Genomic DNA, 72,089 nt, shown 5'->3' with positions numbered 1-72,089 from the left:
CTGTCTAATGTTGCAAAATGATCTGAATTGTTATGTTACTTGGCAGTCTGCTTTTATTAACCACTGCATCGTGATATACACATTTGCTAACTGCTTCTTTGTAATGACGATGTTTTATTTTTGTGGTGAGCCATCAGTCTTCTGGCTGGTTTAATACAGTCCGCCAAGAAATATTCTCTTACGCTAACATCTTCATCAACTCAGAGTAGCACTAGCACATAACGTCTCAGGTATTCGTGGGTACATTTTAGTTTCTTCTTCTCCTACATTTTTCATCTTCTACAGCTCCCTCTAGTACCACGGAATTTTTTTTTTTTACCAATGTCTTAACACATGTTCAATTATCCTGTCTCTTCTTATTGTCAGTGTTTTCTCCGCGCACATTTTTATCTTATCAGCCCATCTCATTTTTAGCGACCTTCTGTGACACCACAGGGTCTGATTCCCTCCCACACAAAACTGTACTCAAAACACATACACTCGGAAGTTTTTTCCTCTAAAGAAGACCGATATGTGATATCAATAGACTTCGTTAGGCCAGGAATGTCCGCTTTGCTTCTGTTGCTCAACTGTTTATGTCGTCCATGCTTCGTCTGTCATGTGTTATTTCGCTTCCAAGGCAGCACAATTCCTTAATCTGCTACGTGATCCCCAGTTAGCGTAAGTTTATCACTAATCTCATTTCTGCTACTTCTCATTACTTTCGTTTTCCTTTGGTTTATTCTAAATAAACTGTATGTTCTCATCATCGTTCTTTCTATTCAACGGATCCTGTATTTGTTCCACACTTTCATTTAGAACAGCAATGTCATTAGCAAACTTTACCAGTGATATCCTGACATCTTGAATTTTATTCTACTCCAAAACCTTTGTTTGATGTATAGAATTAGATGCGAAGTGTTACATGCCTGTCTTATACGGTTTCTAACCCAAGCACTTGGTTCTTGTTCTTCCATTCTTATTTTCTTCTCTTGGTTTTTGCTCATATTAAATATTGACCATCTTTTCTTATAAGTTACATCTACTATCGTCACAATTTCTAACATTTTAAACCATTCCATTTTAGATTGGGTAACTCGTTTGCTAGGTTGAAAATCCTATGAACGTGGCTTAGTTTTCTTAAGTCTTCCTTCCATTATAGAGTGCAACATTAGAATAGTCTCCCTGGAGCTTTTACCTTTCCTAAGCCAAGATGACCATCACCTAACAAGCTTTCAATTTTCTTTTCCATTTTTATTTTTTATCTTTCTTGACAGAAACTTGGGTGCATGAGGTGATTATCCGATAGCTCTCGCGCTTATCCGCCTTCGCTCTCTTTGGGACCGTGTAGATGATATTTCCCCAACGCCTTGTGCCTCCTGACTCACAGTTGGTACAAACCATCAAGAATAGTTATTTGGTTCCCTTGTCCCACAATGATTTTAGAAATTTCGACTTAATGTTATCTGCGTCCTCCACCGTGTTTGATCGGAAGTCTTTGGAAGCTTTTTTAATCTCTCAGTGTAATACTGGATATCCTACGTTTCCCTCATCGACTCCCATTTCTTCTTCTATCACATCACACAGTTCCAGCTCCTCGTAGAGGTCTTTCATAAACTCTCCCTTTTGCGTTTAACAGTGGAATTCATCTTGCACTAAAACCTTTGGTTTTAATTTCATCGAAAGAAGATTTGAATGGAAGGACTGATTTAGAATATCAAATGAAGAGCAGCGTTTGATTTATAAACTAAGAGCAATGTAGCCCCATCTAGGTTAGAAGCCATACATGAATACACTTTCGTGCAGGATAGTCAAAATCAAAGATCTGACTTTAAGGGGTGTCACGGACTATAAATCCCCATTGTAATTATTGATTAGTGTTGTTTGGATGTTGTCATTCGATTAATACGAACACAACACAGATAACAGATCAGCGATAAGACCGCAATTTTTCTGGCTATAATCTGTGTTCCAGGTTGTTATTTTGCATATTACTTGATTGTCGCTTGTTCAACTACTTCAGTGCGGAAGTTTCGGGGACCCCTGGCTGCAGTTCCTAGATTCTTGAGGCACTTTGTGGCAGTACTGTAGCAAAATAGTCCCATTGCATAAAAATGTCTCATCCAACAGGTCCTATCTCCTAAAGTAAACTTTCTGTACTCGTCGCTTGAAACTGTGAATGTGGGAGCAACATACAACGAGAACTGGCGGAACACTTGTGTCGCAATGTAAGAACTGTCTTTTGTAAAAGAAGTGGGACAACCGTGGTAACAAAAGGGTATAGGGGAACTTTGAAACATTAGAAATTACGTTAAGTTGCGCTTTTAGCCTGCATTGGAGAAGTTGATCTGTTACATTTTGCGTCTTAGCTGCATCTTTAAAAGTAGAAATAATGTTCCGTTGATTGACATTTCTCAAATTACCTCAACTGCTTTTAATGCTACTTTTCGACTTAAGGTATGCTACATTATAAGCAAAATTGCTTTCATACCTAAACGTGAATAGGTTTAGATGACTTACCCTAAATTATGTTAAGATAACATTTAGTACCGTAATATTTGCTAAGCAGTAACAAAAACAAAATGTAACTGAAGACGAGACACTAATTCTGAACATACACATATCTGTGTTACAGAACGTTTGAACTGCGCCAGATAACGTCTAATGAAGGCCTAGTGATAACCTGTATGTGTCATCCACCTACATTTGTTTGCATCCTGTAACTTCTGCTGAGACGTTGGATGACAATTTTCCATGTGTGAGTTCCTATACTCGATTTGTTACTCAAGACATCCTCTATAACCACTCGTTGTTTGCTGGTATATTTCTTTTGTACACCATATATCAGTCACTGAAATGCATTCCCGATAAAACTTCGTTATCCACTGGCGGGATTCGCATGCTACCTGCGGTAAGATAGTGTCCGAAGTCTCCGTGAAAATTCGGTAAAACTTCAGACTTAATCTGGATTTAAACCTTATGTGTCGGGTTAGACCTGATGTCGCCACCAGCCTTTAACACCTGGATTGGGGGCATCAGGTGAGGGGAGATGGTGGCATACAGTTTGTAACCCACAGAAATAAATTTTTACGTTCTTGAAAGACCGCTTCCGTGTTTTGTTCGCGCCCGCGACAGTCAAAAATTGGGTAACGTTTACTGCATTTGTGATAATGTGTAATTATTTTGTTAATTCTGTAGTGCTTAAGCGAGGATGTCAAGAGCAGAGATAGATATGAGCTGATATCTTATGGAGAACACTGTATCTAGTCAGAACAATAAAAGTAAGGGGCGTCGGATGCACGGCAATTGCGACAGACTGGAAGTCAGAGAATAAAAGGGAACTCTAAAAGGGAACTGCCTTTGCATACACAACGAAGAATTGTTCATTTGCTTGTCTAATGCGCTAAGTATTGCCTTTTGTTAATAGACCAGAAAGGATTTATGTTCAGGAGACGCATTTTGCTGATATCGCGGTCAAGTATAGTGATCAACAGCGCTTTTCGTTGTCTAAGTTAAGTGGATAGCTTTTGAGTTACGTACTTTGCAAAAGAAGAGTTGCGTAAATTTGGGTGAAAACGGAAAGTCAGACAGCGCCTGAAATAGATAAGGTGAAAATTTTCTTTGGGAGGACGACTAGGGGAGGCTGTAAGTAAAGTGAAAAATAATTTTACTTCAGCTTAGGAACTCATAACGCTGTACCGCATTGTAAGTGATATTCGCAATTAATTATTCGTTTTGTACGTTCGCAGTTTTCCTGGCGAATGCGCTGTTTGTAAGTCTCTTGGGCATGAAACCATGTTGATTGATCGTTGTAGAACGAATTTTTGATGGCGTAAGGGCGTACTCCTAATCACTGACGTTCTGTGCCGGAGGGTGGCTAAGCTGAAATCTATTTTTCTTGTTGAGTATGTTTTTTTGTAGATTAACTTCGAAGGCCTTCTTGTATACACAGTCCCAAAAAACGGATGTGCTTATCAAGAGTTTTATGTCTTCATATCTCATATTATGGTTTCTGACTAGACAGTGTTCAGAAGTTGCTAGTTTATTTGGCTGCTGGAAGTCGTTTGTGTTCTGTGCACATTTCTTCAACTGTGAGAATGGTTTGCCCGACGCTCGCTTTACCGCACTCGCACGGCATGTGTTATAAGCCAGGTCATCAAAAGTCCACAGAGCTCGTGGGATCTCCGACAAAGAAACCCATCCATCTCAAGACAGTTTTCCTAGAGAAATTGCTGTAGCGACCGCCAGATTCGACTAGTCTTCAGGCAAACGCCACTCCACAGCCGATATCAAAGGCGACAGCGACAAATCACACCCAATATGCCGGCAACATACTGGAAAAAACTGGCAGAATTTTACACTGTCACAAAATGACATGGGTGTACCGCTCGTGCGTAAAGATTAAAGCCAATCTAGGGACAGTAAAAGGCGACTTGTGTAATGGGACGCGAAATTAAAGCGTCACCCATCCACAAGGATCAGCTCAGTTTGCTGGTAAATATAAGTTTAATTTAGTGTTTTGTTTATGTATTTGTAATATTTGTTATGTTAGTAAAATATTTGAAGTTTTGTATTTTTGTTTTGTATGTTTCATGTTCGGAGAGAGCAGCGCAACTCGCGGAAACAGCATCTTCACTGCCGGAACCAGAGAGAAAATTGCTGTCCTCTAGACGTCGCGTATCAACGGCCAAAGAGCAGCAGAAGATCCTGTGACCGGGTTGTTGCGTCGAACCTCCAACATTCAAATAAATGAAAATTTGTAATTTTCCATTGTAATGACGTCACAGAATGGTTAGTTAATGTTGTATTTTGTTCAGTTCTGTGTTGTCGAGTCTGATGTTCACATCTGTATGTAGCATATACGAAGACAATAAAACAGTGTATGCTCTAAAGCTTAAATTCGTGTTAGAGAATTATTTATGAAGAGTTATAGTGAGGAAGAATTATTACTGAATTTTTCCAAGTTATTAATTTTCAGAAGAGTTTGATTTCGGTTTTTGAATCTTAAGGGTTTCACAGTCTGATTTTAATATGGGAAAAATAAGATAACTTGCAAGAATATAATTTCCAAGAAGGAACAAACGACATCTAAATTTCAAAACTTTGCGCAAACCAGTTGGACTGAGTGACGTAATTTTGCACAAACGACTCAACTGAAGGTGTTTTAATTACAGTTTCGTTCAAGAATCTTTATAGAGAACTTTAAAAGAATTTAAATAATTTTTTGAAGTGTTTTGCAAACGACGTAGGTGACGAAGTCTGCACATGATCATATTTCAAACAAAAATCATTGAGTCATACGCATCGTTACACTACACCGTGGTGACCTCATAAACAGGACTTGTGTGGAAATAACGGCACACTAGTACGAAACAATTAAAACATCAAGAGTCCTTCGGAAGTCAATGCGGGTCTTAGTGGAGCCTTCACCAGCCAGGAACGACTTCGCGGGTGTGGGCATCTGACGTAGCGCAGCCAAGCAGTACGGTCACGCAGTTATACCACGAGAAGGCGCACCTGTTGGGCAGCAGCTGAACGCTGCAAACCCCGACAACCTTTTTCTCCCTAAACTAACAGGCCCAGTACGTCGGCTGGGGGGCCCCGGCTGGTATTAACGGTGTTGCTGAGAGCTTCGCCTGTCTATGGTGCGGGCGGGCCTGGTTGCAGCCACTGCCGTCTCCGGTGTTCGACTCAGCGTCCCGCCGGTTGCGGAAGCAGCATCTCAGCGGTTGCATCGACTGCTGTTACTTCTGCAGCTCACAGCAGCACATTGATCACCGAGAACTACAAACTACAACGTTAGTGCCCGGTGAGTCTGTTTAAGGGGTTCCGGAACGCCCTATACTTGCAATGTTAAAATAACGCTTATAAATTACATCTTTCCTCACAAAGTATTTGGGGTAGGAAGTTGAACTTTTTACAGATTATTTATTGGAATATGGGCTACAACTTAACACAGGGATTTTACAAAATTTTAGTTCAGTTATTAAAGATGATTTTTTTCAATTGTAATGAAAATTCACAACATTTTTTTGCAATTTTTTATTTATATATTCAAAAATATACAGTTTTTTGGAAAAAGGCTGTGTTAAATTATGCAGAAGGTACTGTGTAACATTTACTGAAAGAAATATGTTTGGAAGATCCTTAGAAAACATGTAATTGGTATGAGAAAATAAAAGTTTTGGGAATCGAGCGACAAAGATTGGATTAACTTTTTAGTGCATTCCAGGTCCATAGGATGGATTATCTTCATCCTCCGCAAACTCCTCCTCCAGCTTCCTCTTATTCCTCCTCCTGTTTACTCTTGCTTGTATTTCTAGACTCTTTACAGCCCTGTCTGCAGCCCGAAGGCGTTCCTTGTCTAAAGCAAGCATCGCTCGTACCATGTTAGAGCCTATCTTCATTCCCATATTTCTAAATACCTTACACCTTACAATGTTGCCATTATTGAAAGTCGCAACAGCATCATACACACCAAAGTGAAGTGTTTCTATTCCAACAAATACAGTCTTGGGGATTCTCGACCATATAACACTATTTACACTTTCATTGGGGTTTTGAGTTTTTCCGTGAATACACTTTTCCAACAGTTCAGGTGCTGCTAAGTCTCTGAAAATAGGTTTTATCACCCCCATTATTGCATGAGGCAGACTATGCTGGTACTAAAATGTACCTGATGAACACGAACGTTAATAATAACACCATTTGACAGAAGTTTAACAGCGCCACAGTGGGTCACGCCCATGTAGAACACATTTCAAAAAACAATTAAAAATAGTTGTAGTCTTCGGAATTGAATAAATTATATATCTAATAAAAGGTAATAGTCTTCAGATTCAGAAAACGCAAAAAAGTAAAAATTGAACTTTTCATGATTTTGAGCCTTTCCGGAGCCCCTTAAGTAGGAAGTGGTGTGTTGCACTTACGGAAGTGTGCTTTTAATAGGATTGGTGATTACAAGTCTGCGTGTGTAATTAGTTAGCATTTTTCAAAAATGTCGGTAAGTGAAATGTCGGACTAAGAGCAATCTGTGTCTGATAGGAGCATGAGATAGTTTTTTAGGGCTGTGGCTAAGATGGCAACCAGATTGAAACAATGTAACGTTGAGTCTATAGTTAGACTAAAAGAGGAACTTAAAAGGGAACTTAAAGAGGAACTAACAAAATCTACAGACAGGTTACAGGAACATATTAATGAAACCAATTGAGAATTAAGTGGTAAAACAGAGGCTTCTAAAATTGAGACGCTGGAAAAATTAATAAGACTTAGTAATAAGATTGCTGATAATTGTAAAAGGTTAGAAGAGCATATCCAGGAATCGCGTGAGGAAAAAGCTCACATGCGAAACGATATTACCGACTTAACCAAGAGGCTAGATAATGTCTATGTCTTTGTTGTAAATGAAATAGAGAAAAATAACGTTAGGTTCGAGATGATTTTACTATGCAAACAGAAACTGTTCGTAGAGAATTATTAGAATCTATTAAAGAAGTCTTTACCAAAACTGTAGAGATTTCCTCAATAGATAATGTAGAATTAGAGACATTGGCTCGACGAGTATAAAAGGACCATACTGAAATCGAAAATATAAAATATTTAATTACTGAAATATACAGTAATATCGATACTCCCGAAGATGATGTTGATGTGAGTACAGAGCGTTCACATCGTGAACATAGTGAAGAATCGATGTTAGCAAGCCGTGTATCCAGCACAGAGATGCGAATACAGGAAATTACTAAGCGGCTGTCAGAATTGGATAATAATGAAAACATTTCAAGTAGCAGAACTAATAACGTAATCAGAGACAACAATTGCATCGTGTTTGCTAGCATGGAAGACGACAATGCAAGTAAAGAAACCACCGCAAGCAAATCCGACGCAACTCTGTCTCTGCAATCTAAACAAAATGTGGCTACGTCTCTCGCAGAACGTTGGGACGATATAACGACCAATTCAAACGTAGCAAGTCGATTTCCTGTATTCAAACCAGAAGGCGAACTTCACCCTATAATCTCCATAAAGCCTTTTGAAACTTCATTATCTCCTAAATGAAGTAATGAAAAACGGATTCAATTTGTAACAGGGCATTTAGAAGCAGATGCCGCAGAATGGGCGGTACTGCATAGGACTGAATTTAGGGACTGGGAGGACTTTGTTAAGCAGTTTAAACAAAATTATTGGTCAAGAGGAAAACAACAACACTTACATTTATAGCTGTTAGGCCTTCCTCCTTATTCTAAATGGTGGGGAGGTTATAGAAATTATTTCGATGACATTTAAACCGCGCTAAATTAATTGAAGAACCAATTACTGAAAGTCATCTAACACCAGTCTTAATTAGTAGATTACCGTATTATGTGAAGGGAAATATGATAGAAAGGGAATGGTCACAACCTTGCGAATTACTGGGATATTTAAAACAGTTAGATATACTTAGTAGAGAACGGGAAGACGAGAAATTTAGATTTAGTTGAAATGAAAGTCCTCGAACAATAATAATTCAGAACCGCGAAAAATTTATCAACAACAATCATAGCCGGTTTTGCTATATAAAACGTCAATCTAAAGATCAAGAGAGCAAACAAAATCGGGGTAATAACTCTAAAATGCGGAAATTACGCAATAACGATAATGAGAGAAATCACCCTCAAGTAATTAATGAGGGTCAAATTGTAGGTGATGTTATCATAGAAAGTTCGGAAAAGTAGCAAAGCCCTTTAGTACGAGTCGACTAAAGGGAACTGTTAGTCAAACTTATACAAGACCAACTTGCAATTTTTCATTAAGCTGCCAAAAGGAGGGTGATTGGCAACAAGATTTACTTCATGAAGACAATCAGATAAGAGAGAATATAACTTATAAACCCATTGTGAAAGGTTATATTAATGATACCGAAGTAAATGTTATAATCGATTCGGGTAGCGAAGTAAGTATTTTGTCTAGAGAATTATTTAAACTTAAAAGGAAATACTGGAATTTTCCAACGTACCTGTAACTGGTGTGACAATTATAGGAGTTACTGGTAAATGAAGTCAAAATATTAGTGAAGAAGTTTATTTAGCTTTTGAAATTTCTAAACAATCATTTTCTCACTCTTTACTTGTTGTAGCCAACTTAAACGTGGCTATAATCTTAGGTATAGACGGGTTGTGTAAGTATAAAGCTATATTAGATTTTAAAGACTCTTCCTTAACCATTCATAAGGAAGCATATACTTTTAAAGTGGTGTTTTCTAATAACCAAGTACCTGAAAATAGTTACGAATCTTTAAAAGATAAGTACACACGGCCCATAAACCTATTAGTAGATTGTAATGATCTTGAATATGAGGTGTACCAATGTGAGGCTAGTAATAGTATCGAAACCGAAGAGAAAGAAAAATGTTATTCTATGAATTGCCCATACGAACCAGAAAAAGAAGAGCTAAAATCTTCATTGTTAGAATTTAGAGGCGTCTTCTCAGATGAACCGGGAAGAATCAAAGATTACGTTTGTAAACTTAAAATTAAGGATCAAAAACCATTCTTTAAGAAACCTTATCCTATTCCAGTACAATTCAAAGATCCAGCTAGCAGGGAAAGAAATAAAATGCTAGAACAGAATATATTCAAATGATCATATAGTGCTTTTAACAGTCCTTTGTGAGTAGTTTAGAAAGTTGCTGGTGGGGTACGACTGGTTCTGGATGCTCGTGAATTAAACAAAATTTTAGAGATGGAAAGAGACAGACCTATTCCTATGGAGGAGGTATTTCTTAAAATTGCTAGTTCTCGCTACATGAGTAGTACAGTGGATTTAACTGCTGGTTACCATCAAGTCATATTACATCATATTACACCCAGATTCTCGGCAATATACGGATTCTTTTTTGAAGGCAGATCATATCAGTTCCAAGATTTACCTTTTGGGCTTAATATATCAGTGTCAACTTTCATTAGGGCGTTAGATTCTACTTTGGGTCAGCAATTTATTACAGAAGATTATCTTATATGTAGATGATATTTTGGTGACCACTAAAACGTGGAAAGAACACGTAACTATATTACGGGAATTGTTTAACCGTTTAATTGAGAGAGGAATTACTTTAAAATTAGCTAAATCTTACTTCAGAAAAGAAGAAGCGAGATTTTAAGGGCATATATTGGACAGTAAAGGTATTAGGCCAGACCCAGCACGTACTGAAGCTATTGCTCGATGTCCAAGTCCTAGAAATCGGAAACAACTGAAATCATTCTTAGGAATGGTAGGATTTCTGAGAAGATTTCTTCCAGGGCAGGATATTGTGAATCCTAAATTACTCGATTTATTAAAAGAGAAATCGGTATGGCTCTGGGGAAAAGAGGAAGAGGAAGTCTTTAATAACATAAAAGGGGCATTAATAGAAGCTAAAATGTTATTCCACCCAGATTTCAATCACGACATTTGTATGTGTACAGACGTCTCTGATTATGGTGTGTGTGTTGCGTAATAGTCCAAGGTGATTTGACTAATGAAAAGGGATTATATCAACCTATTGGATTCGCTAATAGAACTTTAAATAAAAATGAAAGAAATTATTTTGTAACCGAGAAGGAAGCTCTCGCAGTGGTATGGGGTTTTCAAAGATTTAGAGGATTAAAAAATGGTTCAAATGGCTCTGAGCACTATGGGACTTAACTTCTAAGGTCATCAGTCCCCTAGAACTTAGAACTACCTAAACCTAACCAACCTAAGGACATCACACACATCCATGCCCGAGGCAGGATTCGAACCTGCGACCGTAGCGGTCGCGCGGTTCCAGACTGTATCGCCTTAGAAAATTATTAATTGGAAGAAAAAAATTGTATATATTGATCAGCAGTCTTCAACGTTTTTAAACAATTGCCGGTTACTTCACCGTAGGTTATTACGTTGGGTATTATGCTTGCAGGAATTTCAGTACGAAATTAGGTATATAAAAGGACCTCAAAATATAGTTTCTGATGCTTTGTCGAGACTTTCGGTAGGAATGGAGAATATTAGCATTGCAGAAGAACCAGGAACAAATTGCCACGTTTATTTCCTTTTAAATCAGGAGAACGAACGTAAGGTTAAACGGTTAATAACTGATATTAAAGGCAATCAAAGAAATGACGATCAGTATAGGGATGTTATACAAAACCTTAGTAATGGGGAAGAAACAGTTAACACTAGAGGTATGTGGTTATATTTCAACGAGTTGTTGTATTGGAAAGCACAGAAGGAACATCAGAGGTGGAAAATTTGCATTCCGAAAACTGTCGTTTACGAATTAGTTACTTATATCCATGAAGGTTACGGGCATTTTGGTGTTCATAAATGTGTCAAACATCTGATTAAGTATTATTATTTCAAAAATATGTCTCGTATTGTAAAAAGCATTATTAGAACTTATGAAATCTGCCAATAAGTTAAAGTTAGTAGCAAATCTAAGCATTATAAATTATATGCGGTAATTCCTCAAGGTCTATGGAGTCTACTATCACTGGATTTTTTTCGGTCCTCTGCCTCGTAGTTCAGGAGGATTCAGTTATGTGTTTGTTATAATGGAATGTTGGTCCAAACATGTGAAACTATATACTTTGAAACGAGCGAATACAGCAAGCATTATACACTGTCTCACTCGAAATTACTTTGTTAACTGGGGCATTCCTAAACGATTTATGTCTGACAACGGTAGTGCTTTTATTAGTCAAAAGTTTCAAGATGTGATAAAACAATATGGAATAAGGCATATCCTAATCTCAAAGTATAACCCTCAAAGTAATTTAGTAGAAAGAGTCATGAAAGAATTAGGACGGTTATGTAAAACATATTGCGCATCTAGAAATACTCGGTGGGCCAAACTAATGCCTGAATTCGAAAAAATATTACGCGAATTGCCTCATCTAACGACAGGGTTATCACCTATAGAAATGTTAGGCAAACGAATTATAGGAGAGCCTTAACTAGCTGCTTTACCTTGGCCACCAGTAAATGAGACACAACAATGAATTTCAAGCGACAAAATTCGCGAACAGATTGTTAAGAAAGCTGAACGGAGACTTAAAAGTTATAATCAACATTATATAGAACCTTCATTTCAAGTAGGAGACCTTGTATTAGTACGATCTCATCCTAAAAGTTCGAATATTAATAAGGAATGTGGGAAATTTTCCTTTACCTTCGAAGGCCCATATGTTGTCCATAAGGTTGTACGAGGGCAGTTCAATAAGTAATGCAACACATTTTTTTTCTCGGCCAATTTTGGTTGAAAAAACCGGAAATTTCTTGTGGAATATTTTCAAACATTCCCGCTTCGTCTCGTATAGTTTCATTGACTTCCGACAGGTAGCAGCGCTGTACGGAGCTGTTAAAATGGCGTCTGTAACGGATGTGCGTTGCAAACAACGGGCAGTGATCGAGTTTCTTTTGGCGGAAAACCAGGGCATCTCAGATATTCATAGGCGCTTGCAGAATGTCTACGGTGATCTGGCAGTGGACAAAAGCACGGTGAGTCGTTGGGCAAAGCGTGTGTCATCATCGCCGCAAGGTCAAGCAAGACTGTCTGATCTCCCGCGTGCGGGCCGGCCGTGCACAGCTGTGACTCCTGCAATGGCGGAGCGTGCGAACACACTCGTTCGAGATGATCGACGCATCACCATCAAACAACTCAGTGCTCAACTTGACATCTCTGTTGGTAGTGCTGTTACAATTGTTCACCAGTTGGGATATTCATAGGTTTGTTCCCGCTGGGTCCTTCGTTGTCTAACCGAACACCATAAAGAGCAAAGGAGAACCATCTGTGCGGAATTGCTTGCTCGTCATGTGGCTGAGGGTGACAATTTCTTGTCAAAGATTGTTAAAGGCGATGAAACATGGGTTCATCACTTCGAACCTGAAACAAAACGGCAATCAACGGAGTGGCGCCACACCCACTCCCCTACCAAGAAAAAGTTTAAAGCCATACCCTCAGCCGGTAGAGTCATGGTTACAGTCTTCTGGGACGCTGAAGGGGTTATTCTGTTCGATGTCCTTCCCCATGGTCAAACGATCAACTCTGAAGTGTATTGTGCTACTCTTCAGAAATTGAAGAAACGACTTCAGCGTGTTTGTAGGCACAAAAATCTGAACGAACTTCTCCTTCTTCATGACAACGCAAGACCTCACACAAGTCTTCGCACCCGAGAGGAGCTCACAAAACTTCAGTGGACTGTTCTTCCTCATGCACCCTACAGCCCCGATCTCGCACCGTCGGATTTCCATATGTTTGGCCCAATGAAGGACGCAATCCGTGGGAGGCACTACGCGGATGATGAAGAAGTTATTGATGCAGTACGACGTTGGCACCGACATCGACCAGTGGAATGGTACCGTGCAGGCATTCAGGCCCTCATTTCAAGGTGGCGTAAGGCCGTAGCATTGAATGGAGATTACGTTGACAAATAGTGTTGTGTAGCTAAAAGATTGGGGAATAACCTGGTGTATTTCAATGCTGAATAAAACAACCCCTGTTTCAGAAAAAAAATGTGTTGCATTACTTATTGAACTGCCCTCGTATATCCCAAAGCGTTACTTCTTATGGAACCTTCGTCAGGTGTAATTAAAGGTTTATATAGTGTCGATCAAATTAAATCCTTCATTCCTAAAGAAGTTAATATGTAGTTTATGTTACATACGAACGAGTGTTCGTGGTTTATTCATGTAACTTTTTTTGTGATAGGGACATATTGTCTTAAGGAAATGACAAAAAGTTTACACAAGGCCTCAACAATAATCTACCGGTACTTCAAGAAAGGAAAGATAACTAAAAAGGGTTTATATGGAAGAAATTTTGTTATTAGGTCAGGAGGAATTTTGTATATTTTTGTATTTACTCGGATAGTAGGAACCAAAGAGGATGGTTAATGGTTTTAGGGACCATGGGCGTCCAGAGCTATAATGCTCATGAGCACATAACAGAGTGCCTTTAATAGAGATTGGTAACAGTGTTAATATAGAACACACCAAATGAGACTCTCTCGCTTGTTTCTCCTAAATAAATTGGCGTTACCTAATAAGAGTGTCCAAAGAGTGTCTAAAGAAAGTTTACTTGAATTCTTCTTGACCTCATGCATAAACAAAGTATTATGAAAAGGAACGATGTAAGGTAAATAGTACTAGTAGTTATTGTGAGAAACTCATTATATATATATATATATATATATATATATATATATATATATATATATATATTGGAAAGAGCAACTTCAGTAAATGAATAAACCTGAGACGAACGTATAACAATTTGAACGCGCTATCCTAATGTAATAACGTTAAGGAACGTGCTAAGTCATTATTTACTAGCAACTATTAAGTGGAAATGAGTAATCTCCGTATATTCAGCTACGAATAACAACAATAACAACGACTAAAAAGTAAATGACAAAAAATGGTTCAGATGGCTCTCAGCACTATGGGACTTAACATCTATGGGCACCAGTCCCCTAGAACTTAGAACTACTTAAACGTGACTAACCTAAGGACATCACACAACACCCAGTCATCACGAGGCAGAGAAAATCCCTGACCCCGCCGGGAATCGAACCCGGGAACCCGGGACAGTAAATGACAAATAGTCGCAAACATTCATGATATTATTTCTTTAAAGTCATAAAAGAATAAATTTATCTAAAAGCAGAGACATTAGACTACGTAAAATGTAAGAAAAATGTTTGAAACTTTTATTACTTTAACAGTTAATATTGCATATACGAGAAGTTTTATTTTCGGTTAATTCCTGCCAAACTGAGCTTGCGGGTGGGATATGTAATGGGACGCGAAATTAAAGCGTCACCCATCCACAAGGATCAGCTCAGTTTGCAGGTAAATATAAGTTTAATTTAGTGTTTTGTTTATGTATTTGTAATATTTTGTTATGTCTGTAAAATATTTAAAGTTTTGTATGTTTCATGTTTGGCGAGAGCAGCGCAACTCGCGGAAACAGCATCTTCACTGCCGGAACCAGAAAGAAAATTGCTGGCCACTAGACGTCGCGGGTCAACGGCCAAAGAGCAGCAGAAGATCCTGTGACCGGGTTGTTGCGTCGAACCTCCAACATTAAAATAAATGAAAATTTGTAATTTTCCATCGTAATGACGTCACAGAATGTTTAGTTCATGTTGTATTTTGTTCAGTTCTGTGTTGTCGAGTCTGATGTTCACATCTGTATGTAGCATATACGAAGACAATAAAACAGTGTATGCTCTAAAGCTTAAATACGTGTTAGAGAATTATTTTCTGAAGAGTTATAGTGAGGAAGAATTATTACTGAATTTTTCCAAGATATTAACTTTCAGAAGAGTTTGATTTGGTTTTTTGAATCTTAAGGGTTTCACAGTCTGATTTTAATATGGGAAAAATAAGATAACTTGCAAGAATATAATTTCCAAGATGAAACAAACGACATCTAAATTTCAAAAGTTTGCGCGAACCAGTTGGACTGAGTGACGTAATTTTGCACAAACGACTCAACTGAAGGTGTTTTAATTACAGTTTCGTTCAAGAATCTTTATAGAGAACTTTAAAAGAATTTAAATAATTTTTTGAAGTGTTTTGAAAACGACTTAGGTGATGAAGTCTGCACATGGTCATATTTCAAACAAAAATCATTGAGCCATACGCGTCGTTACACTACACTTGGTAGGCAGATCACCAAGCTGGACAAAGGTGAAGCGCGGACTGTATCCTCCACTCGACTACAGAGCCCCCCCCCCCCCCTCTCACGCCACTATCACAGCCGAGAGTGGAGGTTGAGAGAAGTATATTTGTGGCACTGTCCGGCTCTGGACATGATCAGCAGGAGTAACCTGCTGACGAAGTCACATTATGCTGGTGGAAATTTGTTCTACAGCGACCAAACAAAGAGAAGCATAATAATTAAACTGCAGATATGCACACGAATCACTATCGAGAAAAAAAAGTGTGATCAAAAGAAACTTGAGCTGAATATTCGAAAAGCGCATTAGTCCACTGAAGTCAACCATTCGCCTTACCACAACTGACCTTAACGTGTTCGTTACATTCCATGTCGCTTTGCAACGTTACGCCTAGATATTTAATCGACGGGACTGTGTCAAGCAGCACACACTGATACTGTATTCGAACAGTAAACAGTTGTTATTCCCACTCATCTGCATTAATGTACATTTTTCCACATTTAGAGCAAGATGCTATACATCAAACCGAGTAGTAATATCGTCCAAGTCATCCTGTATGCTCCTACAGTCGCTCAAGGGTGACACTTTCCTGTACGTATTATGTCGTCATCAGCAAACGTCCGCAGACTGCTGCTCACTCTGTCCTTCCGATCATTTATACAGGGTGGTCCATTGATAATGACCGGGCCGAATATCTCACGAAATAAGCATCAAACGAAAAAACTACAAAGAACGAAACTCGTCTAGCTTGACGGGGAAAAGCAGATGGCGCTATGGTTGGCCCGCTAGATGGCGCTGCCATAGGTCAAACGGATATCGACCGCGTTTTTTTTAAATAGAAACCCCCAATGCTCGGAAACTGGTTAACACTGATTGCTTTATTCAATTCTGCGCTGATGAAAATTTATCGATGTTTTCAGTGAATCAGGACTCCCTCCTTCAGATGATGTTGCTTTAGTTTGTGAAGTAAACTGTAGGTTGCGCTATCCCTGTGGTGTTTTAAAGTTTTTCTGTTGCTTTTACAGTCAATACAATTTTTTGTTAAACTCACATCTTGCGAATTCATTTGTCAGAACCCTTTTCTTGTTTATGCTTGATCTATTCGAATGTGCCACGATGGAGGGTCACCATCTTGTTGCGTTATGAAGGACAAAAACACCAACGAACTGCCACTCAACTACAGACCTGGCACTGAGAATTACAAACGGGCACTGATAATTACAAACAAAAACGGGCAGAATCTCCTTGCACGCTGATTGGGTTTCAGGAGCAGGCGTAAAGGTAGGTCGTCATATGCAGGGCTGCTGTGTGATGCTGTGAGTCGTCATGTTGTGTAGCCTCACTTATCTGATGCTACATTATGCGCGACGCGAATTTTGCTTGCAGTTGATCTCACTGCTAACTTTTCTTCATTTTGAATGTACTCGTCCACAACACGGGAGACGGCCCCATTGCACAGCTGTATGCTATAAGTGGGAAGCTAGCATATGTTCAAAGCAGTCTATTGCATTCACGATCCTATTCATTTATGTGCTACGTGTTAACCGTAGATATGCAGGCCCAATTTTTTTTCGTTGCACTGAATTATGCAATTGAGTGCAGTGTAATCATTTATACTTATTTTCGAGTCAGATCGTGTTACTAAATTGGTTCCTTCGGGCACTAGAAATTTACATTCTACATACATTCGTAGTATCAGGGCTTATCTGTCACTAACGTGTCACTTTTTACACACACAGACACACACACACACACACACACACACACACACACACACACACACACATACATACATAGAGACACGCACAAATTTTCAAACTGTAAAGGCGGCATCAGGTCACATGTGAGAGAATCCAGTGATTAATTTGAAGGCATCTAGTCCAGTTACATCCAGATAGCTTCACAGTGAGACTCAATTTTGACCTCGATAGACATAATATTTTTGTGGAATGCAATTAACTCTAATCCTCTTACGATATATAAAACATTTTTTCGATGTACGTAACATGCCTCATTAAATATTTTGCACATTTCTACTTCGGATTTCACACTACTCTGTGTTCAGAGTATAAGTTGAGTGCTGCGACTTTCCTTAAGGGTGGAAAAGTCAGACGCTTCGACAATTTACCTATTAAAATCTTGGCGTTTGAAGTGTATTTACTTTGTACGCGGTTGCAATTAGCTCTCTGCATACTGAGTAGTGAGCGTTCACCAGAGAGTCTTTGCCTCTTCCCTCTGCTTTTCAGGTCCAGCCACATACACCACCTTGGTGTATTCGTCGGCCGCAGCTTCGGCTGGACCTCTCACGATGGCAAAAAGATTCAGTTCCTCCTGCAGTCTTGCGCCGCCAATTTCTTGCTCTCCTCGACGCATCCCGTGACTCGGAGGTTATCTATACAGATGGCTTGAAGGCTGATGGCCGTGTGGGGTACGCTTATGCTCATGCGGACTATGTAGACCAGCGCTCCTTGCCGGAAGGCTTCAGTGTTTACACCGCAGAGCTAACAGCCATTTTTCGTGCCCTTGAGGATATTCGTACCAGAACTGGAGAGTCCTTTGTCATTTGCAGTGACTCTCTCATTAGTCTACAGGCTCTTGACCAGTGCTACCCACGCCATCCCATTGTTGTTGCCATCCAGGAGTTCGTTCATGCTCTTGAACAGCGTGGACGTTCAGTGGTGTTCATATGGACCCCAGGACACGTTGGGATAGCGGGAAACGAACTCGCCGACAAGTTAGCCAAAGAAGCTACCCGCAAACTGACGTTGGAGATCGGCCTCCCGGCAACTGATCTCCGATCGGTGTTGCGCCGTCGGGTCTTTGGGATGTGGGCAGACGAATGGCGCACTCTGTCTGCACACAACAAGCTGCGGCGAGTAAAGGAGACCACGACTGTGTGGAGTTCCTCCATGCGGGCCTCTCGCAGGGATTCTGTTGTTCTCTGTAGGTTCCGCATTGGTCACTCTTGGCTGACGCATGGTCATCTGCTGCGTCGAGAGGACCTCCCTCATTGTCGCTGAGGTGCAAACATGACGGTGGCCCAGATGTTGTTGGAATGTCCTCTTTTAACCGCTCTCAGGCGAACTTTTAATCTCCAGGGTGATTTATCATCTCTTTTAGGTGACAATGTCTCTATAGCAGATCGTGTTTTAAGTTATATTCGCGCAAGCGGCTTTTATAGATCCATATGATTTTATTGCATCAACCTCTTTTACTTAGTTTTGTGCTGTCATTCGACTCCACCCTAATCTTTTAGGCTGGAGGTTCTAACGTGTTGCAGAGTGGCTGGCTCATCCTTTTATTTTCGTGATCAGCCAGCCACGATCCTCTGCTGTACAGTTTTAATTCTTTCTGCCTTTCTTCTCTATGTTGTTTTTGTTGCTGTGCTCCGTTTTCCATGTTGCTTTATTATTGACCTTGGGGCTTTTCTTCCCCCAGAATTTTTCTTTTAGTGCTTCGAATGACTAATGGATGGTTTCACTGTGCTCTGTGTGTTTCTGAAACAAGGGACCGATGACCTTTGCAGTTTGGTCCCTTTAATCTTTAAACCAACCAACCAACCAGAGAATCTCAGTCTAACTAAGTCGTGGTGCGCTTTTTCTGGCACACCATCTCTTTGTCACGACTATCGATTACCCGGCTGTACTACGATCTTCGGCCCTGTTGTGATCTGGCGGCGAGATTTGTTTTCGTGGAGTTGGTCATCGGACTGGCTACGAGTGGCTAGGACGTGCTTGAGGGGACGAAGGAACAAAACACGCCGGCTCGGCCAGCAGCGGCGCGGCCGGTCTAACTTGCAGGACGGTCGCGAGTTTGTGGTGCACCTGCCTGATGTCAACTCTGGGCGCTGCTCGTTGCATTGCTTTGGTGCCTTCCGCGGACAGACCATTTCCTCGAGACCATCTCCAACAGCGCTCTCCATCGGAGGAGTAAGTGGTTTGGTGCCTTCGTTTCGTGGAACCATTTGCGTTGTAGCGACTGTCTCTTGTTGGTTGGTTGGTTGCCCTAATGTATGTGTTGTTGAAGTAAGAGCAGCCGACAAAGTGTGTGATCGCATGGAGGCCAGCAGTCACTACTTCCTTTAAGGAAATCAGCTCACCAAAAGATCTAGAAACTGTAAGGTATTGAAGATGTTAGGTCATTGTCTAGCTGTAAGTTTCTGCGTACCACGCTTACACAATTGGCAGTTACATTGCAGACCTATGCAAAGAAATTAAAGTGCATCAAACCTAGTTTGTGGTGATGTTGTGCATTTGAATAACGTGATATTATCTTAAAATTATTTCCATTTCGCCGGCCGCGGTGTGGTCTAGCGGTTCTGGCGCTGCAGTCCGGAACCGCGGGACTGCTACGGTCGCAGGTTCGAATCCTGCCTCGGGCATGGGTGTGTGTGATGTCCTTAGGTTAGTTAGGTTTAAGTAGTTCTAAGTTCTAGGGGACTTATGACCTAAGATGTTGAGTCCCATAGTGCTCAGAGCCATTTATTTCCATTTCATCTTTGTACACATTGTCGGCCTTAAAGTCTGATACTATTTTATAACAAGTCTTAGTTTAAATATTTCCAGCATTGATATTGCTGCAAAATTTAAGTCGTTTTTGAAAGCACTTACTGGGGTTTTTAAAATTATATTATTTTTTATTGGTTCTTGACTTATATTAATTGGTGTTTCCTGGAGTTTTCCGTGTTTTCTGCGGTCTGTTTGTGTTCCAGTTTTCTGCGAGTTGGGGTGTGTGGGAGTGGCGCCACGTTTCGCTTCGGTGCACAGAAGCTGTGCCGTGTCTTCTAATGGGAAGTGACTCCTGGTTGGGCCCCGGCGTTTATGTATTGTCTTGAATGGCTAGTCTGCTGCTTCCTGCATTTTAAGTTAAGTCACCTTTCGCCCAGGGCAGCCTGGCGTCACTCCCCGTTTGGTAGTTATTGATCTTATTTTTTTATATATATATAAAGGGTTTTTTTTAATTGCTTAGGAATCAATTGCATTAATTAAGTTCTTGTGCTCCTTGTGTTATTTGGGTTCGTAACGAACTGGTGTGCCTTGTACATCACTTTCATATTATTGATTATTGCCTTATAAAAAAAGGGGAACATTATATGTGACACCTTTTAAAATCACCTTCAGATTGTATTGAAAGCTCCAGTAAGTTGTTGTAATTGTACATTTCATATTGTCTTAACAACGGCCACGTGTTGATTGCTTCTAATTGTTTTATAAAAGCTTGTTTTGAATAAATTATTAAATATTGATCTGCTACTTGTTTTGTTGAGGAGTGACATAGTAGGGGCCTTGACCTTCCATGCTTAGTGTACCCCTCATCCCGACTTCCTAAGTTATACTAACGCTTAAACTTTTTTAGTTTAAGCATTAATCTGAGATTGTGTGATGAAAAGGTACACTGCACATGAACTCTGCTACCCACATAGTTGCCTGCTTTCTCTGTACAGTGCACCCGTGACTTATCAAGTAGACTTTTACAATTCTCTACACCAGAGCACAGTTCAAAAATCTGCAGCCAAGACGTCACATAACCGATAGAGCCCTTGGTTGAGAACCTCCCTCAGCTTCAAACCAATGAGCAAATCGTATTCCGTGGTTCATCCCCGTGAGCAAGATCTGCTAGCCGCCTTTAGGAACTAAGGATGGCCTCAGAACCCAAGCGACAGACGTCAGTGATGGTGAGATGAGATACAACTTACAACTTCGGTAACCATAGGCAGGATCTCCTCCGTATCTTGGATAAGGCAGAGACAGCGGGTGCACGCTGTTTTTTCCAGCCTTGAAAGCTATTTGCCTAAGAGGCCCCGTAATGGGTCTATTATTAGAGTTCCCGATAGCTAAATAATCCCTCTCCTTATGTGCCTGCGCAGACCCTGCAGATACAGCGGTCTCTTATCCACACATCTACACTCTGCCTTTACCGTCATTTACCCTACTCTGGAAGGTGCATAGCTGGCAGAGCCCATGAGCCAAACAAACGACATTTGAGGTGCCCCTTACGTTGCACCAGTTTCTCCACCACCACTACAACCCGAGGCAGGAGCTAACTGGCGGCTAACTGAGACCAACAGCGTCACGGTTGTTCACGAACTGTGGTGTCAATGACTGTGCAGAGATGTATAAACCAGCTCCTTCCAGATGGCCAGTACTTGGATGGGTGACCATACATGTGCACTGCGGACTGTCGACGTTATTTCCCTTTGCGTTTATGGTAGATAGCACTATGGAGATGGTGGCATGGAGTCCCTGATCACCAGTCTTTGCAACAAATGTCCTAGATTCAATTCCAAACCTCTCCACAGTATCTCATGAAATGAGGGAATGTGTCAGTGTTGATTGTGATCCATCCATTAGATGGGCACGTTAAGCTCGGCGGCCCCTTTGGTGCTCTTCGGAAGGAGTAGGCGATGTGGCAGTACGGGTTTCATCCTCTCCCTTCTCTCATCATCTCCAACACACACATACACACCCATCACACTCACCTACACTAACGTACATAGCTCTCATACTACGTAAAGTAAAGGTACCTATGGTCACGAAGGACTGGGAAATCCTTTCCAATGAGGCGGCTGAACCTGCCCCTTTTGTGTTTCCCAGGCATTCACGCCATACAACTTTACTTACTTTTTAATGAACTGCACCCAGCTCCTCCATTTCCACACACAGCTTGCTTACTTCCAGTCCAGTAAATTCGACTGGAAGCAAGTAATAAAAACTGAGCCGTGCTCCGGCTCGCCTTGGTGCCATTGACAGGTTGGCGTCGTGTATTGAGATTGTCACTTCTCATTTTCCTAGTCTGTTCACTGGCGCCACTACGTTTGCTCGCTTTGTCTGTCCGTCAGTGGCAGCAGCAGCACTTATCGATAGCAAGTACTGTGGTACTATCTTTGGAGCGATCTCCAGTATTTACGGGTCGTGTGTCAGGCAGTTAGCTTAGGACTAAGGAGCGGTGAGGTCCGCACAGCGCCAGTACTCGCCGGGACAGCTGGCGACACATGCACTGCCCGATGGAAGGATGTGGTCGCGAGAGTACACGACCACTTCGAGGTCCGGATTCAGCGGGTTTAAGTTGAATGGATCGTTATATTCGAGTAGTGCAACCTTCACGTGTGTGTGTGTGTGTGTGTGTGTGTGTGTGTGTGTGTGTGCGTGCGTCCGTGGAAGTGACCTCATGGTGGTGTGGTAAGCTGTCAGTCGACGATTCATACTGGCACCTTTCCCTTGCCCGACTTGAGCGTGGACGACCGTTTGTTGGTCGTTTGGTCGGTCGTCTCGTCTCGTGTATTTGACTTACGACGGCTTCTGGGCTCTCTGTGTTTGTGTCGACTTGTGGTTCGTGCTTTTTGTTCCACAGTGTTTTTAGTACTGAGTTGTCGGTGGAATTGTTTCCGCGGGTCCGTGTGTATCTAGTGTGTTTGAATGCGCAGTTATTTTAACGCTGTCTGCGTACTGAGTTTGTGGAGTGGTTTCTTCTGCCTTTCGATGTTTTAAAAGCCGCATTCTGCAGACGCAGTGCTGTCTGTCACTTCGCCCTCGCCTCAATTTTTCCATCGTTGTACTGGTTGTCACACGTTAGGTGGATTTGGTAAGAGGATTGATCGGCGTTTAAACTGTCCCTAGATTGAGTTGCCATCCTGTTAGGTGAGCATAAATCTTGGCTGCCTGTCTCACCGTTTACGCAGCTGTAGGGACTTTTCTCAGGTCGATCCTTGGAGCTCTGTCTGTGGATCACTCCGCTTTTTATTTGGTCTGATTGTGTCAATTGTTTAATAATAATTTTTTTTAAATTATTCCTATTGCTTGTGGCCTTCAGTCGACAAATAATTTGAATTCTTCTTAATAAGGCCTTCAGCCGTCAGTTAGCTTGTGTTAGTCAAGTTATTTCCTTAAATAAAGTGTATGTGTTTACTGTGCACCCAACGGTAACTGATTAGGCCCCGTCCACACCTCAGTTCCTGCTTTCACTAAGTCCCACGTTTAAACAACGAACCCTGTTTTCTCTCTGACACGAATTTGCGCCTCAAAGCTTCTTAAAATCATAAACTCGAGCTACTACAGTGTAATTGTCACTGGCACTACTACACCACACATTTGTCCGCCCCGGTAGCTGAGTGGTCAGCGTGACAGACTGTCAATCCTAAGGGCCCGGGTTCGATTCCCGGCTGGGTCGGAAATTTTCTCCGCTCAGGGACTGCGTGTTGTGTTGTCCTAATCATCATCATTTCATCCCCATCGACGCGCAGGTCGCCGAAGTGGCGTCAAATTGAAAGACATGCACCTGGCGAACGGTCTACCCGACGGGAGGCCCTAGCCACACGACATTTCCATTTCCATACCACACATTTGGACAATAACTCAGCAGAGCCCTTGGAGTGATGTACCTGTGGCCTAGAGCTAATAATGGAATATTCAGGGAGAACCAAATTCAATATCTGCATCATACTTTGATTACATAAGTGTCAACAAGATAGTTGGAGTCCAAACTGTATGTGGAACAAGACTGTCGTTCACAGTAGTCATCAAAATATTCTGGAGGAAACACAGAATCTTAAACACAGTTTTGCACCTAGAGATGTTACAGTAACAGAAGCGTTTGTTTCTCATTACGTGATTTATTAATAAATTAAACTTTACACAATATAATTAACCCTTTTGCTGCTGTGGACGTGTATATACTTCTGGTACGCTCTTCGCAGGTGCTATGGACCTGTATACATGTGCTGCTAGGGTTTTCCTATAGAGCTGTGGACGTCTGTATGCGTCCTGAGCCACTGACTTCTCACTGCTGCGGTCGAATTACTTCCATATTTCGTTGAATGAAACAGTTTCGAGTATTCATCATACAACATATGTGCCTCACTGGGCGATGTCGTTTGCAAAAAACAACGTTTCGATATCTTGAATCGTTTATGATATATGATGATTGTTATGACCACACGGTTCGCGATGCGCAAGGACGTGAATGAGTCCATCGGATATATCTCGAGAATAAAATGCTCTCAATTTTAAATGTAACTGCGATCTCTTATCCACATTTCATGCACGGCAATGTATGAAGTAAAATCAACAATACGCGAAATTTATGCAATTCGTTTTTGCCTCTGCAAAATCTTTAAAATGTCAGGCATAGTTTTACGAAATTTGTTGCATCACAGTAACTACGGAATGTAACGAAAAGAAGCTCAGTCTTATATAAGGTGAAGATAACATACTGTAAGATATGCAATCATCAAATTTTTTCACCCTATAGTTATCGAAAAATAGGATGAAAAGTATTTCGTATCGCCCGGAACGCAATCTGTCGGCACAAGCACCAGCATCTGCAGAGCAGTACAGCCGCAACGAAAGCCTCACAAGTTGCGACATCGTCGCGAAAAAACACAGTGGCCCGTATATGTAATAAGTTTCCTTTAATTTACGTCTATGGTCACAATCTTTCTTTTTTAACAGATTACCGGTTTCGGTCTTTAATGACCATCATCAGATCTGTTTCATAAAAACAAAGTCCTAATGCCACTATGGCTGCAGTACATTAGGACTTTGTTTTTATGAAACAGATCTGATGATAGTCATTAAAGACCGAAACCGGTAATCTGTTAAACAAAAAAAGATTGTGGCCATAGACGTAAATTAAAGGAAACTTATTACAACAAAAGCCGCCCTCAGGAATGTAGAGAGCGCGTCTGTAGCAGCGAAAGGGTTAATGGCGAGTAATTGCTACAGTATATAACTTGTCTCAAATTGAGACAGTAGTCATGGAGAATCGACGGCGTGTGTGAGCCGGTCTCGTCTGCGAGAGAGCTGCAGCAGGTGAGCGAAGCTGCTCGGTACTATTAGTAGTAGTAGTGGCGGCCGTGGCTGTAGTGCGGCTGGTGGTGGTAGGATCGGTGGGCCCGCTCCCTGCGGCGGCGCGCCTGGCGCTCCATCTTGCGGCGGTAGGCGAACAGCGGTCGGAAGATGAGCGCGCCCGCCGCCTCCATGTCCTCACCCTCCGGGTCCCCGTCCGCTAGCGCGTCCGCGTCCTCGTACTCCTCCTCATAGTCCTGCAACACCGCGCCCGGACCCAGGTCCTCATCCGCTGCCGTCACCGGCGCCTCTGTCGCTGGGGCAGGTGGCGCCTCCGGTGACGTCACGGGGCTTGCGCAGAGGATCGCCGCGCTGCTGGCCACCACCACCGTCAGACAGAACACCTGTGGAATGGTAGTTGCCTTGTCAACCGGTATAACCTGCTGCATCGCTCTTGTTCTCATCTAACAGTTGCTAGCAAACCAAACGAATCTTGTGCAAAGGGGAACACTAGTTTTTAAGTTCAGTTCAGTAGTACGAGGGTCACTCCAAAAGAAATGCACACTATTTTTATAAAAATACAGTTTTCACTCTGAATGAGTGCAAGTTTTACAGTGTGTAGATACATCCTTTCTGCTTGCTTTCAAACTTAGTTCAACCTGTTCCCGTGAGTGGCGCCGTCACAGTATGTCTTCAAGGTGGCTGCTACACTTGACATTCGTCAGAAGCAATATGCTGTCATAGAATTCCTGTGATGTGAAAACGAGACAGTGGGAAACATCCACAAGAGGTTGAAAAACTTGTATGAAGATGCTGCTGTCGATCGCAGTAAGTCGGTAGGCAAGCAGGTTACGTGATGAAAGCAGGCACAGCAGTATTGAGGATTGTCCTCGCAGCGGCACGCCTCGTACTGCACACACTCCAGACAATGTGCAGAGAGTTAACGAATTGGTGACAGCTGACAGACGCATCACAGTGAACGAATTGTTCAAAAATGGTTCAAGTGGCTCTGAGCACTATGGGACTTAACTTCTGGGGTCATCACTCCCCTAGAACATAGAACTACTTAAACCTACCTAACCTAAGGACATCACACACATACATGCCCGAGACAGGATTCGAACCTGCGACCGTAGCGGTCGCGTGGTACCAGACTGTAGCGCTTAGAACCGCTCGGCCGAACGAAATGTCACGCTGCGTTGGGATAGGGGAAGGAAGTGTTTGCAGAATACTGATAGTGTTGGCGTTAAAAAAGGTTTGCGCCAGGTGGGTTCCCAGGATGTTGACAGTGGCTCACAAAGAAACAAGAAAAACGGTATACACCGAACTTTTGGGACAGTACGAGAATGGTGGAGACGAATTTCTTGGAAGAATTGTGACAGGTGATGAAACATGGCTCCATCATTTTTCACCAAAGAAGAAGAGGCAATCAATGGAGCTGCAACATGCAAATTCACCCAAGGAAAAAAATTCAAAACCACACCTTCTGCTGGAAAAGTTATGGCAACGGTGTTTTTCGATTCCGAACGACTCTTGCTTGTGGACACCATGCCAAGTTGAACCACCATAAATTCTGATGCATATGTGACGACACTGAAGAAACTTCAAGCTCGACTGAGTCGTGTTCTACTAAATCGGCAAAAGCAGGATGTTTTGCTGTTGCACGACAATGCACGGCCACATGTCAGTCAAAAAACCATGGAAGCGATCGCAAAACTTGGATGGACAACACTGAAACACCAGCCTTACCGTCCTGACCTGGCTCCATGTGACTGTCATCTCTTTGGGAAACTGAAAGACTCTCTTCGTGGAACGAGGTTGGAAGATGACGACTCCTTTGTGCGCGCTGCCAAACAGTGTCTCCAACAGGTTGGTCCAGAAATTTACCATGCGTGTATACAGGCGCTGGTTCCAAGATGGCGTAAGGCAGTTGAGAGGGACAGAAATTATGTGGAGAAATGAAAATATTGTTCCTAAAGGATGTATCTACACACTGTAAAACTTTAAAAAATGTAGACTAAAAGATGGAATTAAAAAATATAGTGTGCATTTCTTTTGGTGTGACACTCGTAATTTAGACTTGACAGCTAATAAGATAGCAGAGGGGTGAGGCTCACGCCGCATTAAGCTAACGGGACCGCATCGGTAGCTGAAGTAACTAATGTCGAACTACTAGCTAACTAATGTGGAACTACAAAAACTTCAACTTGCACTATGTTGTTGTTGCTGTCTTCAGTCTGATGACTAGTCTGATACAGCTCTGCACGCTGTAGAAGCTTCCTGTGGAAGCCTCTTCATCTCAGTGTTACTACTACAACCTACCTCATTTTTAATCTGCTTACTGCATTCATGTCTAGTTCTGCCACTACTATTTGTGTCTCTAACATTTCCCTCTGTTTCCAAATTGATTCTTCCTTGACGCCTTACGATGTATCCTATCAACCTATCCCCCCTTTTGTTCAAGTAATGCTAAAAATTTCTTTGTTTTCCAATTCGATTCAGTATTTCCACATCAGTTAGTCCATCTCACAATCTAATCTTGAGCATTCTTCTTTAGCATCACATTTCAAAAGCTTTTCTGCTGTTCGCATTTGAACTGCTTCTCGTCACACTCACTTCCATGCAGACACCTTCAGAACACCCATTTGTCTAGGTAACATATTAGAGCGATTAACAATGCAGGATCACAGATAAACGTAAGCACGACATAAGCCAATGCAAATGTGAACTACTGGGACATTAATAACCGGTTAACCGCAAGAATGTTAAAAGTAAACATGTATACGTGTACGCATTATCTTGTATACATGTTGGATTACCAGTCAGTATTACCAGTCAGTTGTACACATCAAAAATAAAATTGGTAATTACAGCTCAAACAGCTCTATCTATGACTATGAAACAAGAGATAGACTCAACTTACATTTACCAAGAAAAAATAAACATAAAACTCAAAACAGCATTTTCTACTAAGGAATAAAACTGTACAATAAATTACCAAAAGAGATTAAAGAAATTGCAAAAATACACTTATTTAAAAAGGCAGCTAAAAAGTACCTGTTACGCAACACATTTTATACATTGAAGGATTACTTAGCTAAAACAGAGTAGGGGGTTAATAAAAATGTTATACAAATAAATAATAATAATAATGATTATAAAATATCCAAAATTCCACATAACACCTTCACTTTATGTTTTTTTTCTTCTTTTTTTTCCTTTCTACAAATACCCTCAAGCTATACACGGCACAATACTAACACATCTTCCTCTTTCTGAGCTCAACATCTCACTCACTATGGAGGGATGCTGACTCAGTTTTCCAGGATAGCAACTGGGAAGTTGCGGTACACAAAATGGCCCAGAGATCACCAGTCTGTGTGTGTGTGTGTGTGTGTGTGTGTGTGTGTGTGTGCGCGCGCGCGTAGTGAGTGAAGTGTTATGAAACAATGTGTGTATAGTGTATGCAGTGACTGATGGTGAGATATGAGTGAACAATTTGGCATTACATTATTTAATAATTATTTGTAAAAAAAGTATTTTATACCAGGAGTAAATCTAATGATTGTCTCTAACTAGAAGTCTGTAAATATATGTGTATACGAATTAGCTTATTTTAAATTGATCTAAATTTGTAAATACTTTGACATGTCTTATACTCTTGTAAAAAGAGATCCATGGATGAATAATGCTACTACTACTACTACTACTACTACTACTACTACAGTGTGTGGGATGGAGTTCCATGCCTGTTGCACTTCGTCGGTCAACACGGGGACGGTTAATGCTGGTTGTGGATGATGTTGGAGTTGTCATCCAGCCATATTCCGTATGTGATCGATTGGAGACAGACTTGGTGGTCGAGCAGGCCAAGGCAACATGTTGACACTTTCTAGAGCATGTTGGACTACAACAGCGATGTGTGGAAGAGCGTTGTCTTGTTGGAAAACACTCACTGGAATGCTGTTCATGAATGACAGCACAATAGGTCGTATTACTAGACCGACGTACAAATTTTCATTCAACGTGCGTGGGATAACGACGAGGGTGATCCTGCTGTCATGAGAAATTGCACCCCAGACCATAACTTTAAGTGTCTTACAAGCAGACAGGTTGGTTGCTGGCCCTCAACTAACCACCTTCTAACCAGTTCACAGTCATCATTGCACTGGGGCACTACGAGAAAACACTCTGGGCTCCAATGAGCTCTCGATTGACACCACTGAAGTCGCAAATGGTGATGGTTTGGGTTCAGTGAAATGCACACCACAAAAGGGTCTGGCTCGGGGCTTTCTTTGAAGTAACAGATTTGTAACAGTTCGTTTTGTCACTGTGGTGCCAAATGCTACACAAATTGCTGCTGTAGATGCAGTACGAAGCGCCAGAGCCATATGCCGGTCTCCCCTGTCGGCAGTGTCATGTGGGTGGCAAGTCTTCCTACAGTATCTCAAAAGGAATGTCCAGCTTCTGTAGCCCTATTACACGGCCCCATTCAAACCCAGTGAGGTGTTCATAATGACGTTTCTGTCGCCTTAAAGGTGCTCTTGATTGACATCAACTCACCACGTCCATTATGAAAGATGGATCACGGCCGATGTATTTAAAGCAAATCTGATTTGCGTCCCCATCTTTCAGATGTGGCAACACGCCTACCAAGTTTCATTTACGTCGCAAATCTCTTTCTTGCGATTTTTTTTCCGTCAGTGTTTATCCTGTCTACGTCGGCCATCGTCAGTTATTTTGCTGCCCAAATCGTGAAACTCAACTACTTTTTCTTTTTCATTTTCTAATCTAGTTCCCTCAGAATCGCTTGCTGTAATTCCACAACATTCCATTACTCTTCTTTTACTTTTGCTGAAGTTCATCTTCTAATTTCTTTTGAAGACCCTATCCATTTCGTTTAAAAGTTCTCCAAAATCTCTTCTTATCTCTGACTGAATTAAAATGTCATCGGCCAATCTCAAAGCTTATATTTCTTTTCCCTGAACTTCCACATTTCCTTCACTTGTTGCTCAATGTACAAACTGGATAACATTGGAAGTACCATACCTTGTTCAAATAAGGTTAGTGTTTATAGTTCGATTACGGAAATGGGCAACATCGGCGGTTTTCATTGATTAGCGCGCACAGTATCTAAATCGACACGTCTCTGTCTACAACCATACTCTACAGACTACTTTTAAGTGAATGGCAGTGGGTAATTCCAATGTTACTACGTATTAGGGTTTTTCCCGGTCCACTCGTTTACGAAGAACGGAAAGAAGGACTGCTTAATGAGTGTAATCTTGTCTTCGCAATCGCTACTGGACCTACTCGTAGAGAGCTGCGCTATTTAACGGCAGCAGCAACAGCTGTCGGTTTTCATTCTAAATTTCATTTACCTTTTTTGAAGTTCATCTTCAAATTCCTTTTAAAGACACTATCCATTTCGCTCAAATGCTCTTCGAAACCTCTTTTTATCTCTGACAGAATTACAATGTCATCGGCAATTTGGATCATTATAGGGTTTGCTCAACGAGGTAAGAAAGTCCTGTCAGTTCTTAGCGCACTTGCGAAATTATAATTAGACATTTTGCAGCGTAAAATAAACGTGCCGCACAAACAAAAGCAAAGCCAACAGCGAAAATGTAACATACAAGTTACGTTACTGGCCGCACGCGTCGTTTGCAAATGACTGTGGTAAATAGTACCTGTAGTAGCAGAGCGATACGGAAACGGTGAACAGAAAAGACAACGCAGTCAAGCTCATTTTCTCACTGGTTACCGCTACGGTATCCATCGTGTAAACAAACAGTTGACAATTACTTTGTTCGTTTGATCCAGGTATACGTTTCAGTTTCCAGAAGCTCACTGTCATACGAGGTCGTTAGATGGCTGCTGTAATCCTGTTTCCTTCTTTAATTTTTATTTTTATGGGACTTCATCACTTTAAATATTGACATTACATTGACGATAGTCGGCATTGTTACATCATCAATACTTTTGCAGACCCTCGTCTTCAGTTTTGTAAGGGCCTCGTCGCCAATGCTGTGGAGGCCGAATTTGTGTGTTCGTGAAACGGTTTCTGCTGCAGTACACCGCTAAGACAATTGCTCCCTGCCACTATTACACAGCTGTGCCCCTGGGTCAGGTGAAATGATTGGAGAACGAAGGTTCTACAACACTCCAACAAATTAGTAACAAAGTCACTCAGGTGAGTTAAAAGGTTTACGTATTTTTGTGACAAGTTGAATGATTAAGTCTGCAACACTGCATGTAATTTAACACAAAATAGGCCCTCAATGGCTAAGTACAATTAATCGTCGGTAAATTTCACGGTACATAGTAAATGCAGTTTACAACAACTGTATGTTCCCTGTCTAAGTCAGCCCTGGACGGTGATCTATAACCAAGCGGGCGAGAGCTGCTCTTCCATCTTCCGAGTAGGCTTCTGTTCGTTTCGTCCGGTCAGTGGGGAATTGTACTCGGCCGGCAATTGGCGGAGGCGAAGCCGATATCTTCACCCTCCGTGCCGCCTGTGGCGCTGGTGGAAATCACGCAAGTGGCGAGTCTCTATGTTGCTGGCACGAGGTCGCATCTCTGCGCCTGTGGTGCTTTTTACCTGGAAAATACCTTGATCGAAAGTTACCAAACAGATAATCCAGTATTTTCACAAGAATGGAATGTGATGTTTAAAATTTCATTTTTGTGAACTTATTTTCATTATTTTAAGTACAGAAAAAAGCGATTCCTACAGATCAGGAGTGGTGAGAAAACATGCTGGCTGTGAGAATGTCTAACCTGTGCTGGAACTTCAGGTGGATGTGGCAACAAAGCATGTACAAAAGATGCGCACGTGCAGCTTATCGCATCTCGGGTCCTGAGATTTGTCAAGTCATTGGCACGTGGAACGTGGTTTGCATCATACTGACAAATCACACGAGATGGCTTCAGGGCAACAGTGTTGCTGAAAGCGTAGGCGTAGGCTCTTCCAGAAAGTCTGCACTATGAGAAACTCGTAGGATTGGTCGACTACCTCTGAAGGATAGACGATAATAGGTGGCATAGGTTACAGGTAGAGAATCACAAGGCACAGCTGGGAACAGATTACTGAGAGCTGTGTTGAGAACTAGAGTCCATTGGGACATTCAGTGGAGTTCTATAGTGTTGACCAACGAACGTCGCTTCTGTTTGTGTCGGTCAGATCGATACCAACGTGTGTGTGTCCGATCTAGTGAAAGGTTTCAGGAAGTAGCGGTTCTGGAGACTCATACTGTAAGTAGGCTGTTTAGGTTTTTATGTTGGTAACGTCACGTAGCGCTCTGTATGAAAATCACTGGCTGTGCTGTGTGCAGTCTGTGGCTGGTTGGCATTGTTGGAATATTCGCTATTGTAGTGTTGGGCAGTTGGATGTGAACAGCGCATAGCGTTGAGCAGTTGCAGGTGAGCTGCCAGCAGTAGTGGATGTGGAGAGAGAGATGGTGGAGTTTTGAGAGCGGATGATCTGGACGTGTGTCCATCAGAGACAGTAAATTTGTAAGCCTGGATGTCATGAACTGATACATATATATTATGACTTTTGAACACTATTATGGTAAATACATTGTTTGTTCTCTATCAAAATCTTTCATTTGCTAAGTATGCCTATCAGTAGTCAGTGCCTTCAATAGTTAGAATCTTTTATTTAGCTGGCAATATTGGCGCTCGCTGTATTGCAGTAGTTCGAGTAACGAAGATTTTCGTGAGGTAAGCGATTCATGAAAGGTATAGGTTGTTGTTAGTCAGGGCCATTCTTTTATAGGGATTATTGGAAGTCTGACTGCGTTGCGCTAAAAATATTGTGTATTAGTTTAGTGATGATCAGAATAAGAAAAGAGAGAAATGTCTGAGTACGTTCACTTTTGCTCAACTATTCTAAAATCAAATAACGTAGAAGTTTACCATCACAGTCATTGTTAATTTTTCTAAGGGGATGTTTCATATTTCATAATTTTTCGAAGGGGACGTTTCAATACGTCTCCGGCTCCTGCAACCATGATGTTAGGAGCTATTGTATGTGTCAAGAGGACTGATTTGATAATGGCTGAAGGGAAGCTGAATGCTACTCAGTATGTGGAAGTAACGATAAAACTTGTCGTGCCCTCAGTGACCAGGGCAGCGGGCGACATATTCCATCAGGATAATGCAAGGCCTCATTCCCCAGTTCACACCACAAACGCCTCGAGGAATATACGGAGTTTCTATTGACCGGTACGGTCTCCTGATTTGCCACCCGAGCACGTCTGTGTTTGATATGACAGGAAGACGTATGCTTTCATACTAACCCCCGATCGGCAATCTTCATGAACAGCAGATGCACTTTATGTTTCAGGTATGGCGAGAAATCCCTCGATAAGACACCTGCTTCCTTATTACACCAAATACAAGAGTGAGTTCGTGTCCTTGTGTGTCATACCTCATTTTGATGCTGATGATATGTCCATACTGTTTGATAAATAGGGGACTCCTTCATTGTGTAACACTTCCAATTTTTCAGTGTAATTAAAATCACCTCTCGTAATAGCCGATACCATTATCACACAATACTATTTGCAACCTAATGCAATGTTTCAAATTCTGTTTACAGTTATTTTACTGTTCACAGTTATGATGAAAGCAGTACTGTAAGATTCAGGTAGGAGACACGGCATGCATTCAGCTAATAATAGCACGTAGCTTTCAACTGTAGCAACAGCCCACCGACGAGAAACTCGAATAACTTCCCCTTTTACTATGCTTCAATTTCGGACAACTTTCTGTTTTGTTTCGTACTGTAAGTTTCTTTGTATTTTAATTTCTCATGATTAAGGGAGTTTATTTTTTATTTACAGTTGCTTTCATTTATGCACGTTGATGCATGTCGAAGCAAGTCCGGTACGTATTGTAAATGAAAAGCCGGCCGTGGTGGCCGAGCGGTTCTAGGCACTTCAGTCTGGAACCGCGCGACCGCTACGGTCGCAGGTTCGAATCCGGCCTCGGGCATGGATGTGTATGATGTCCTTAGCTTGGTTAGGTTCAAGTACTTCTAGGTTCTAGTGGACTGATGACCTCAGAAGTTAAGTCCTATAGTGCTCAGAGCCGTTTGAACCATTTGTAAATGACAAACAGCTTGACGTCGCTCTCTTGGCCAGCGGAGTTTGAGAGAAAACACCTCTGGACGCTTTCCGTTTTCCAAAATTAATATGGTCGGAAGTGCTACTGTAGTCTGCATGTAAACATAAAATAGTGACAAGATAATATTCGGAAAACAAGGGCTTCAAGGAAATACCGTTATAGGAAATTTCAATTTCACTTTTCTTGCATTGGAGGTAAGTAGGAAGACTAAAAAATCAAATCAATAACAAATTAATTCTATTATGATCTTTTTCTTAGAATCAAACCGACCTAGACCATGGGCACGTATGTGGAACATTATCCGTCATATAATTTAAGTTAAATGTGACAGTAATCGCGAAATCATTTATCTCATGTTAACGATCTCTGACAGAGTTATAATTTTCAGAAACGAAAATATGAGTTGTTCTTATAATTTTATTTCTATTACGTATTTACCTACATTAAATAAAGAAAAAGTTACAAACATACCCAGAATTCGATAACAATATGAGGAAATGGATTCATGTAACCTTTTCCTATAACATCTTAAAATTTGTCACAGCAAAGGTAGAAATGAAATGAAAACGAACTAAACCTCTTCACGACCACACACGCATACCAGTTCTCAGTTTTTGCAATGAGCTGTAATGATCTTCCGCGAGTTTCGTGCGTGACGAGACAATTCCGCATGTTGCTGCCGATGTACACATTAATCCACTGCGTTTCGGCCTTATGCAGCAACAGTGGTTCAATGTTCCAAAAACAGAAAGTCTTTGTTGCAAGTGTTTTATTAATAATGACCAGTTTCGCGCGGTTAGCGCATCCTCAGTTTATCAGTAATTAGTAACAAAAGTCTTGCTACATAACAATTTATTCGCGAATCTATCTAGAACAGGTAACCTGTCCACTAAAAACAAAATTTTCTGTGACACCATGAGTCAGCAGCGTCAAAACGTAGGTAGCGTTTTTTCTTACTTTTTCGTGACTACTGATTCTGCCCATCAGTTTTGCTGCCTTTTGTCTCCTACCACGGTGTTTTCACGTTCGGTTTTCCCATTGTCTTAAAAATTTTTTAAGCTTTTGAGTTTTTTGCGTTTTTCCTCCCCGCACCTGCCACCATACGTTTGCCATTTGATATCCTTTCCCCTCTCATACTCCTCCTCCTTCTCCCTATTCATTTAGATTGACGTTTCGGTCCATCTTAATAGTTGGAAGGTTCACCGAACTAGTTATTTTCTTTCTTACCACTAGTTCAATTTTTAAGAATATTTTTATTTTATCTTTTAAGTCTTAATTGGCTCTATGTAGCATTCACTTAATTTCAATCCCTTTTAACTTGACCGAGCGAGGTGGCGCAGTGGTTAGCACACTGGACTCTCATTGGGGAGGACGACGGTTCAAACCCGCGTCCGGACATCCTGATTTAAGTTTCTCGTGATTTCCCTAAATCACTTCAGGCAAATGCCGGGATGGTTCCTTTCAAAGGGCACGGCCGCTTTCCTTCCCTAATTCGAGATTTTGCTCCATCTCTAAAGATGTCTATCAGCCCTACCTCTCGGCGCTCTCGTTAAATTTCGATCTCGCGTCAATCTACTGTGCGGCCCACTCGCTTCAGCGTATACGTATTTGTTTGCCACTGTGAAACATGGCTGCGATCGCTAATCTATCTGCTCACTGCATATTGCCATTGTTTGGCGAGTTTATTTATTGATTTCTGATCCTGTATTTAATTTGTTATTTTTGTTGTAATTTTACATCTTTAACTGAAGGTTTTCACTTACCATTTCAGCATTTAATTTGACATTATTGTTTTAATTTTACATCTTTAATTTAAGGTTTTCACTTGCCAATTCAGGCTTTCTAATGTCCATGTTTTACGATTGTGGTTTTCTCTTTAACGCCATCATATCACCGGCTTATAAATATGACTAATGCGGTCTCCGTTAGTCAAGGCAAGTGAATCACACTTTTCACCATTAGCTTAGCTAACCTGCTGATAAGTACTAGACAGTTTCGCGAATTAAGTGTTATGTAACAAGATTGTTACTAATTACAGATGACCTGAAGAAGCGCTAACAACACGAAACGCTTCATTATTAATCAAACATTCACAACAGAGTTTTTTTCTACTTTTTAGAGAATTTCTGCCGATGAGTCAATCCTAAATAAAATTCGTTTGAACGGAGTTTAGGTAAGATTAGTTGCTTATTCGCAAACCAGGGAACAAAAGCGAGGGTAATATTCTCAGGCAGCAGCATTAAGAATACTAATGTAGTAGAAAAACCATTAATTAAGTCAAGAGTGCATTGAATCCTGTAGGCCTAATGTGTTACCATAATTTAATCTCGTTAGAGGCGGTATGCGCAGCGCTTGCCTTATTCCAGCCGAAGGAAGGGCTCACACATTCAGTTATGAGGAAAACTATATACAGTCCTAATCTGAAGCAAAACGTATCATTATTTTATTCTCTAATATAAAGCTGTGCCAGTAACAAAAATCATATTGATAGTCCAGAACAATGAACAGCAGATTCTTTATATATGTACAGTCGAGAAGTTGCAGCATGGACCAGCTGCTGTTTAACTCGTATTAATTAAAGAGCGATTTTGTTGCTGGAGGGACGTGGCACAATGAATGTAGAAAATAAAAAGATACCAAAGAAAGCGGGCTGATGATTTTTCAGTTCTGATGGTGCAGGTGACACTGAGGTAGGTGTGACAAGTTGTAATTTTCTACCACTGGATGGAAAAATAGTTGTGGAAAAAAACAGAGGTAAATGTTTTTGTTTTGTGATGCGTAGTATATCAACTTAGAAACGATTTTGCAGAAGAGTTATTATCGACAAATCAGCGTAATTCAGTTATCTGAAATGACAAGATTGTTCAAAGCTTTTAAGCCTGTGAGAACACAGAAATAAATTAACAACAGACCTCATTCGATATGGAACTGACAGATCAGTCTTGTGCACCGAAAATATATACAGGCTGCAACAGGTATAAGTGTATACAGTTCTATCGATGGCTGAGAACGATGTACTGAACAAGACTACATCAGTATTTACCTCGTCTGCAGACTAATAATTATAGCTATTACGAGTCGCACGTTTTCACGTTGGCTAGTAACTGCAAATATATTTGGCAAGAGCAAGCTTTTAACGCTTATTTTCCCTTGGGCAGCAGGTCAGGTGCTGAAGTGTGGATGCTTGAATAAAAAAAGTTAGTCTGTACTGACAGGTACAGTCTACTTAAGGTGCAGTACGGCCTGGCAGAAAGTATCAGACAATGAAATCTGTGATGTGTTTGTGGGAAGACTGTTCGACACAGAACAAAAAACAACCAACACAGTATTAAGATACCACAAATAAAATATCTGCACTTATATCTATTACACACTTTATAAGTGAACATAATTTCCTTACTATCCGAAACAGCTGTTTCAAAATGTGTTTTCCTTTTGGAGAATAATAATTAATCCCCAGCGAAAGCAAACTACTGTCATTGACTCCTTGTAGAAGTTTACCTTGATGAGAGAGCCGGTGGAGGGGGCCGGGGGTGGGTTCAGGCTAGAGGTGGGATCAAAAGCAGCGATACAAACTTTTTTCCAGAGATGACACTGTTGCCAAGAGTTTCAAAGGAAATTGAAAATGTTTATCGAGGTAGAAACCATCATTGATGACAAACAACGGTGTGTATGAACATCAGCTTCAACCGAATGAATCACCGTTCTCTACAAATAGTTCGAAAACGCATCGTTTTTGGTGCAGACCACGAAAAGCAGCAATTTTATATAAACTAAGTACAACTACATGTACATCATCAGCAATCTGTTTGACTTAAAAATTGATTATGACCCATTTTACACTGTTCGCGAAGTGGTCCTCGCACATTATTTAGCTGACCTTCAGTTCCAATTCCCATGACGTCCATATCACCCACAGCTTCTACCAGCTTTAGCGATGAAATAGCAAACTACCGAAAAAGGATGAAAAAATATAATTAAACTCACAACTGCGATCGATTCAGTTTCCTTTTTAATTAAAGACCTAGGCACAGGACATGTTAAAATTCATTTATTGGGAAGTTTAGAAAACCAAGAACGAGGTAATAGGATTAAAAAGAATATAAAGCAGGGAGGTGGTCTTCCTCTGTTTCTGTTCAGTCTGCGCATCGCCAATAACGGACACAGAAGTTGACTACAGGAATGGGATTAAAATTCAATGTGAAAGAATGTCAACGATTCACTGATGGCGTTGCTATGCTGAGTGGAAGCGAGGAAGAATTAATGGATATAATAAATGAAATGAACAATCTAGGGAGGACAGAATATCGATAGAGAGAAAACCGAAGAAAAACGAAAGTAATGTGGACTGTCAGGAATGACATTAGCGATGAAGTTAACTCTAGAATACTAAATTTTCCTACTCCATATTTTATTCAAAGGACATAATAATTTCTATTTTATGTATTAGTTAATTACAGTTATAAGGTCTCTATTGATACGTCACATACAAAATAAGTACAAAAAGTTCTGTTTTACACCCTGTATTGACAGTACCAGAATGCCGCGAACCGTAAATTGGTACCAACTGCAATTGTACATTTTATGAAGGTTTAGTAATGTAGGGATAACGTCAAAATTGGGACCACGGAATAGACAAAGTTAAGGAATTCTACCACATTGGAGGGACGAACGGAGGACGACATAAAAAGCAGACTAGCACAAGCAAAGAGGGCATTCATGGCCTAAACAAGGCCCCTGATATCAAACATATGTGTTAATTTCAAGTACAAATTCGTGAGAATGTACGACTGGATGGCAGCGTTGTGAATCATCGACTATGAGAAAACCGCAAAAGAAAAGAATGGAAGGGTTTGAGGTATGATGCTACAGAAGAATGTTAAAAATTAGATGGGCTGATAAGGAATGAGGAGGCTGTGCGTGGAGTCGACGAAAAAAGTAATGTACGGAAAACACTGATAAGAAGGAGGGAAAGGATGATAGGACATGTGTTAAGACATTAGAGAATAACATTCATGGTACTAGAGGAAGCAGTAGAGTGTAAAACTGCAGGGGAAGGCAATTCATGGAATACATCCAATAAATAATTTAGCGCGTTTGATTGGCAAAGGAGAGGAATTCGAGACGGGCCGAATCAAACTAGTCAGAAGACTGATGAAGAAAAAAAAGAAAAGTATTTAATCCTGTGAAGACAGTGATTAAATTGTCAATAAAATCTTACGAAAATAATTTAATTTTTAGAGTATTTTGTAATATGAGTCGGTATGAAAAGGTCACAGGTTCTTCGCGCTGGTTGCCGAAAGTCACGAGAATCTCCTCTAAACATTGCCTGAGCCAACAATATCGCAGTTAGTTGCTTGACTTACCGAGAACTGCCGCATGTCGCTGTGCTTGTAGAGGCGAGGCGCTGATGCTTCGGTGTCGATGGGCTTTCGCGCTGAAGACTGTCGATGCGGACGGAGAGTTCTGCATTTAAGTGCAGCCGCGGCAGTTATCGTCAGCCCTGCGGTTTCCGGCCGCTGCTGACTCAGGGCAGACAGGAGCAGAGGTCGGCCGGGTCTTCCTGCCGCTGCCGCTGCCGCTGACTGGCCCGCACGCGTTTCGGCAGTTCCGAGAATCGTCACGTGCGAAACCCACCAGCAGCGCGGGAAATTTAGCGGGTTCAGGACTACCTGCACGCGACTAACGCTGCCATACATGCAAACCCTTTACCGAGGAGGCTCTGGACCCCTCCTTCTGCTTCGTAAAATTACGTATCTGCAGTTTTTTCAACTCAGGTTTAACAAATTTTATAATGTTGTGAATAACATTAATAGACGGAAGCATTGTTAAAAAATAATACTTAAATGAGCTATACTGAACAAAAATCTTGCACACAACAAAGTTTTCATCCCCATCTAAGGAGGACATGTTCAACGGGGTTGTAGCTTTTTCGAAGGTCCAATGCACACTCAGCCTCTCTGCTGACTGCAGTCACAGGCGTGACTCCCACACACAGGCGTGACGTCACATGTTCCGGAAACAGAGTGCAATTGGCTTTTGTCGGGCCGGCCCTTGTGGCCGAGCGGCTCTAGGCGCTTCAGTCCGGAACCGCGCTGCTATTACGGTCGCAGGTTCGAATCCTGCCTCGGGATGGATGTGTGTGATGTCCTTAGGTTAGTTAGGTTTAAGTAGTTCTAAGTCTAGGAGACTGATGAACTCAGATGTTAAGTCCCATAGTGCTCAGAGACATTTGCACCTTTTGAAGCGTTTGTCGGTTGCTGTCGTCCGCTATTGCTGTCACCCCTTGGTGGAAGACTGGTACACATCTTCTTCAGTACCGGAATCCAGAGAGCATCTAGTTTCATCTCTTTCTCTTTCAGGTTAAAATTGTTGGAGTGTTTGGTAATCTCTGTGTACCCTTCCATAATATCTGCTTGTGGATGCTAGTACCTGAGTCTCATCAAATCGAATACGCTGGTCTCCTGGCTACAAATCATATTCTACAACAGCTGATCTGTCAGTTTCTCCTCTTCTATAACTGTTCTTGTGTTTTTCTAGTCCTTTTCCGATCGTTCTTGTAGTAGCACCCACGTACACGTCTCCACAACTAGACGCTGTTTGCGTGATCCTTGACAGTTGTTTCTGTTATATTCCGGGCTGTTTTTTAGGTTACATCGGTTTTGTCGAATCTTTATTACTCAGTTAGTACTCTCTTTTGTGAACGGGAATAAAACGGTCGATTTTGCAGACGCTAGTAGATCTCTGCGATATCTTTGTGACTGTCTTACAGCTCTTTATATCTCAGCGGACAAATATCCAGTCTTCAGCAACGCGTTGCTGAAATGTTCCAGCTGCGATTCGAACAACTCTAGTTTACATATGTTCCTCGCACAATAACTTACATTTTACAAGTAAATAAATTAGGAATTGCATAAACGTGACGGTCTATTTCCACCAAAATAGTTTTCTTATAGACTTTAGAGTACTGTAACTGGGTTTAATGATGCTTGTTGTCATAAATATCGTCAAACTTGTTTAGATGCTTGGATAAGCATCTCTTAACGCATACTTTGGAAATAACATGGAAAATAGACAACGACGTAAGTACTTTACGTCCGATGAGGATAGACGCTGAACCAATGAATTAAAATTTGTCTCACAGCCAGGACTTGAATACAGATCTCCTGCTGAAACCTCCCCTTAGAAAAATTAAGAATGACTGTGCTGGTAAATTTCTACGTTATTTGATTTTCGAACAGTTGAGCAAAAGTGAACGTACTCAGACATTTCTCTCTTTACTTATTCTGATCATCGCTAAACTGATACACAATATTTTTAGCGCAACGCAGTCTGACTTTCAATAATCCCTACAAAAGAGGCCCTGACTAACAATAACCTATACCTTTCATGAATCGCTTACCTCACGAAAATCTTCGTTACTCGAACTACTGCAATACAGCGAGCGCCAATACTGCCAATATTCTAACTATTGAAGGCACTAACTACTGATAGGCATAGTTAGCAAATGAAAGATTTTGATAGAGAACAATGTATTTACCTTAATAATGATCAAAAGTTATTATATATATATATGTTCATGATATCCGTATTACAAATTTACTCTTTCTGATGGACACACGTCCAGATCGTCCGCTCTCAAAATTCTGCCATCTCTCTCCCCACATCCACCACTGCTGGCGGCTCACCTCCAATGGCCCAACGCTACGCGCTGTTCACATCCAACTGCCCAACACTACAATAGCAAATATTCCAACAATGCCAACCAGCCACAGACTGCACACAGCACAGCCAGTGATTTTCATACAGAGCGCTACGTGACGTTACCAACATAAAAACCTAAACAGCCTATTTATACTGCTTACTACGCAATTGTGCTAACCACCACACTACCACAGCACTGTGGCTACCAACGCCCTTCCCAACATAAACTCACAGCTTCAGACAATTTTCCTGTCCGTGCACCTATGGTAGCTATGATGGTGTAGTGATTAGCACATCTGCCTAGTAAGTGGGAGACCTGGGTTCAAGCCCTGGTTGTGGCACAAAATGTAATTCATTATTTCAGCTTCTATCGTTATCGAAGATAAAGTTGAGATTCACTTGTCTCCATAAAAATATAATTTCATCAGATCAACGTCATTATTCTTCATCAGCTCTACCATCTGGACCTTAAAGCATCTATTTCGTTATCTAGCTCCGCTGTATCAATATCTGCTATATTTAGCAACAAAATAAGTTGTATAACTTTCAAGATAAGATACAGAATTTTCGTTTAAGGCATTTCCTGACAGAAAATTAAAATTAGGTGAAATGGTGTGATTTACGTGAGATCTGTTTCTCATTTCACTTACAACTCTAGCAATACTTCGAAGCACTCCTGGAAATGGAAAAAAGAACACATTGACACCGGTGTGTCAGACCCACCATACTTGCTCCAGACACAGCGAGAGGGCTGTACAAGCAATGATCACACGCACGGCACAGCGGACACACCAGGAACCGCGGTGTTGGCCGTCGAATGGCGCTAGTTGCGCAGCATTTGCGCACCGCCGCCGTCAGTGTCAGCCAGTTTGCCGTGGCATACGGAGCTCCATCGCAGTCTTTAACACTGGTAGCATGCCGCGACAGTGTGGACGTGAACCGTATGTGCAGTTGACGGACACCGTTAGGCCGTCTTCCGCTCACGCACCAACATCGTGCAGTCCGCCTCCAGTGGTGTCGCGACAGGCGTGAATGGAGGGACGAATGGAGACGTGTCGTCTTCAGCGATGAGAGTCGCTTCTGCCTTGGTGCCAATGATGATCGTATGCGTGTTTGGCGCCGTGCAGGTGAGCGCCACAATCAGGACTGCATACGACCGAGGCACACAGGGCCAACACCCGGCATCATGGTGTGGGGAGCGATCTCCTACACTGGCGGTACACCACTGGTGATCGTCGAGGGGGCACTGAATAGTGCACGGTACATCCAAACCGTCATCGAACCCATCGTTCTACCATTCCTAGACCGGCAAAGGAACGTGCTGTTCCAACAGGACAATGCACGTCCGCATGTATCCCGTGCCACCGAACGTGCTCTAGAAGGTGTAAGTCAACTACCCTGGCCAGCAAGATCTCCGGATCTGTCCCCCATTGAGCATGTTTGGGACTGGATGAAGCGTCGTCTCACGCGGTCTGCACGTCCAGCACGAACGCTGGTCCAACTGAGGCGCCAGGTGGAAATGGCATGGCAAGCCGTTCCACAGGACTACATCCAGCATCTCTACGATCGTCTCCATGGGAGAATAGCAGCCTGCATTGCTGCGAAAGGTGGATATACACTGTACTAGTGCCGACATTGTGCATGCTCTGTTGCCTGTGTCTATGTGCCTGTGGTTCTGTCAGTGTGATCATGTGATGTATCTGACCCCAGGAATGTGTCAATAAAGTTTCCCCTACCTGGGACAATGAATTCACGGTGTTCTTATTTCAATTTCCAGGAGTGTAAGTTGTATAACTTTCAAGATAAGATACAGAATTTTCCTTTAAGGCATTTCCTGACAGAAAATTAAAATTAGGTGAAATGGTGTGATTTACGTGAGATCTGTTTCTCATTTCACTTACAACTCTAGCAATACTTCGAAGCACTCTAGTTCAGTCACGCTCCAGTCCTCAACAGATAGAAATGCGCAAAAATAAGAAACCTTCACCCAAATAGCGTATTTGCTTCAGCATTCGCTGCCCGACTTTTGAGAACCTAGAATACCGTAACGGAGTAGCAGAATGAGCTCCATTATTGAACATAAGCTATTTGTATAGGAGGCAGCTATGTGAACCATGTACACTGTTGCCATAGCTTGTGAGCGACAGACGTCGTTTTGTAATAGCCGCTTCTCTGTGATGCTGCTTCCACGAAATGGCACTGTGACGTCAGTGTGCGTTTACAGTCGCCTCTGCTCGTAGTTTTTTCAGTTAGTTTCTGCTCCCTCTCTGTGCCTGCTTCTCCCCACGGAATAGCCCGGGATGGGGAAACCAACTGGTTAAAACCGTTACCGCTATTTTTGTTCTGGATGATCAGCATTTTTCGGTGTTTGTTTGGTCACGGTTGTAACAAGCGCTTTTATTTTTTACTAATAAGCAGATAAAAAAATCTGAAACATTAATGAGCCATAGCAGCAGGGCTAAAATTTCTCGTTTTTAAGTAATCTTTTTTTAAAAAAACGAGTAATTTTTATTAGTAAAAGTTGCATTGCTTTGAAATATTGCGTTGTTACAGAAAGTATTACTTTACTAACGATGTTGACAGGGACAAGCAACAAACGCGTGATACAGGATTGCTGGTACAGCATTGCCAAGACAATTGTCATGTTATCATGTGGTGTGGCCTATCATATGGTACGCGTGTGCATTCATCTTGCAAGACCTGCCCAAACTGGAGTAAACGGTTCTTTCTCACTATCGTCCTCGGACATCAGTTGTATTATAGAGCGGCACCATCCCTATTCTGGAAGTATCTTATTAAAGACGGTATCACTGAAGTACAGTGATCCTTTTTCCGTAAAAAGCTAAAAACGGGAGGAGCCACAAAAAACTTAAAATGAAAATAGAAAGCAGCTAGTCTGCTGTCTGTAACTGCACAACATTCATATATCTGCTTTTAGTCCATAGAAACGGACAAATTAACACGAAAAATAGATTTCTTCAACTTTCACCCTTCAGCACTAACTATTCGTAATGTCCAAATAGTGGTATAATCACCGATTACAAAATAATTTTTGAGCAGAGTTTATAAAAATTAGAATCAATAGGAGAATACTGGTGATCTTTTATAGCAGACAACCACTTACCGCTTTTCGACAAAAGCAGCGAATGGTGCACGGACTTCAGTTTCTTTTACTTGCCTATTTAGTTTAATATTTTATTCTATGTATCTTGTAACAGAGGGAGTCACAATTTTTCAATGTTTGTTTGACTTCTACATTTATTACAGGAAATAATAACAATAAAACACCGAAAGTCGGTTATTTCAGAAATCGGTTATTTTGAGTAGTTTTAACAGTCCATTTAAACTGCCGTTGAAAAAAATCGCTACAACCGGAAACCGCTTGTTTCGGCGATGACCGCCATCCCTACTCCGCGTAGGTGTATGTGTTGCTGCTTGTACACCCACTCAAAACTTGTGGGTAATGCTATCTCATTATTTTCATTTTACGAGGTGATAACCAGATTTACAACACATCTTTTCAATGACAGTCACATGAGCATTTCACATTGCCATAACCAGTTTCCACCTGACAGTGATCACATTCAGAGAAAAAGAGGAAACTTTAGAATCATCGTTTAATCTACAAAATCTGCCAAGTAACTATCTACGTAATGATGAGTATAATGGTATGTAAAGGTATATGCTGCAAGCAGTTTACATTGTATTGTCAACAAAACTGACGACAACAGTAGACAGATTCGGAGTGGCATAGTGGGAGCGACATCCACTCTTTGTCTACTGATATTTTGGCAGATTTTATAGTTAAAGTAATATGATATGACTTTTTAACATTTATTATGTTGGACCCCTAAAAAATCATAGAGACGCTTATCTTGTTATCTATGGCTATTAACAGTCTTTACATCTAAGACGAGTCTCGTATAATCCTGATGCAAAGTTCCAGTTTCCGGAGTAAGTGCGGTCTGTACCGAAAATCGTTCAGAAGTCGTTCAGGAATGTAGGCCGAATTACTGGTTTTACAATCTCATGGCCTATGGTGGTTCTTTACCGGATACCTACAGCTCCACATGTTGCTTGACAATGCTCCTTCCCGCCTTTTGCGGATTGCTGCACCGTAAATAATTTTTGACAGATGTATGTTGTCTGAATATGTCGTGTCGTTGTCGGGGAACTCCTTAATGTGCAGTTTCAGAAAGAATGCATTGCTAGTGGTGGATAAATTTAACGCAGATAGAGTCAGGAGGATATAAGATGAACATCAGCAAAAGCAAAACAAGGATGATGGAACGAATTAAGTCGGGTGATGCTGAAGGAATTAGATTAGGAAATGAGACACTTAAAGTAGTAAATAAGTTTTGCTCTTTGGGGAGCAAAATAAATGATGGTCGAAGTAGAGAGAATCTAAAATGTAGAATAGCAATGGTAAGGAAAATTTTCTGAAAAAGAGAAATTTGTTAACATCGAATATAAATTTACGTGTCAGGAAGTCGTTTCTGAAAGTATTTGTATGTAGTCATGTATGGAAGTGAAACGTGGACTGTAAATAGTTTAGACAAGAAGAGAATAGAAGATTTCGAAATGTGGTGCTACAGAAGAATGCTGAAGATTAGATGGACAGATCACATAACTAATGAGGTGCTATTGAATAGAATTGGTGAGAAGTGAAATTTGTAGCACAACTTGACTAGAAGAAGGGATCGGATGATGGGACGTGTTCTGAGGCATCAAGGGATCACCAATTTAGTATTGGAGGGCAGCGTAGAGGGTAAAAATCCTAGAGGGAGACCAAGAGATGAATACACTAAGCAGATTCAGAAGGATGTAGGTTGCAGTAGGTACTGGGAGATGAAGAAGATTGCACAGGATAGATTAGCATGGAGAGCTGCATCAAACCAGTCTCTGGACTGAAGACCACAACAACAACAACAACAGAGTCAGTCTTTTGGGCTGACGTGAAGATTCTGATTTAGGAGTCTCCAGTCGACACTTATTCAGGCCCTCTGACTGGTGCTATACGAGCTGCTGAAGTTGTGCGACTGTGTTCTGGGACACTAAAACTTCAGCAGCAGTTTACAGCACGCCACTTTCCATTCCGTCGTGAAAACGTCCAGGGTTATTTTGAACATCTATTTTAAATCATTAGTTCTGTATAATGACAAAACATTTGATACTGTAAGAAAACTGAACAGGATTAACCTGAAAATTGGTGCAACACTTATAACAAGCATACCACAATTCTCAGAATGTGATAAGTACTTTAGTAAATTAGATTTGAATTAAAAGTAGTATATCTTGGTCCGGGTGGTATTATTATTAAAAATAAATTAGAAATAATTTTGCAAAATAAGTCCTGTACATTATTTTTGAAAATGAATCAAAATTCCTCGAGGCCGCATTGGCTGTATATAGGTTTCTTTTATTAGGCAACACGACCGGTTTCAAATCATTATAGGTGCAACTTCAGGTGACAACAACTTTTCACTTCATAACGCGAGAGAGTATGTACGATGTCGCAAGGGTCAAGCTATAAACCGAATACTTTGGTAACCTCTTAAAACGTTAAGAGGAATGCATTTGGCACATACAGGATCTTCGCCAGATGGATAAAACCGTAGTTCATGTGGGTCACCTGTAAAACTGTGCTAAGAAAGTGGTGAAGGAACTACGAAAGTTTAAAGTGGTCATTGGTTGTAGTTCGTATTAGTAGCTCTCGGTGACCTCTTATACGGTGCGATTTTCACGACAGCCCACTGTAATGCATATCAGACAAAATGGACTTTCAATAGCCTATCACAGGATAGCCACTTCACATTTTCATAGCTCCTTCACCACTATCTTAGCACAGCCTTACGCACTAAAGCGCCACAGAAACTGGTGTAGGCATGCATATTCAAATACAGAGATATGTAAACAGGCACACTACGACGCTGAGGTCGGCAACGCCTATAAGACAACAAGTGTCTGTCGCAGTTGTTAGATCGGTTACTACTGCTACAATGGCAGGTTATCAAGATTTAAGTTAGTTTCAGCCTGGTGTTATAGTCGGCGCACGAGAGATGGGACAAATCTCCGATTTGCTGTGGCAGGAAAAAGATCATCCAAGAAAAGGACCACCGACGACTGAAGAAAATCGTTCAGCTTGACAGAATTGCAACGCTTCCGCAAACTGCTGCACATTTCAATGCTGGGCCATTAACTAGCGTCAGCGTGCGAACCATTCAACGAAACATCATCGATATGGGCTTTCGGAGGCGAAGGCCCAATCGCGTATCCTTCATGGCTGCACGACACAAAGCTTTACGCCTCGCCTGGGCCCGTCAACACCGACATTGGACTGCTGATGAAGGGAAACATATTGCCCGGTCGGACGAGTCTCGTTTCAAATTGTATCGAGTGGATGGACGTGTACGGGTATGGAGACAACCTCATGAAACCATGGACCCTGCATGTCAGCAGGGGACTGTTCAAGTTGGTGTAGGCTCTGTAATGGTGTGGGGTGTGTGCAGTTGGAGTGATATGGGATCCCTGATAGGTCTAGATACAACTTTGACTGGTGACACGTACGTAAGCATCCTGTCTGATCACCTGCATTCATTCATGCGCTACGTGACGTTACCAACATAAAAACCTAAACAGCCTACTTACAGTATGAGTCTCCAAAACCGCTACTTCCTGAAACCTTTCACTAGATCGGACACACACACGTTGGTATCGATCTGACCGACACAAACAGAAGCGACGTTCGTTGGTCAACACTATAGAACTCCACTGAATGTCCCAATGGACTCTAGTTCTCAACACAGCTCTCAGTAATCTGTTCCCAGCTGTGCCTTGTGATTCTCTACCTGTAACCTATGCCACCTATTATCGTCTATCCTTCAGAGGTAGTCGACCAATCCTACTTATACAATGTGCATATGAATACTGGATACATACATGTAAATTCACAAGTTGTTCATGATCGTTTCCACGGGCTTGTTACCGAGTAATTTCAAGTAATATTATTCGGTACAGCCCATTTGATAGTCTTGGGAACCACAGCTTCGTTTATACATTGTTAGTTTATTGTTACTGTAAGGAAATTTCCAAAAACTCTCCAAAATTTTAAAAATCCTCTAAAATTCCTTTTTTTTTTTAATTAATGAAACTTCCTAAGGTCGTATTATCTGTACACAGTTCCTTTATTAGGCAACACAACTGGTTTCACACCATTACAGGTGCATCTTCAGGAGATAACTTTTCACTTCATGAGGCTAGAAAGAGAGTACTACGTCCCGTCATTCAATCTGTAAATGGATTGAAAATTGATCATCGAATGGCTAAACTTGGGTTTTATGCACCGCAAGGTGAACGTCGGAAAGGTCAGAACTCATACTCCATAATGTGCCAAAGCTCTTTTATAATAGACTCAAGAGTCTATAAAGTAGGATCATTAAGCATAGTGGCTGTGCTGTGTGCAGTCTGTGGCTGGTTGGCATTGTTGGAATATTCGCTATTGTAGTGTTGGGCAGTTGGATGTGAACAGCGCGTAGCGTTGCGCAGTTGCAGGTGAGCCACCAGCAGTGGTGGACGTGGAGAGAGAGATGGCGGAGTTTTGAGAGCGGATGATCTGGACGTGTGTCCATCAGAGACAGTAAATTTGTAAGTCTGGATGTCATGAACTGATATATATATTATGACGTTTGAACACTATTAAGGTAAATACATTGTTTGTTCTCTATCAAAATCTTTCATTTGCTAAGTATGCCTATCAGTAGTCAGTGCCTTCAGTAGTTAGAATCTTTTATTTAGCTGGCAGCATTGGCGCTCGCTGTGTTGCTGTACTTGAGTAACGAAGATTTTTGTGAGGTAAGTTATTCATGTAAGGTGTAGGTTAATGTTAGTCAGGGCCATTCTTTTGTAGGGATTATTGAAATTCAGATTGCGTTGCGCTAAAAATATTGTGTGTCAGTTTAGTGTTGATCAGAATAAGTAAAGAGAGAAATGTCTGAGCACGTTCAGTTATGCTCAGCTGCTTGAAAATCAAATAACGTAAGGGGTTTACCAGCACAGTAATTCATTAATTTTTCTAAGGGGAGATTTCAATTGTTTATTTGTAGCACTTGTAGCTCGTAAGCGGCAACAAAAATTACGATGGACTTAAATATATCCTCACTTATCTTGCTCCGTCCGCACAGGTGTCGGAAGACCCAACGGTGCCGACCGACGGAGTGCCAGCCTCAGCTGATTGGCTTCACTGGACGCGGATATGGAGGGACATGTGGTCAGCACACTGCCCTCCAGGTCGCTGTCAGCTTACGTGACCACTTATCAGCCAAGTAACTCGTAAATTGGCCTCACTAGGGCTAAGTGCGCCCCGCTTACCGACAGCGCTCGGTAGCTCGGACGGTCGCCCATCCAAGCGCTAGCCAAGCCCGACAGAGCTTAACTTCGGTGATCTGACGGAAACCGGTGTTATCACTACGGCGAGGCCGTTGGCTTTGCTCACTTATAGCGTAGATCAAAACATTTTGCTTCTAGTCAGCTGTATAATCTCACTTCATTATGGGTTGTTAATTTGTCGGGCAAGTTAAATTTGCAACGTATCCCTTCAACTTCGTGCATCAGTCAGCCCACAGGTCGAGGGGCAAGAACGGGGAACTTATAAATTGTTGTGAAAGAAGTTGCCTCCTTTCGCTTTCGTATTGGTGAGCGACAGTAAATGTTAAAAGTCGTTTATAAACTTTAATCATCATACTTTACTTACAAACTTTGTGTGTATGTTATATGTTTGTGAATTATGAACTAGAGACGATGGAAAAATCTGAAAGTCAGCAGTTTTCGTAACATTAACAGATTTCTAGTTAATGACGTTGAAATCTGCAGCAACTACGTCAGACATATGTGGAAGCCACTATGAGGTAAACGGGTTACGTACCGCTGTTGCGTATGCATATTTTCTGGACAAGCTTCCTTTCATGTATACAATAGGGCCTCACAGGCCTGTGCTAATCAGACTGTGAAGGCTGAGATAATCACTGGGAATAAAACAAGTCTTCTCAGAGAGCTCCACTGTTTGCAAGTTTGACTTGCAAACTGACACACTACCAATCCTGAGCGTCGGATGCTAGTGTTCATCTCGAGCGAGTATATTACCAGAGTTCTTGTCATGAGGATCTAATGATATGACAGAAACTCACCACTCACAGTTTGAACTGGAGCATGCCACTGAAATATCCTACCACTTGGTAAAGCACGCCGAAATATCTACAGAATGGAAATGGAATGCAGCAACCATTTTTGCAACAGGGCGCATAATGTTGACTAAAACTGACTCCATTGGTTTTCTTCCAGCTCGTACCACCGAGCGAGGTGGCTCAGTGATTAGTTTCCTGGACTCGCATTCAGGAGGACGACGGTTCAAACCCTCGTCCGACCATACAAATTTAGGTTTTTCAGTTATTTCCCCAAGTCGCTCCAGGCAAATGCCGGGATGGTACCTTTAAAAGGGCACTGCCGATTTTCTTCCCTATCCTTGACGAAATACGAGCTTTTACTCCGTCTCGAATGGCCTCGATGTCGACAGGGCGTTAAACCGAATCATCCTTCCTTCTTTTTCCAGTTGGTGCCCCTGAACGTAAGCTCACAGTTTGTATATCAATAAAATGACAGCGTCGTGCAGGAAGAGATTGGATGGAAGAACGTGATAGATGTACATAGAATAGGGCAGTGTGTTTTTCTACGACGGGGCTACCTTCATAGGATGACGAAGAAACGATAAGACATTGTAAATCGGTATCCAATGCAAATCGTGCTAATTGAATGTTTATACAAACTGTAATAGTTGTTCTGACACTTTCAGTGTTGCAATCGGTCTGTTGCTTCGGCAACATGTATGCTTAAATGGCAACGTTCAGACAAATGAATTACGCTTTATTAGGTGCAGACAGTTAGGAGAACGTAAGTCAGGACATGTTTCTAATATAGCAGTAATAAGGTCTAGCAGATTTTCTGTCATCAGTGATTAGCAACAACTCATCGTGAATAAGATGATCACAAAGAACCTCAAATGTGGTAATCTTGACAATACAGTAAGCTCACCGGACAGAATATTCGTAACTGACTCAAACAAGTGATTGTCGCAAGGACTGACCCTTAAATGCGAAGAAGCGAGCGGATAGGTGAAATCATTGCTAACCGCTGTGAGGAGGAGGACATTTCTAAAGGTGTAGTAGAAGAAGAAATAGGAGCCGACGGGGAAGAGATAGGGAATCCAGTACTAGAGTCAGAATGTAAGAGTTTTGGACGACTTAAGATCAAATAAGGTAGAAGGTATGGATAACATTCCATCATAATTTCTAAAATCATTAGGGAAAGTGACAACAAAACGACTATTCACGTCGCTGTGTAGGATGTATGAGACTGGCGAATTAACATCAGACTTTCGGAAAAACGTGGTCCACAAAAGTCCGAAAACTGCAAAAGCCAACATGTGCGAGAATTATCGCACAGTCAGCTTAACAGCTCACGCATCTAGTTTTCTGACAAGAATAATAAACAGAAAAAAATGGAAAAGAAAATTGAGGATCTGTTAGATGACGATCAGTTTAGCTTTAGAAAAGGAAAAGACAGCAGAGAGACAGTTCTGATGCTGCGGTTGATAGGCGAGACTGATGAAAAATCAAGACACGTTCGACGGATTTTTCGACCTGTAAACAGCGCGCGATAAGTAAACTGGTGCAAGATGTTCGAAATTCTGAGAAAAACAGGGCTAAGGTACAAGCAAAGGAGGGTAATATACGATATGTTCAAGAACCATAAGACCAGAAGACCAAGACCAAAGTGCTCGGATTAAAAAGGGTGTAAAACAGGGCTGTAGTCGAAACTTCCTGGCAGATTAAAACTGTGTGCCCGACCGAGACTCGAACTCGGGACCTTTGCCTTTCGCGGGCAAGTGCTCTACCAACTGAGCTACCGAAGCACGACTCACGCCCGGTACTCACAGCTTTACTTCTGCCAGTAGAGCAGTAGAGCACTTGCCCTCGAAAGGCAAAGGTCCCGAGTTCGAGTCTCGGTCGAGCACACAGTTTTAATCTGCCAGGAAGTTTCATATCAGCGCACACTCCGCTGCAGACTGAAAATCTCATTCCAGGGCTGTAGTCTTTTGCGCCTACTGTTCAGCAGTGACGAAAATAAAAGGTTCAAGAGTGGGATTAAAATTGATGTTGAAAGGATATCAATGCTAAGATTCGCTGATTATATTGCTATTCTTGGTGGAAGTGAAGAGGATTGACAGGATCTTCTGAATACAATGAACGGTCTAGAGAGTACAAAAAATTGACTTTGAGCAAATCGAAGAAAGACGAACGTAATGAGAAGTAGAGAAATGAGAGCAGTGAGAAACGTACCTCAGATTTGGGGATCACGGAGCATGCGAAGAAATTCTGCTACTTGGGCAGCAAAATAGCCCGTGATGGACCGAGCAAGGAGGACATAAGAAGGCAGACTATAACTCTGGCCAAGAGAAGTCTGTTAGTATCAAACATCGGCCTCAATTTGAGGAAGAAATTTCTGAGAATGTACGGTAGAAGCGTAGCATTGTATGATGTTAAACATGGACTATTGGAAAAATGGTACGAAAGAGAATAGAAGCGTTTAAGATATGGTGCTATAGAAGAATGTTGAAAATTAAGTGGACTGATTAAATACGAAATAACGAGGTCCTCTGCAGAATCTTGGAGGAAAGGGATATATGGGAAAAACTGACATGAAGAAGGGATATGATGATAATACATCTGCTAAGACGTCAATGAATAACTTCCCTGGTACTAGACGGAGCTGTAGAGGATAAAAACTACAGAGGAGGATGGAGGTTGGAATACATTCAGAAAATAACTGAGGACATAAGCTGCAAGTGCTACTCTTAGATGAAGAGATTGGCACAGGTTAGGAATTCGTGGCAGGCCGCATCAAAGCAGACTGATGACTCCAGAAAAACTTCAAAAGACCACACGGGTCGGTATGGAGCCTTGTAAATGGTGTGCAATTGGTACGAAGCAGTAGTGTGCCCGTCCAGAGCTGACGAAAATCACGTCAGTGAGTGGTGTGTAATACTAGTCGGTTGTACAGAATCAGCATACTGTGATGTGTTGACGGGGTAACCTGATAGAATGGTAAAGGAGCTCTCAAATTTGGACGATCACATGACTGCACCGTGAATGAAGTGGTCCAGTCTATTGGTGTATCAACAGACAGTCCAACGTATCTTTCAAGAAATGGTGTACTATTCGCAACCATGTAGTACGGCATAAGAACAGTAGTGATAAAAAAGACCCGTACTGACAGGCTTCATATAAGTATCAAGCAATGTAATTGACAATCGGCTTAAAACACAGCTGTAATTACTGCTGTCGGTGAATGCAGATCTACCGAAATTAAGACTCCAAGCTAAAATTGTGAATTATGCAAGGAATTTGCCAGCAAAAAAATTTGGATTGGGATATCTCACATAGGACCATTTCTTATAGTGGCATATAAAGCCGAGTTTCTTCAATGATCCAAATAACGCAGGGAATGGTCACTAGCTGTTTGGAAGCGTATTGTGTGGTCCAACGAGTCGAATCTTGCTTCTCTCCAAATAATGCAAAGTGTCGAAAGCGCCCAGGCCCAACGAAGCGATTAATCCTTTGTATGGGGAGTGTAGTCCAGGCTAGATGTGCTTATGTATTTATCATACCATTACTTAGATCACACATTGAGGTTATAGTGAACATAAATAAGGTTCCAGAATATTTACTTTGAAACAAACTTCAAGACAAAAAAGAAAAAATGCACCTGAAGGAATTGCCCAAATGGGACGAAAATCGGTAGATGTGATGGCACAGGCAAACAAATGATTACAAGTTCAGAAAAAGCGAATGATTTATTCAAAGGAATGAATTTTAAGAATTGAGCAAGTCAGTGTCGCTTTGGTCCACCTTGGGCCCTTATGCAAGTAGTAATTCGGCTTTGCATTGATTGACAAAGCTCTTGGACGTCCTTCTGAGGGATATCGTGCCGTATTCTGTCCAACTGGCGTGTTAGATCTTCACAATCCCGAGCTGGTTGAAGCCCCTGCCCACAATGGTCCAGACGTTGTCAATTGGGATGAGGTCCGGCGACCTTGCTGGCCAAGATGGTGTTTCAAAAGCACGAAGACAGTCAGTAGAAAGCCTTGCCGCGTGCGGGGCGGAAATTATCTTGCTGAAATGTAATCCCAGGATGGCTTGCCATTAATGTCAACAAAAAGGAGCATAGAATATCTTCGACGTGCCACTCTGCTGCAATGATGCCGTGGATGGCAACAAAAGGGGTCCTGTTATAAAATGATGTGCTACCGCAGACCATCACTCCTGGTTGTGGGGCCGTATGGCGAGCGACAGTCAGGTTGGTATCCCACTGCTGTCTGGGGCGTCTACGGACACGTCTTAGATGGTCACTGTGGCTCAATTCGAATCCGGCACTCACCACTGAAGGCAGTTCTACTCCAGTCACTGAGATTCCATGCCAAAGACGTGTGTGGAGATACTCTGCACAGCAGTAGGATACCAACCTCACTGTCACTCGCCATGGGGCCCGAAGACAAGGAGTGATGGTCTGCAATACCGTTACATTTCATAGCACGAAGCATTTGGTTCTCATTCGTAACACCCTTACAGCACAGCGGTACGTCGCTGATATTATACACCTCGTTTTGTTGACCTTCATGACGAGTTATCGAGGGCCTACATTTCAGCAAGATAATGCCCTCACGCACACGGGTATGGTTTCTACTGTTTGTTTTCGTACCAGCCGAACTCTACCTTGGCCAGTAAGGTCGCCGGATCTCTTCCCAGCTGAGAACTCTTGGAGTATTATGGGCAGGGTCCTCCAACCAGCTCGGGATTTTGGGATCTAACGCGACAATTGGACAGAATTTGACAAGATATGCTTTAGGAGGACATCCGACAGTGCCAAGCCTAATAAGCGAGCGACCGCTACGATCGCAGGTACGAATCCTGCCTCGGGCGTGGATGTGTGTGATGTCCTTAGGTTAGTTAGGTTTAAGTAGTTCTAAGTTCTAGGGGACTGATGACCTCAGACGTTAAGTCCCATAGTGCTCAGAGCCATTTGAACTATTTTTTTGTAGTGCAAATCTCACACTTCCTTTCAGGCTCCCCTCGTACATAAAAGCTCATTCATCTCCGTGAGGTAAAATAAATGTCGTGTGACTAGGGCCTCCCGTCGGGTAGACTGTTCGGCGGTGCAAGTCTTTCGATCTGACGCCACTTCGGCGACTTGCGCGTCGACGGGGATGAAATGATGATGATTGGAACAACACAAAACCCAGTCTCCGACCCAGCCGGGAATCGAAACCAGGCCCTTAGGAATGACATTCTGTCGATCTCCGTGAGTTGAATGGATACGACACTCAATTCATAATAGAGCTCTTTTAGGCACAGGGGTTTTCCCATTAGGAATAGACCAAGCACTCTGTAGAATTATTTTTGTGGACGATGGAGCTACTGCTACAATCAGCACTTACCGTTCACTTTGCTCTGACTGTCTATTTAGTATATGTATAATGTGAATGGTTTCCAGACTTCAAGTTTCAGTTGTGGGTTTCCAGACTTCTCGAATATATCAATTCTCAGTTGTGCATTGTGCGTCAGGTGGTATTACCCATGCTGAACGGTTTCCACCACCAATTTCCAGAAATATCAACTGAAACTATGGAAAAATTCTTCATGAATCAGCGATCACGTTTATTCTCCGTTTCAGTTTCCGTCTAGATCGTGAATTTAACTTCTTTAATTACAGTTAACTTTACTCAAATAAATAGAATGGAAAAAAAGACTTGCAAAACATCCTGCATTTCCAGCCACTACTGACGAGCGTCGCTGTCTTTAGTTATACGGGCAGCTGACACCAGTTGTTGTGACACAGTAAATTCGATATACTTATACAACATAATTTTCTTCCTGTTGTTTGTCAGTCTCTTGAATAACTCGTTTTCGTATGTCTCAATGTACACGCCAATGTTCTGTTAACGTGAGAAGTAGTGCCACGTGTTAGTAGCAAGGGGAACTATTTGTGTAAATGTTTTTATTTTGTTTATGCAAAGTCGTAATTTTATTTTATCACTTTATGATAACGTCTCTTTCAAAGTTCAAATAATATGCAAGTAGTGGACCGTGTAGTATAAAAATATATAAATGTAAAGATATTTATTAATATTTTAAACAGAACTGCATTGGGCAGCGAAAGACTTAATTTGTTGTTAAAAAAAGTCGAAAAGTTGCAGTCTGTTTCTGGCAGTCAGTACCAGTCACGGAACAGCAAAATATAAGAAGTTAATTGCTCTTGTTACGATATGGAAGCAGAGAACGACAGCAGCACTCTTAGTGGCCTGGCACTGAACTTCGGATACGGGAAATATGGCGCGAAAATTCGCACTCTTGCTTTTCAAAACACATATTTTGTGACAATATATCTCATTTACAATTTGCGCGTGGGCCTCATAGCCGTACGTGAGAGAAAACGTTTTTGTGATTTTGCAAAGTAGCCTAGTGTATCTGAGAAATTTCAATGAAAAACTAAGATTAACTTCTCGTAGCTGGGATTCACAGTCATTTAAATTTTGTAAATGGAACCTGGAGGCATTTTACTGTAAAATTGATTGCTTATAAAAATCAGTATTGCAGTTTCGATTGTGGTGCCGTTGTAAAGTGGAAATAATTGCGCTCTAACCATGTGAAAACCTAAAAATCGTCTGACGTCACACAGAAGCTGGTTTCATCAGATTGTGTTCCTGATTGTGATTTCTTTTGTGTACTGCGCTCTTTGAATTGCATTGTCAGTATGTTTCACATATTCTGCTTGATTTTTGCTCGCATTTGTAATTTTGGGTGGAGTAATATTTGTTTCATATAAAACAGAAACTGGTATTGTCCACATGATGTTTTGTAGACCCAAGTATGTTTGTTCTCGCTTACGAATCCGTGTGTGAACTACTCTATTTAACTGCGTTGTAAGATTGCTCATATACGACATTATTTTTGTTCGCACCCGTTTCTCATTCTTTCTCGCATTTAATGGACAACTGCGTGTTAGCAGCTTTTGACGGAATTGGGATTCAACTTCATTACGTCTTGTCACAGAATGAGTATGTAATTCTACTTTGGATGGTGTCGGTTCTTGCAACTGAGTATATAGTTCGTAGTCTTAGTAACGCAATACGCAGTTATCGTGCCAGGTACTATTATGCGGCAAAAATATTCTACATCGGGGTGCATATTTGTACTTGGGATTGTACAGTATAGTGTGAACGTACTTTCAGTGCACTGAATGCTGCTGCATTTAGTAAAATCTTGTTATACAGGTTTCACTAGAGCCTTACAATGATGAAAGCATGAGAGTGCGTATTATTTGCTTTGAAACTTTCATTAGAGGAAGAGGATGAGTCTAGTATATTGATTTCCGATAAAATTTTATGTTTGTAGTACCTATTAATAACATACGAACACCTGTGAGTAAGTACTGTTGCATTTTTAGCATTTGCAAGGAACAATGCTCTAGCCGCTGACTACAAAGCATATTCAGTGGTAAGAAGCAACACTATTCAAAGCTGAATTACATACTCATTCTGCGATAACATCTAGCAAAGTTGAATACCAGTTCTATCAAAGGCTGCTGACATTGAATTCTCCATTAAATGCGAGAAAGTACGTAAACCGGATGTGAACAAAAATAGGACATGAGCAACATACTAAGAACTCATTCAACTCGAGCAGTTCAAAACGGTTTCCTAAGCAGAACAAATGTACACGAATTCACAAAATGCCATGCAATGGAACCAGATTCTGTTTTATACGAGACAAGAACAAATTTGGAGTCATTCACTCTAACCAATATAATGGATGTGAGTACATACCAGCCAGAATACGAGCAACATATTTACAATGGGATCCAAAGAGCGCAATACTCACAAGAAGTCGTAATCACGAACGCAGTATGATGAGGCCAGCTTCTATTTACTACGAAATGAAAACAAATATGGAAGACTTTAAATCGCCCAGTAAGAAAACAAGACGACGGATGGTTGATTAAAGCGGCTGTATAGGCTCTCTAGGATTAATAAACGTGCAGCGCTCCTAGTGGCCTGGCAGCGAATCAAGGACGTGTTGTCAGAAGTCCCTCTAAGAGTTTGACACCACGTCCCCGCCCCCCACCTCCCCCCATGGTGTCAATGTGCTTTGAACGTAGCCGTGAGCGCTTGTGGTGTACGGAGGAAAACATGTGGCTTGATATACGTGTGGTGGTCATGTATTGGGATGGCAGATTAAGACATTTATAGCCATGAATTATTAACCATAAAATCGCGACGGAAATGCTAAAGGAGGGAGAGAGAGAGAGAGAGAGAGAGAGAGAGAGAGAGAGAGAGAGACCAGTGTGCCACTTAACTCCTGATTCCCGCTTCCATAACTCGTCTACACAGACCAACAAGTTACCTTTGTGTAGATCAACTTTAAATTTTTCTTCAATATTTTTGGCTTTCGTCTGTTAACGGTAATTTCGACAAAGTTTACTTAATCATCTTTAAACACTTTATAATAAATTAATAATAGTTATTACACTGAAATGTAAAAACAAATTTGCTTCAGTAATGCTATTTGAGACTAACATTTATTTCATTTAACTGCACAAATTCTTCATGGTGGCAGTTAAAAACGTCACACGATATTGATAGCTGCACAGAATATTTCCATATTGCTTAAATTGTTATATTTGTGATTGAATAATAATGAGTTCATACCAATGTGCGTATGAATGCTTTTCTATTGATACGTAAAATTATTAAGTAAATGCAATACTGGAGAATACTAAATCATTTGCCATACCTATGTCAACTTTCCAGTTAACGTTTGAACGAAATTAATTTTTTCCATTAATTTTGATTCCAAAAGTGTGAAATCGAAAGGAAAACATTCCTACTAATATACTTACAAAATTTCATTGTAACACTGCTTTGGCTAACCGATATGCTCAAGGTCATTACTCCTAATTAGGAAGGTATGTAGGGTAGTAAATTCCGACAGTCGCGTTACACACGACATACACTATGGATACAGTTGAGGTGCCACATGTCTGTGAGAAATGTAACTTTTTGACAGCGAGTATTTTCGTTTCTGAAAAACCGTAAACATGAGCGAAAACTGCGTTAGCATTGCAAATACTTCTCAGATTACAGTCTTCTTTGTTTTCGGCCTCTTTTCTTCCGCAGTTACACATATAGAAGTTGTATATGTCAATTACCGTCTTGGCAACTGTAATGAAAGTGTTATTAAGACTAGACGCGTTTCGCTTTATTCTAAAGCATCTACAAAAAAGTGGTTCAAATGGCTCTGAGCACTATGGGACTTAAATGCTGTGGTCATCAGTCCCCTAGAACTTAGAAATAATTAAAACCTAACTAACCTAAGGACGTCACACACATCCATGCCCGAGGCAGGATTCGAACCTGCGACCGTAGCGGTCGCGCGGTTCCAGACTGTAGCGCCTAGAACCGCTCGGCCACCCCGGCCGGCTTAAATCATCTACAGTGGTGACTGTAACAGTATGGTTTTTCCTCTTGTTTGTTGTGATCTTGTGCTGTTCGTATGCTTTAATTATTACTACAGCGGGGTCATCGATCTCATCGGCTCTTTCAAGAACCATCCCGGCATTTGCCTGAAGCGATTTAGGGAAATCACGGAAAACCTAAATCAGGATGGCTGGGCCCTGGTTTGAACCGCCGTCCTCCCGAATGCGAGTCCAGTGAGCTAACCACTGCGCCACCTCACTCGGTCACGTGTATGTGTTGGGTTTTTGCTTACAGAAATTTCACTGCACTGAACATATTCACATTTCTGTGTTGGAAATATCATTGTCCTCTCGACATTTCTTATGTTTTGTAGCCGCGCGGGATTAGCAGAGCGGTCAAAGGCGCTGCAGTCAGGGACTGTGCGGCTGGTCCAGGCGGAGGTTCGAGTCCTCCCTCGAGCATGGGTGTGTGTGTTTGTCCTTAGGATAATTTAAGTTAAGTAGTGTATAAGCTCAGGGACTGATTACCTTAGCAGTTAAGTACCATAATATTACACACACATTCGAACATTTTGTTCTTATGTTTTGTTTTGCAATTACGGGATGTATTCGTCTTTTGTTTGTTTTGATAGAGGTGGGAGCGTCTGTTCCATACCGTGGGCGTTTATATTTTCCGAAAAGGGGGAGAGAGGGAGAACAGAACGTGCGAGGTGTGAGGTGTGTGTGTGTGTGTGTGTGTGTGTGTGTGTGTGTGTGTGTGTGTGCAGGGAGCTAACATGTCCTAGCCACTGTGTACTTAAGTTACTGCTTTATTATGGTAAAGTGGTGGATGGTCTCTTAAACCTACAAGAAAAATTCCAAATTCAAAAAGCACTAATAGAGGAGAAAGACATAATAAATGACTAGACAAACATCAGAAACTAATAAAAACTATCGTTAAGAAAGAACAGTCCCCCTAGACACCACAAAATAACATCACAAACTAGCCAATATCCCGCCCTGGATCATCCACCAGTGGACCATAGCAAAGCAATAACTTACACACAGACTCTCTCTCTCTCTCTCTCTCTCTCTCTCTCTCTCTCTCTCTCTGTTCCTCTCTCTCTCTCTCTCTCTCTCTAATTGTTACTCTCTCCCTAGTCGGAAATATAAACACTGACAGAGCGATAGCAGACACTCCCACCACTACCAAAACAAACAAAAGACTAACGCATCCCGCAATGTGGCGAGAGGACAGTGATACTCCACAACGCAGAAATGTGGATATGTTTAGTGCAAAGTAAGCGCTGTGTGCATAAACGTATCACATACACGTGGAAGACGAAGAAGAATGCAGCAAACGATAAAAACACCGTTTGTAATAGTAATCAAATGTTAATGATCATAACAAACAAAATTGTAAGAGAAAAAACAATACTGTTACAGTGATCAATGAAGATGGCTTAGAATAAAGTGAAACGAGTCTGCAAAAGATGGTAATTAACTTATACTTCTCAGATTACTGATTATTTTTAGTTTTTCCGTTAATTGTGGATGACTTGGTATGCTCTAAACTCTACAGATAGTTTCTGAGAGAAGCACCGATGTGTTGATGGGTCCTCTACATCGCTTAAGGGAAATACACGGCTGATTTCTTTGAGGAGGGCACAGCTAATTTCTTTCCTCGTACGTGTTCTGTCCCTAATAACCTCGTCGTCAATTGGATGTTGAAGCCTAATTCCGACGATCACTCATCGCTTACGAAGAAATATGTGTTGAATAGAAATGCAGATTTTGTATAATTCAAGACAAAAGAGAATTACGGGTGAAGGGGTCACAGCCACGCAAGATTCGAGCCGTGAAAAGTGGCGTAATTGAAGTGATATTGGAACAAACGTAATATTAGGGGAAGCCAGTTACCAATATTTGATGAATATGTGAGTCTACGCGGAAAGCTTAAGCCGTTATTACCTTATTAATAAGGTACGCTAACGCACTAAGGCTACACTATCGCAGGTTCACTTGAGCCAAGCTGTGCTGTCGAAGAGGATGGCGAGCTCGTCCTGTAGCCATTAATATTGCCAAGGTAATCACCATTATCATACCGTGTGCGCAAGTCGTAGGTCACATAGATGAGACCGGATCCCATCAAATCGTTATTAACATGTACGTAGTGCAGCAGATACCAGTGCCGCTAACACAGAGATGCCGCAACACGAGAGGACTACTTTGAATTATACATTGTAAGCGTACCGTCCGACTTTACGAGGTCCAAGACTACCGTCACTACGTCCCAAAACGAAGATTACTTCCAACTCGTTTACATCATTTGGTATGAACAACAGCACTGTAGCAACCGATGTGATTGCTGTGATGGGCCGGCCGGAGTGGCCGAGCGGTTAAAGGCGCTACAGTCTGGAACCGCACGACCGCTAAGGTCGCAGGTTCGAATCCTGCCTCGGGCATGGATGTGTGTGATGTCCTTAGGTTAGTTAGGTTTAAGTAGTTCTAAGTTCTAGGGGACTTATGACCACCACAGCAGTTGAGTCCCATAGTGCTCAGAGCCATTTGAACCATTTTTTCTGTGATGAAAACAACTTCACGCTTGGTGCGAATGATGTTGACAACATTGTTTAATGGAGAAGAGCGATTAACCAGTACTTACCAACCCGCTGTCATACACTGGGTGGGGCCCTCTGTTTTGCCGTACAGTACTGATAGGTTTTACAGTCCACTCTCTTTTCCCTCATAATAGTCGCCAGCTTGTCCCAAAGCGCATTGTCAAATGCCTTTTCTAAATCGATGAAGCACATATATAGGTCTCTTCCTTTTTCAATAAACCTTTCTCCCAAGATTCGTAGGAGCCCTATTGCATCTCTGGTGCCCGTATTCCGTCTAAAGCCAAACTGCTCCTCGCCGAGATTTTCTCTATTACTTTTTCAAGTCTTTTTATTAATTATTCTTAACATCACTTTGGCTGCATGTGAAATGAGGCTGATTGTCCAGTGCTCGCTGCATTTCTTTGTTCCTTGTTTTTTCGGTAATGGAATCATTACTGTTGTCAAAAAGTCCTCAGGCTATTCACCACTGTCATATATTTTATTACATAAGCTCAATATTTCTCTTATTCCATTGTGGTTCAAGCATTTTAGTATTTCTCCAGATAACTGGAAAACCAGAAGACTTATAAACTCATTATATCTTAATCAAAAAGTTTCAGTTAAAGTGAGAGGAGAAAGTACAAACTGGATCAGACTAGGGAAAGGAGTAAGACAAGAATGCTGTTTATCACCTACTCTTTTCCACCTGTACTTGGAAAATATGATTGACCAATGCTCATTAGATGACAAAGGAGTAGAAATTGGAAGAAGAAGAGTAGGGTGCTTGAGATTTGCTGATGAAATGGTCCTTCTAGCCACAGGGGAAAAAGAATTACAGGATTTGGTGGACACCATTACAACTAACGGGAAAAAATATGGAATGAAAATTCACACAAATAAAACAAAAGTATTGGCAATAGGAGGAAATAAGGAAATAAAAATTGTGCTGAATGGAGAAACACTAGAACAGGTGCAAAACTTTAAGTATCTTGGAAGCGTCCGCAGCTCGTGGTCGTGCGGTAGCGTTCTCGCTTCCCACGCCCGGGTTTCCGGGTTCGATTCCCGGCGGGGTCAGAGATTTTCTCTTCCTCGTGATGACTGGGTGTTGTGTGCTGTCCTTAGATTAGTTAGGTTTAAGTAGTTCTAAGTTCTAGGGGACTGATGACCATAGATGTTAAGTCCCATAGTGCTCAGAGCCATTTGAACCAGCCATCTTGGAAGCAGGATAGACACCGACTGGAAGTGCACCACAGAAATTAAAACAAGGATAGCAACGGCAAGAGGCGTTTTATAAGAAAAGGAGAATCTTCTGCAGCGGTCTGGACAGATAACTCAGAAAGGGACTCATAAAATGTCTTGTATGGAGTGTTCTTCTATATGGCGCTTTCACGCGTCTAGCAATATGGGGTGGAGCACCATCCTGCATAAACATCGTACGTTCCAGCAGGTGTTTATCAGCCAGGCTGGGGATGATGCGATTCTGTAACATATCGGCGTACCTCTCACCTTTCACGGTAGCAGTTACAAAACCAGAATCACGCATTTCCTCGAAGAAAAAGGCCCGATAACGGCAGATGTGGTAAATCCAGCCCATACCGTGACTTTCTCCTCGTGCAATGGAGTTTCCACGACAGTTCTAGGATTTTCGGTAGCCCAAATTCTGCAGTTGTGGGCGTTGACAGACCTCGGAGCGTGAAATGAGCTTCGTTGGTCCACAACACGTTACTCAAGCAATCGTCATCTTCTGTCCTCTTTTGAAACGCCCACATCGCAAATGCCCTCCGCTTCACTAAATCGCCAGGTAACAACAGTTCATGATGCCGATGGATTTTTTACGGATAGCATCGGAGGGTACGCCTCAGTGCCAACCAAACAGTACTGTATGGACGTGCGACTGCACGAGCCCTGACTTCCCCGTGCATCGACGAACCCGCTACAGTCTCCATTTCTTCCTGAACTGTCTCAGGAGCATTACGCCTTGTGCTCGGTCGGCCACTACGGGATCCATCGTCTAAACAACCCGTGGCTTCGAAATCATTCTCGCCGCTGCTGCATTTGTCAACGGACCTTTACCCGTTCGAATCTCCTTCCTATGGCGATAGGATCGTAACGCTGAACTACCACATTCCCCATTCTGATAATACAACTTCTCTAAAGCGCCTTTTCGGGTAACGTCAACATGCTGCGACTGCTGGGGCATCTGATTCTCTCTCTCATTACTGCTCCTTTTATACACGATTGTCATGCGCAGTCACTGACGTTTTGCAGTCCAGCGCCATCTGTCGGACATTTTGTGAACTTCTTTTTTTTTTGGTTCTAATAAAACCCCATGTCATTCCAATTTTTACCTCTCTATCTACATTATTCCGTGGTTTATTAAGTTTTCAAATTTATACTGACTTTTTGATCACCCAGTATATTTCTAGTTATTGAACAACTACCGAATTTCAGTCACTTTTAAAACAGCAAAAAAAAAAAAAAAATATCCACCTGGTCATGTGTTTTTAGGGCAGAATTACTTCATAGCGTAGAGCGGCGAGACTAATCAGTGTGAAATATGTGTTTGAAAGTGATGGGGAAACGAAAATCATGAACCATGCATGGTGGAGCACATATTGTTAAGATCAGATCTTGTGAACGGCTAAGAGTTTAAGGGTTTTGTTGGAACGTGTTGAGTTTAAGCAATACATAAACTTGTATCAATACAGGGAAGTAGCGAACTATTTTCACGTTTATTAATCACTCAAATTTTGATAGTCAAAAATCAGTCACTGTTACATGCAAACAGACGTTGGATTGAAAAGCGGCTGAGCGTCAAATAAAACAATGGTCAACGCAGTAATTTACTGATGACATGCATTGTTCTTACCTACTGTTACAAATATCCCCCCATCACTAACTCGTCAAGCGAGTTCAATAGCGGAAACAACTCATATGATCAGCGAAGGGTGGTACGTAGACATCTACAAAAAAGTATGTAGTTATGCCGATATATGAATACACTTTTATCTATAGGTCGGCGAGTCAGTTAACCACAAGACATAGATATATACCTATGAATGCTGTGAACAGCTCGGGTTCCGGTGAGGTGGTAAAATGGTACGACACATATTTGTATGGCAACGACTTGGACACCTAGTCTCTTCGAAAGAAAAGGGAAATTAGGGTTTAAAATCTCATCGACGATTAGGTCATTAGAGATGTATCACGCGATTGGACTGGGCAAAGATGGGGAAGTAATCGGATCAGTTCCCCCAATTTTGTCTTAATAGACTTAGAACCTAGAAAAAAATGCAACTGCCAACACAAAATCATTATTTACTGATAAACAATTGCTGATAAAAAATCAAAGGTCATAGAGAAAACGAAGAAGAGTTATTTGATGTATTATAGGTACACAAAATGTTAAAATTTTTTTTTTTTTATTTTATTGTAACACAAAGTATTTCGTTTAACTCACACCAGTACGAGGGTTTAGAAGCATGGTGACCATTTTCAAAGAGACAGTCGTGGTTAGGACCTTGGTGAGGCTAGATCGGTGGTGGTTTCATCCACATGCATGGCGAGACAGTCGCATTTCGTAGGTGAGTGAATATTTTCATTTCGGAACTGTGAAATTTGCGTAGAGTGTAGTTGGTGAGAACTTAAAATATTTTTCTGCACATGTGAACTTGGAAATTTTCGCGTCCGGCAACTCGTGTGAATATAGACACTGTCGTAATTGCATTCAGCTTGTGAGTTGGACATAGAATATTTTTGTGCACATGAGAACTTAAAATAATTTTCGTGCGGGACAAACTCATAGCGACGTTACTTTTTTTTGCAGTTGCGCCAAGCTAGCAAGTTGATTTTAATATACGAGGGCAGTTCAATAAGTAATGCAACACATTTTTTTTCTCGGCCAATTTTGGTTGAAAAAACCGGAAATTTCTTGCGGAATATTTTCAAACATTCCCGCTTCGTCTCGTATAGTTTCATTGACTTCCGACAGGTGGCAGCGCTGTACGGAGCTGTTAAAATGGCGTCTGTAACGGATGTGCGTTGCAAACAACGGGCAGTGATCGAGTTTCTTTTGGCGGAAAACCAGGGCATCTCAGATATTCATAGGCGCTTGCAGAATGTCTACGGTGATCTGGCAGTGGACAAAAGCACGGTGAGTCGTTGGGCAAAGCGTGAGTCATCATCGCCGCAAGGTCAAGCAAGACTGTCTGATCTCCCGCGTGCGGGCCGGCCGTGCACAGCTGTGACTCCTGCAATGGCGGAGCGTGCGAACACACTCGTTCGAGATGATCGACGGATCACCATCAAACAACTCAGTGCTCAACTTGACATCTCTGTTGGTAGTGCTGTCACAATTGTTCACCAGTTCGGATATTCAAAGGTTTGTTCCCGCTGGGTCCCTCGTTGTCTAACCGAACACCATAAAGAGCAAAGGAGAACCATCTGTGCGGAATTCCTTGCTCGTCATGTGGCTGAGGGTGACAATTTCTTGTCAAAGATTGTTACAGGCGATGAAACATGGGTTCATCACTTCGAACCTGAAACAAAACGGCAGTCAATGGAGTGGCGCCACACCCACTCCCCTAGCAAGAAAAAGTTTAAAGCCATACCCTCAGCCGGTAAAGTCATGGTTACAGTCTTCTAAGACGCTGAAGGGGTTATTCTGTTCGATGTCCTTCCCCATGGTCAAACGATCAACTCTGAAGTGTATTGTGCTACTCTTCAGAAATTGAAGAAACGACTTCAGCGTGTTCGTAGGCACAAAAATCTGAACGAACTTCTCCTTCTTCATGACAACGCAAGACCTCACACAAGTCTTCGCACCCGAGAGGAGCTCACAAAACTTCAGTGGACTGTTCTTCCTCATGCACCCTACAGCCCCGATCTCGCACCGTTTGGCCCAATGAAGGACGCAATCCGTGGGAGGCACTACGCGGATGATGAAGAAGTCATTGATGCAGTACGACGTTGGCTCCGACATCGACCAGTGGAATGGTACCGTGCAGGCATACAGGCCCTCATTTCAAGGTGGCGTAAGGCCGTAGCATTGAATGGAGATTACGTTGAAAAATAGTGTTGTGTAGCTAAAAGATTGGGGAATAACCTGGTGTATTTCAATGCTGAATAAAACAATCCCTGTTTCAGAAAAAAAATGTGTTGCATTACTTATTGAACTGCCCTCGTATTTTTTGTGTTTAGACAGTGTGCAATTTGTTTTCTGAAGTGGTACTGGTTCAATGTTAACATTTTTGGGGAAAGTTTATCGCGATTTGATGATAGCCTCCACTGCATATAAATCCTCGCTAGGATATAGATTTGATTTCCAAATGGTGTGTTTGTGCTGTCGAAAAGTAATAAACCAAGTTTTCTGTAAAATCTAAACTACTAAGTGTGGGAACACGATTTTAGATTATCAATTACTGCCTTCATTTATTTGTACTACAATTAAATTAAAGTATTTGGAACATTCAGGTGTGTGTGTAAATGTGTGTGTGTGTGTGTGTGTGTGTGTGTGTGTGTGTGTGTGTGTGTATGTTTGTGTTGGTACTTCAGACGTAGTGTAGCCAGCATAACTAAGCCCAACCACCCACTATGGTGGCCCATTGTTCTGTCTTTCTGTGGTGACTGTTCTTTTGCAATATCATTTTGTGCATTAGTTATACCGTAAACAGTTAACATTCAGACTTTATTTCTCTGATTTAATTTTTTAAATGCTTAACCGTGAACTGCAGTAAAGATAAAGTAAGACACAGTAGACAGAATTTAAACCCGAGTACCGTCGTATATAGTCGGTCTCGTCCGAAGCCAAGCAAGCGAATACAGGCGCAACCTTACAGTGTTATCACGTAACTAGAACTATCAGATCACGTTATGCGAACCCCCCCCCCCCTCCCCCATTCACTTTCAGCAAGACAAAGACGAGAAGCGATAACAACTAGTAACTTAATAAAATATTGGCAGTGTTCTTGTGATAAGACCATCCATGCTAATTGTAATTTGTCCATTATCGATATTCGTACAAATTACACTGAGTGGGCCAAATAAGTAGGCCAGAGAAAAGGTCCAGATGGTGTATTCGGCCGCATGATCGGCATGATATGCCGGTCTCTTGCCACAGGCATCGTGTTGACTGTCAAGGACTCTGAAGCAGTTTCTGGTGGACAGCAGACACATCTTCTGCTATGCGGGCACATTTCGGAATGTTTTTGACTTGTTCAAAACAGATCTTGTCTGACACCATTTTCGGACTAGGCGTTGCATGGCACTCTTTGCTGGCACTTTGTTGTTGTTGTTTGTTGTGGTCTTCAGTCCAGAGACATGTTTGATGCAGCTCTCCATGCTACTCTATCCTGTGAAAGCTTCTTCATCTCCCAGTATCTACTGCAACCTACATTCTTCTGAATATGCTTAGAGTATTCATCTCTTGGCCTCCGATTTTTACCCTCCACGCTGCCCACCAGTACTAAATTAGTGATCCCTTGATGCCCATATAGTACTAGGGACAGAAAGTTGGCTGAAACCAGACGTAAACAGTAGTGAAATCCTAAACTCAGATTGGAATGTATACCGCAGAGACAGGCTGGACAGTGAAGGGGGAGGCGTGTTTATAGCGATAAGAAGTGCAATAGTATCGAAGGAAATTGACGGAGATCCGAAATGTGAAATAATTTGGGTGAAGGTCACGGTTAAAGCAGGCTCAGACATGGTAATTGGATATCTCTATAGGCCCCCTAGCTCAGCAGCTGTTGTGGCTGAGCACCTGAAGGATAATTTGGAAAATATTTCTAGTAGATTTCCCCAGAATGTTATAGTTCTGGATGGAGACTTTAATTTGCCGGATATAGACTGGGAGACTCAAACGTTCATAACGGGTGGCAAGGACAAAGAATCCAGTGAAATTTTTTTAAGTGCTTAATCTGAAAACTACCTTGAGCAGTTAAACAGAGAACCGACTCTTGGCGATAACATATTAGACCTTCTGGTGACAAACAGACCCGAACTATTTGAAACAGTTAACGCAGAACAGGGAATCAGCGATCATAAAGCCGTTACGGCATAGTTGATTTCAGCCGTAAATAGAAATATTAAAAAAGGTAGGAAGATTTTTCTGTTTAGCAAAAGTGACAATAAGCAGATTACAGAGTACCTGACGGCTCAACACAAAAGTTTTGTCTCAAGTACAGATAGTGTTGAGGATCAATGGACAAAGTTCAGAACCATCGTACAATATGCGTTAGATGAGTATGTGCCAAGAAAGAGATGGAAAAGAGCCACCGTGGTACAACAACCGAGTTAGAAAACTGCTGCGGAAGCAAAGGGAACTTCACAGAAAACATAAACATAGCCAAAGCCTTGCAGACAAACAAAAATTACGCGAAGTGAAGTGTAGTGTGAGGAGGGCTATGCGAGAGGCGTTCAGTGAATTCGAAAGTAAAGTTCTATGTACTGACTTGGCAGAAAATCCTAATAAATTTTGGTCTTATGTCAAAGCGGTAGGTGGATCAAAACAAAATGTCCAGACACTCTGTGACCAAAATGGTACTGAAACAGAGGATGACAGACTAAAGGCCGAAATACTAAATGTCTTTTTCCAAAGCTGTTTCACAGAGGAAGACTGCACTGTAGTTCCTTCTCTAGATTGTCGCACAGATGACAAAATGGTAGATGTCGAAATAGACGACAGAGGGATAGAGAAACAATTAAAATCGCTCAAAAGAGGAAAGGCCGCTGGGCCTGATGGGATACTAGTTCGATTTTACACAGAGTACGCGAAGGAACTTGCCCCCCTTCTTGCAGCGGTGTACCGTAGGTCTCTAGAAGAGCGTAGAGTTCCAAAGGATTGGAAAAGGACACATATGATCCCCGTTTTCAAGAAGGGACGTCGAACAGATGTGCAGAACTATAGACCTATATCTCTAACGTCGATCAGTTGTAGAATTTTGGAACACGTATTATATTCGAGTATAATGAATTTTCTGGAGACTAGAAATCTACTCTGTAGGAATCATCATGGGTTTCGAAAAAGACGGTCGTGTGAAACCCAGCTCGCGCTACTCGTCCATGAGACTCAGAGGGCCATAGACACGGGTTCCCAGGTAGATGCCGTGTTTCTTGACTTCCGCAAGGCGTTCGATACAGTTCCTCACAGTCGTTTAATGAACAAAGTAAGAGCATATGGGCTATCAGATCAATTGTGTGATTGGATTGAGGAGTTCCTAGATAACAGAACGCAGCATGTCATTCTCAATGGAGAGAAGTCTTCCGAAGTAAGTGTGATTTCAGATGTGCCGCAGGGGAGTGTCATAGGACCGTTGCTATTCACAATATACTTAAATGACCTGGTGGATCACATCGAAAGTTCACTGAGGCTTTTTGCAGATGATGCTGTGGTGTATCGAAAGGTTGTAACAATAGAAAATTGTACTGAAATGCAGGAGGATTTGCAGCGAATTGACGCATGGTGCAGGGAATGGCAATTGAGTCTCAATGTAGACAAGTGTAATGTGCTGCGAATACATAGAAAGAAAGATCCCTTATCATTTAGCTACAAAATAGCAGGTCAGCAACTGGAAGCAGTTAATTCCATAAATTATCTGGGAGTGCGCATTAGGAGTGATTTAAAATGGAATGATCATATAAAGTTGATCGTC

The 72,089-nt window shown here is 41.6% G+C and overlaps 1 protein-coding gene across 1 annotated transcript; it reads right to left on the bottom strand.

Annotated features, from left to right (window-relative positions):
* Nucleotides 1–24,231: 24,231 nt before the first annotated feature.
* Nucleotides 24,232–40,031, bottom strand: LOC126187621 (uncharacterized). Its single transcript, XM_049928815.1, has 2 exons — nt 39,940–40,031; nt 24,232–25,845 (listed from the first exon to the last, which is right to left on the bottom strand). Exons 1-2 carry the CDS (start codon nt 39,952–39,954, stop codon nt 25,489–25,491), a joined length of 372 nt encoding a protein of 123 aa, XP_049784772.1. The 5' UTR covers nt 39,955–40,031; the 3' UTR covers nt 24,232–25,488.
* Between the last annotated feature and the right edge of the window lie 32,058 nt (nt 40,032–72,089).

Source organism: Schistocerca cancellata, chromosome 5, assembly GCF_023864275.1.
Source record: "Schistocerca cancellata isolate TAMUIC-IGC-003103 chromosome 5, iqSchCanc2.1, whole genome shotgun sequence".
NCBI classification, from domain to species: domain Eukaryota; kingdom Metazoa; phylum Arthropoda; class Insecta; order Orthoptera; family Acrididae; genus Schistocerca; species Schistocerca cancellata.
The sequence above is the reverse complement of the archived record's forward strand: the minus strand, read 5'-3'. Positions and strand labels throughout refer to the sequence as shown.